Source organism: Salvia hispanica, chromosome 4, assembly GCF_023119035.1.
Source record: "Salvia hispanica cultivar TCC Black 2014 chromosome 4, UniMelb_Shisp_WGS_1.0, whole genome shotgun sequence".
Taxonomy (NCBI): domain Eukaryota; kingdom Viridiplantae; phylum Streptophyta; class Magnoliopsida; order Lamiales; family Lamiaceae; genus Salvia; species Salvia hispanica.
Genome location: NC_062968.1, coordinates 35,653,565 through 35,721,447, shown reverse-complemented (window position 1 = coordinate 35,721,447; position 67,883 = coordinate 35,653,565). Strand labels below are relative to the sequence as shown.

The window sequence follows — 67,883 nt, the reverse complement described above, 5'->3', positions numbered from 1 at the left end:
TCCGTTTCATAAAAATAAGGATAATGCTATGTGGCCATAATGTGGCTGGCCACAAAGGACGTAATAGTAACTACACCTATTAAAATAATAATAGTAATCAGTGTAGTTATTAGTGTTGTAGTGTTTTTACATAATAAACATTGCCTATTAAAATCTGTTGGAGTACTTCTTTTTAGTATGCTATTTAGTTTCAATCCGATTTATAGCTTTAAAAATGAATCTAACAAGAAAATCAATAACCCTCTCCTCTACTCTTTCCCTTCACCAGAAAAATCAACAAAGAGAAATGCTTTTTTTTTCTTTCTATTTACTATACATATCAGGAATGCTTTTTATTTATTTATTTTCTATTTTTTTCAATTTATCAGTTGCAATCAAAGAGAATTTGTTCACTACACCATAATACTCCATATCTTATAAAATGACAAGAACAGTAATGTTGATAATAATAACTTGATAACATTTATATTGTACCACACATTATCGTTAAAAATTAGTAATAGCTTCTAAAATATCATATAATAATATTTAAATTTTATCAATTATTTTATAATTGTGTATTTCAATAATATCTCATGGATTGGTATCATAATTATTTATTTGTGTATTATGATATACTCGTGTGTGTACTAATTAGAGAACTATATACATTGTTGTATTATGGCATCACTATGTTTGCTACTCCTTCCGTCTCCGAAAATTATGAAATCTTTTCTTTTAAGTTTGTCCTTAAAAAGTATTAACATTCTAATTTCGGAAAATATTCTCTTTAATGAGGTGAGACTCATTCTAAACTAATAATATTTTAAAAACTTTTTCTTTCTCTCTACTTTTACTAATTATGCATTAAAACTCGGGTCGAACCAAATGTTAATACTTCATCCGTACCACCATTAAGTGACTTGTATTAGTATATGATTAAAATTTCAACTATCAAATGAATTTTAAGAATTATTTTGCAATTCAAATTAATTCATGTCTTAATTATTCAATGGAACCTAATGTCAAATAAAATTACTGAAGATTATTATCAAATAAAATTACTAAAGATTATTCAATGGAACCTAATTATTTAAATTTTCAATTATTTTGAATTTAAATTAATTTAGATCTCAATTATTCAATTGAACTTAAGATTAAATAAATTACCAATTGAACCATGATCAGCCGAATTTTTTAATAACAATTGAAATTTCCAATTCAACATTCAATTGTTCAAATACATATGGATTTAGTATTAATTGAAACTACTAAGGTATTTAATTAAATCTAAAATTTATTTAAAATTTTCGACTACCAAAAATGGTAAAAATAAAAATAAAATGTGACAAATTTTATGGGACAGACATAAATGAGAAAATGTAAATGTGACAAAATTTGAGAGACGGAAGTATGATAATTTGTTATGATATAAAAAGATATAATTGATATGCTATATATCTTACGTGAACATCATCTTTAAAAGTATTCTATACTATACTATACTATACTAATTTTTAGACAAAACACACCTAGAGGTTCTTATACTAATATATTTGTGTTATTAGGTTCTTCTACAAATTTTTGGTTCATTATATCTTTGTACAAATGTATTTTGTTTAGTTGGGTCTTAGAATTAAAATAGTTGCACATTTCAATCCATCTTAAATTCAATTAAAAATTTAATTGATATTAGAGTCACTTTCCAAATTAAGGTTTTCAATTGAATATTTTAGTTGATATTCGTCGGAGTTGAAATTTAATTAATTTTTTATTCACCAAAATTATACTTCATCAAATACTAGACTATAACACTATTGTTGCCGTAAATTATTATTGATTTGCAATTTCAAATCATTATGTTTTATAATTTTTTCTTCGCAAATTATCTAAGTATTATTAAATTCAGTTTAAGTTAAATAAATGAAACTACATTTAATAATGAAGTCTTCTTATCATGGAAAATTCATAAAATAGTTTTAAAATAAATTGTACTGCATATTAATATTATAGTTTCAATTTGAATAGATTTTTTTATTATAGACTACATAAAAGTGTCGCAACTAATTTAGGATATCAAATGATTTAATTCACGTTCATTGTTAATCATATACTATTTCACTTAAACGTAATATACTACTATTAGTTTTGTTTTTTTTTTTTTTTGTAATTTTTAATATTGAAAAGCAATTCTTTGTAAAAATATGTATTACTCGTAAATCTAAATATTTTATATTATTATGGTTAAATGTATGTTGTAATAAAATATTAAGAATTAGTATAATAACAAAATTAGTGAATAGGTAAATTAAATTCGTATAGAAAATTATGTGAAGATTAAATATTTTTTGTTGCATTATTTTGAATTACTAAGAAAAAATAAAGACTCTTTCCACATTGAAAACAATGTATTTTATTTTCAGAAGTATGGATATGGATACATATAATTATATTTTACATAAAATAATTAGTTAAGGGTACAATAGTCTTAAAAAAAGAACTTACACTTCCAAGGCGAGCTGGTCTCATTAAATGAGTATTAATTATACAATTCTTATTAATATTTTAATATTATAGCTGGCTATAATATGGTCCTTTAGCACTACTCTAAAAATAAATGCACTTTCCTTTTTTTTCTTCTCATAAAAGTATCTCATTTCTATTTATATAAAGTTATCACAAACTTATTACCCATATACTATATCAATTTATTTACAACTTCTATCATTATAGGGTCCATCATAAAACACTAATGATACTGTAGGCAGTGGCGGATCCAGGTGGGGTCGGGCGGGGTCGGCCGCCCCCACCACCGGCCACGGAGTGCCACCGGGAAGCTACTTTCTTCCGCCTCCGACCCTACGGCATCCGTGACTCCGCCTCCACCTCACACAGTGTGAGATGACGAGGAGACTGGGTATAGAGAAAGGAAGGATGTGTGAGGCAGTCGGTCGCGAGAATGGGAGGCTGTTGCGAGAACGAAGGAGTTGGAGGGGAAGAGTCCTTGCGTGTTTTGTTTTTGAAGAGAGAGAAATAATAATGGAGATCTCATTATTGTTTTCTTTTCCCTATAATTACTCGTGAAGTAAACTAAATACAATTTGACTAAATTTAAAAGATTAAATATCTCAAATTGTTATCTAATTGTAAAATGGGCTTTGAATTTTTTTATATGATATCAACTTATCTAAATTAAACATATACTTATAAAGTAAATATTTCTTAATTTCTTTTAATTTAAATTTTATAATTTAAATTTTAAATCTTAATATACATATTCAGTTTTTTTAATATTTAAAAATTTGGGATATTATAGAAAAATTACCATCCCATTATAAGTGAAGCGCAAAAATAACTCGCAACCTCTCTTTTTTACTTTATTCTCTCTTCTATTGTTTCTCTTTACTTTTTTTCAATCCTACCATAAGCAACTCATATTCTTTTTTAGTACGTCCCAACTAAGGTATGTTATTTTTTTTGTCAAGACACGATTGTTCTCTCTTACTTTATTATCTATTTCCACTTTTATATTTATCTCACCTCACTTTATTCTTTCTCCACATAAACATCTTTTTCTTAAATTTTGTATTCAAAAGAAACGTCTCCCTTGTAACGGGATGACGAAAGTGGGGAGAGTTGTTTTAAGATACCTCGCATGATTTATTTAAATTAAAATATATGTTTATAAAAAAGTAATTATTTTAAATCATGTTCGACCCTACGATATTTAGTTTCTGGATCCGCCATTGACTGTAGATCACACTATCTACTAAAACTATCATTTTCCTTATCTCTTACTTCACCAATTATATATTGACTTTTGTGCCGTTCCAAATGTCCTTATTTTTTTGGGACGGATGAGGGAGCGGTTACGATATTTATAGCAGAGTGGGATGTTGTTTTCACTTTTAAAGGGCGACAAGATTGCAGTTGGAAAACGAATATCCTTTCACTATGCACTTGTTTACCACTTTTTTGTTTGAGAAAAATATATGCTCTACGATGTTTGAGTGAAAAATTATATTTTTCCTTAATGGAAGAATTAAATACCCTCTTAGGAATAAGATGAACAAACAAGAACGTAAAAATCGCTTTGAAGAAAAACCATAATGTATAATCTCATAATGATATAACACTTTCAAATAATTTTGATTTTTTTTATAATATATAAACAAATTATTTTGATTTTTTTTTATAAATAAATAAATAGAGGCCGCGTGTCATGACAAAATAATAAGGCATTAGAAACCGGAAAGGAAGGGGCACTGAATGTTTTTTTAGTTGACAAGATAAACAAAAATAGATTGACACTGACACTACATCAAATTGAACGATGTTAGGCAGAAATCCGACTCTTGCAATTGTATCATAATCAATTACTACTTATTTATTAATAATATCTTGGTCTTTATCTCCAAGTTAATGTGTCAATTTGCACAAGTTGTTGCATACTTTCTAATAACACCTCTGTCTTGATAAAACTGTAGTTAATTATATAAATACAAGGAATTAGTCGTGGTCAATTTAAAACTAAACTACCTTGTAACTTGCAATTTGTAATCTTAAATGACTTTTTGCATTGAACACATTGAGAGCAATAGAAGTATAATTTAAGCTCACATGGCTCTCCTAGAGTGTTAATATAATTATGGGCATGATGTGGGTATACAAATTAAATAGTAGTGGCAAAGCTTCAAACGGTCAAAATGGATTGTAAAAAAAAAAATTAGTTTTTTTGGGTGCTCAATTGGTCGAGTTTAGATAATCAGGTACACAAATGTATAACCAAGTTGGATATTAGGAGAAGTGGACAATTAATTTTCAAGTGTGGGTACTTGATTTTTTCGGGTCAGGTTTACACGGAAATCCCATTTCCCCACCCCTATGTGTGAGTAGGCATAAGATGATCAGTTAATTATTTTCTATATCAAATATAAAAGTTTAATTTATAAATAAATAGAACTATAGGGGAGTGTTAGGGTGTCACCACCTCTTAAAATAACATCATACCACCATTCCTAGCCAATCATTTGTACGTGTGGACGAATAATAAGCTGTCACGAGGCAAAAAAAATTCTGAAAAAGACGGCCAACAATATTTTGTACACTATACATCAATTTTTCTTGGCCAGCAATATCCAACACGCTATACAGCAATTTATAGATTATTGTGTAGCGTTTATAATATTGGTGTATAAGTGGTGTCATTGTGTCACTTTAAAGGGATTGTCATTTTAACACAAACCTAGAACTATATATTTAAAGAACTATTTCTACATTTTTTCAAAATTATTGGAAGACCCACTCAGTCAACGCAACGCCTACACTCCATCAGATTGTGGAAGGAGAAATAATTCATATAATATAATTTGTGAAAGGAAAATTGTGCATGAAAATAATAAAACAGCTGGAAAAAAAATATGTGTGGGGCTTGCAAACGTAGATATTACTTGACAAAATATGGACGTAATTCGAAGATTATTATTCTTATTATTGGATGGAAGCCATCAAAAAAGAAAAATAGAAAAAATTGAGGATTAGCGACAGGACAGCATGCGGTAGCGGTCGCCAAGCTAAGGAAATGTGATAATTAAACTCAATAATAAATATTATGGGCGGCTCGTGATGTCGAATTCGCATGTGGTCATACATACGTCCTCGATCGTCTACAACCGCCATACCAATTCTTTAATAATTACGCCCCTTTTATTCTAAATACTACTAATATTTTTTAGTTGGAACAAACACATTAATTAAAATTAAAATGTTGTTTATAATTGTACTCCACATTGCTGTGCTGGTTTGATCTACATCTCATTAAAAATGCAAAAGTAAATATATTTTCAAAAAAAAATGCTAACTAAATATATGTTAAATCAAGTGAATATTTGGATTTAAAATTTGGTGTTGAACTTGATGATAACATAAATAAAATTTTGAGCGAATTGAAAGTTCAACAATCTAATTGTGAAAAATGATGGAAATTTAAAGATGCGTTTATCTGAAGATTAGGTATGCAATTAACATCATTTGTGTTATTGTATATGAGAGATTATGGAGTTGTTTACCAAGTTTGTTAAGTTCGATTGAGATGCTCAGAGTTAGGTCACAGTCTTTTTTCTATATTTTGGGAACGTAACAAAACATATATTCCAATATTCGTGTATATGGCTTTATCTTTTTGGTTTCTGATTAATTAATTTGACTCTGTGTTGGAGTGTTGGGTCTTAATCAGCCTCCAAAATCAAATAGAGGTGCCGTTTTCTCATTTGTTAACTGCTGTGGAGTAGTGGAAAGCGAAAAATGCCAAATATTAATGATAGATAGGTTAGCATGAAAATAGCCACTATTTTGGTCCACATGACAGCCTGGAATTGATTATCTCAATTTACATTTGATAAATTCAGCCGTCAACACTCATCAACTTAATTAAAATGAATCCCAACTTCTAATTTTATCTCATCTTATATTCTCGATTTACAGTATTATTTATTTTAATTTTACGAATTTTATAATTTTAAAAATTAAAAAAAATTCAAATAAGCTGTTCTATATAGATAGATGTAACTCATGTATGAGTAATGATATGAAATTGTAGAAGATTATTTGGTGTATAAGTTGAAAGGAATGATGATATTGATATGGCATAATTAGGGTATGGATTCCAGATGAGTGTAATCTAGGAAAATAGATACTACATGTATATTTTACAAAAATTGGGTATAATATAGTGAAATATTCTAGATAGACGCACTCAGAAAATATAAAAATTAAAACAACTAAACAAGTAATTCTACGGATCACGAAACTAATATAAACAAAACATTCTCCAAATGTACTACCCCAATATTGCATCGCCGAAAGAATATTAGTTAATGGAGTTAATATATCCATGAACTTTGCGTTTTGCATGTAGATATGATGATATCTTATAGTAGATCAAAGGATAGGGATGGTAAATTGCATGGACTTCATCGTTATCAGGTCAACTTAATAACGACCTAACTCATGAAATAGGTTAATCCGAACTTGATATGTTAAGGAAATTCTCACCCCGAACATGAATACAATACGAACTCGTCATCAATTCAATATGTGTTGACACGACACATAACAATATGATTACTGATTTACACGATTAAAACTTGATTTTATACAATTAAACCGGATTTACATGATAAAAACCTTATTTACACAATTAGAATTTGAATTACATGATTAAATCAGATTTTTAAACTTGATTTACTCAATCAAAACCTGATTTACACAATTAAACTTGATATTACACGATAAAAACATGATTCACACGGATATATAGAATAAAAGTAAAATATAATTTCTAAAAAATAGTTTGAACTTGATATTACACGATAAAAACCTGATTCACATGAATATAGAGAATAAAAGTAAAATATAGTAATTTCTAAAAGTAGTTAAAAGTGATATTATTATTTTTTAAACGGGTTATCCAAAAACTCAACCCGAAACCGATAAGGACATGAAAGCAATTAGAACTGACTCAAACTTATTAATTTCGTGTGTCAAAATTTCCAACCCAAGGCAAGAATGTCCACCAGCAGAGCTATCGACTATACTTTGTGTTAATTTGTAGATGCATCGACGAGTGAGACTAGTTCATATACAAAGGTATGAATTGAATCCCTGAACATTTGATTAATAAATGAAACTCACTCCAATGATCACATCACATGGATTATGTCATTGCCCATGTCTATATTAGAATGCAGAAATTATCGTATCGTGTTGTCATTTGTTTGCACATAATTAATGGAGTAGTAGTGATTTAGTATTAATTTTGAAATGAGATATAGCTGTATCCAAAAGTTCAATATACAACGAACACTATTAGCGGCAAATTCATGGAAACTGAACTTGAAGAACAGAACTTTGTTTTATAAATTAGGACAATTATCTTAGATAAAACGAAAATTCTTTGTCTAGGCTATTTATATATATATGTAATCAGTTAAATTTTTTGATAGAAACGAATGATTGCAGCTATTTGGATTGTGCACAAAAAGAAAAGTTGAGAACATGGGATGGATGTTGGTGAGTGACCCGCAACATGCACATAAAACAATCCAACCTCCATACTCTCATATACTTTACTTCACACAAAAAAACAAATTTATTGTTTACTATCGGAGTATTTTGATAAACTATAAAAAGGATCTAGATATGTGATTTGGTTCTTTTTAATTAGTGGGAATGTAGTTATCTAAATTATAATCATCTTTTATTTAGAGGGGAAGATACACTAAAATCTTCAATGCATTATTCATTTAAAAGAGTAACCAAGCTTGTTTATGAAGATCGGATCTAACTATATTAATCTATAATTGATTATCAGACACCAGAACATGAATATAATAACGGGATTAAGAGATATATTACGAAAAAACGCACAAATAAGTAGGATAGTACCACTATAGAGCCATCACTTGTAACTAGAAATCAAATCTCAAGTGATTCAAAAAATAGATAAAAATTTGATGGATGAAATTGTGTTTAAGATCATTTTACTTTAGGGGTGAAAGGTATTTAATAATTCATTGCAAGTGTCAATCGCGAAATTAATGGAGTAACTTGGTCTTTTCTAGAGTAACTCTGATCTTTCATGATATACTAGTATATACATAATATTCTCTTTCTTCCATCCAAGATGACTCACTTTACTTTTCGATTTGTTCCAAGATGACTTATTACTAAAAATGGAAACATTTTTTATCCCTACTTTATTTTTTCTTTCTTATTTTATTCTCTCCACTTGACATATAAAATAAAGCTATATAAAAATTACTTGTCACTCAAGGAATGAGTCATTTTAATTGGGACTGAGGGAGTAATTATTTCAAAAATATGAAATGGCTTGTTTAATCTAACCGAATAATTGTGTCTCATATATGAAACAATAGTTTCATGTTTCAGATAAACAAACATGATACGTTTCACATGATATGAAAAAAAAATTAACTTTTAGATATATATTAAATGAAATGTTGGACCTATATGAAATGAATTGTTTAACATATATGCTTCACATCTGCAACGGAATACTATATGGAACGCAATACAGACGAATATTTATATAATTCGACTCGCAACCCCATATAATGCTAAGTGCATCGTTTTCATTTTGAAATGACCTAAACTGGTATAGATTATGCATCGTTTCTTCTTAACAATAATTTCATATAGTATATTTTAATAGCTATCGAATTTTGTAAAAATGACCTCAATGAACAATGATCATATTGTGCATTGTTTTCATTCTGAAATGACAGAATATCGGTCCAGATTATACATCATCTTTCTTGAAAAGAATTTCATGTATTTTACTAAGCTATCATATTTTGTAAGAATGACCTTAATGCAATCAATTCATCGTTTTCATTTTGAAATAACCTAAATTTTTAGTGCATATTATGGTACTATCATTTTTTCTTGACAAGAATTTTGTGTATTTTACAAGCTATTGGATTTGACAAAAAAAACAAAATATAAGGACTAGCTAGATAATGAAGTTCAGGGATTATGGAGTAGAAATTTAGAGAGATAATGCCAAGAGTCCAAGACTAAAGGCCTTGGGTTCGAGTCCTCCATGACGCGATCTTTAAATTGAAATTCAATTACCAATAAATTTTTTGTAGCATAGTTATAGTAAATCTCATTACCAAATATAACATGTGCCATAAATATAAGTTTTTTTTAAATCCCTTAAATTAATTTCTAATTTAAGACTTTCGTAAAAAAAATTGGTCAACTTTAGTACCACTACTATTCTTCCTAATCCTGCCTCTGAATTGTACTTATGATTTAATGTCTTTGATCTATTCCGATGGAGGTTTTTTTAGACTCTAATTATTAGGATTTAATTTATTGTATCAAATTCTATACGGGAATATAATTCAGGGACGAATGAGAAAAAGCAAACGAAAATTTGAGGACGGGTGGAAAATATATACTCCCTTGTTCCCCATTCAATTTCATTTTTGCTCCCAACTTATAATTTTTACTACTCTTACTATTTTTGATAATTAATATTCACATTTCACTATTAACATTTTATCAGCACAAAATAAAATAAAGAGTAGTACTAGTGTATTTCCATGAAAGGGAAAATAAAAAACATCCCTTGAAAGTGGAATTATAATAATTGTATAAAACTGGTTGAAAAGGCATTTTCAGCTTATTCTTTTTCCATCCGAAATTCCACTGCTGCGGATTTTCGATGCACCTTCAACTCTCTCTCTACATTTTTGCTGATTTTTCTCTGCTAGTACTCTTTTTCTATTCTCTGTAATTCTTAAACTGCAATATTTCTCGAGAATCGAGATCTATTCAAGGTCTATTACTTGATGATATAGACGAATTTAGTGGGTGTTCCACAATTCTACCAATTTTACCATTTCTAAGACGATTTCTGTCTTAAAAATTGCGATTCGTGTGCTGGATTCTGGATAGTTTGAGCTGGATTGACTGAAAAGTGAAAACAGAGAAAGACAACCGGTGGAAGAAGACTCACACATGTCACAGGTTTCCATAGATACAGAGATAGTTGAAACGGAGTCGTGTTCTGGAGGTTCGCGCCCCTTTAGAAATTTCAGAGGCGTAAGGTGGCGTATTGATTTGGGGATTTTACCATCTTATCCTTCGGCCTCCGTCGACGATCTTCGCCGGATTACCGCTAATTCTCGGAGAAGGTAAACGCATAGCTTTTTGATATTATAAGTCTTAGTTATTATTCGTAGTTTTTTAGACCAATGATTGAAGAGATGTCACTCTTTTCAGTAGGTCATACGAATTTGTCAGTCGTTATTAACTTTTCGCGGTTGTATTTATTATCACCAATTTAATGTCTCGGCGCTTCAATTTTGATCGAGTTTAGCAGGTATTGGGGGGTTTAAAAGGACTAAATCAATCAATCCTTCACAATTTGTACTTATGCTACTCTGTAATTTGATTTAAATCTGAAAGAATATCAATCAAATTGTGGAATCATCTGAAAACTGGAAGTTGGCCACGTTTTTCTCTCCGTTTCTGGTTGATGTAATCTTGAATTGGATTCGTGATGATGCAGGTATGCTGCGTTAAGAAGACAGCTTCTAGTTGATCCACACATACCGAAAGATGGAAGTAGCTCTCCTGATCGTGTCATGGACAATCCACTATCCCAAAACCCAGGTAGGATTTTGATGAGTCTACGTGACTTCTGTTTTCCTGCAATATTATTGACGTCCTGATTCTAGTTTGGGGGATTTTGGTTAGGCATGCCGATTTTCTTTATTTTTACTTGCTGAAATACTAAAATTTGTATTCTTTTCATCAGTGACATAAAAACTCTCACGTTGTCATCTGCCTTGGCTTAGGCTTTCATGTGTTTTGGTCTTGCTGAAATACTTTCTGCGTTACTGAGCTATTTGTAACTGGTGTGCCCTCTCTTAGATAGCATGTGGGGTCGATTCTTCAAAAATGCTGAACTGGAGAGAATGTTGGATCAAGATTTGACGCGCTTGTATCCTGAAAGAGACAGCTATTTCCAGACAAGTGTATGCCAAGGCATATTAAGGCGGATTTTGCTGCTCTGGTGCCTTAGAAACCCAGAATATGGCTACAGACAAGGTAGGTTAATATTGTTTGTATCTGTTCTTTCTGGTCCTCCAGTTTGCGGAAGATGTTTACATTTAGAAGGTTATTGTTAAATGAGACCAATGAGCGTATATTTTTTAAATGTAGTACATTCTGAATTTTGGAAAATTTGTTTAATCTTTTAGCCTTTGGTACTGATGCGTCTCTCTAAACTGTACTTTCAGGCATGCATGAGATCTTGGCTCCCCTGTTATATGTTCTTCATGTTGATGTGGAAAATCTGTCAGAAGTGAAAAGAACATATGCTGACCACTTTGTTGATAAATTTGATGGCTTCTCATTTCATGAAAATGACTTGACATACAAATTTGACTTCAAGAAATTCTCAGACTCCGAGGGAGATAATAATGGATTTGAAAACACTTCTGCAAAAGCTAGTAGTCTCTGTGAACTTGATCCTGAGATTCAAACTACAGTTTTACTAAATGATGCCTATGGAGCAGAAGGTGAACTTGGCATTGTCTTGTCTGAGAAGTTTATGGAACATGATGCCTATTCCATGTTTGATTCTTTAATGAGTGGATCTGGTGGTCCCATAGCAATGGCCAAGTTTTACTCTCATCCTTCTGGAAAGCCACATACCGGACCCCCTCCTGTAATTGAGGCTTCTTCTGCCTTTTATCACTTGCTTTACAATGTTGATTCATCTCTTCATGCTCACCTTGTAGAGTTGGGAGTTGAACCCCAATATTTTGCACTTCGCTGGCTACGGGTATTATTTGGACGTGAATTTTCTTTGGAAGAGCTTCTGGTTATCTGGGATGAAATCTTTGCACATGAAAATACGGTGTCTAGTCCTGCTGTTGCTTGTGATGCTGAATCCAACGTTGCACTTCTCGAGTCACCTAGGGGAGCATTCATATGCGCTTTTGCAGTTTCTATGATACTTAACTTGAGGTCTTCATTGCTTGCCACTGAGAATGCTACTATCTGTCTTCAGAGATTGTTGAATTTTCCTGATGATACTAAACTTGCAAAGCTGTTGGCGAAGGCAAAATCCTTGCATGCCACCGCCAGAGATGCAAACAAGTTAAACCCTGTGCCAATTCAATCTGAGTTATATGACAGAAGGAAGTCAAACGTAACTAGGGGTCATAGCCTTTCTCTGGATTCTTCTTCTCCAAATACTCCTCTAACTGTGGTACCTGATAGCTACTGGGAAGAGAAATGGAGAGTTTTGCATAAAAAAGAAGAAAATAAGCTGAGTGCTGGGGGAGATCAAGTTCCAAATCGCAGAAAAGGTTGGTCCGAAAGAGTAAGACTCCGCTTGTCTAGGACTGAATCCGATCCTTCCCCATCAAAGAAAAATGAAAGAACCAAAATTCCAAAGCCATTTGTGAGGAGAAGTTTGTTGGATGATCTTGCACGACAGCTCGGAGCAGATGAAGATACTAAAGAGGATACAGTGTCTGATGCTGATGTTGGCATCGGGGGTTCGGTGGATGTCAACAGAGAAGATGCAATTGATAAAAACTATGAGAGTTCATCAAGTTCTGCTGGGAGTGAAGACAATTCTTCCAATTTCTCAGAGCCTTCTGGTCCTATTCATAGAAGTAGTGATAATGAGAATGAAGTGGAAAGAAGTAGTGTTGCATCAGACTCATCAATGGATGAAAATGATGCTCGGATATGTGTTAATGGTCCTGAATGCTCCCCTCTGCCTGTCTCGAGTCACCAAGATGGTGCTCCATTTGATGAAAATGAAACTCAGACGTGTGTAGATAATCCTGAATGCTCCCATGTATCTGTCTCAAGCCACCATGACGACGGCTCATCAAACTCAGCAGGAAATGATGAGGCTGTAGGGAAATTAGCTACAGGGATAAAGGAGATTAAACATCTATCTGGGAAGTTTCAGTGGTTATGGAAGTTTGGAAGGAATGTAAACGAGGGCACATCTGTGAGAACTGTGCCTGAGGATGCAAAAGCTTGCGATAATGGAAGTGATCAGAACAATTTTGTTGATATTTCCACTGCCGATGGGTGTAACCGCGCATCTGAAACCAGCAAGGGGGAGACAGTGGACCAAAATTTGAGGGTTAGCTGGAAGAATATTGGTCAATCCATGATTGAGAACATTCAGGTACTTATCTAAACCGTGCTTAAGTTTTTGTGTTAGGGACAAAGGGTCTCAGTACTCTAGTCTAGTTTCTATTGTCATAATTGTCACATTTATTTCTTCCTTGATCTGTTCACATATACTAATTGGGTATGGAAATGAAACTGGGTTTATTTGAGAAATTCAAGGAATTTCATTAAGAGCAGCAAGCTTGACCATGTTGTCTGTAAAAGGTCTTTCCCATGTTTGGTTATATAATCTGTGTAGTGTAGCGACGGCATCTTCTAACATTTGAACCTTGCAGGTGCTCGAGTCTGTGTTCCAGCAGGATCGTGGTGGTCAAGTTGGAGGGTCCTCGGAGAACTTGTCGAAGAATGGTCTTGTCGGTAAAGGACAAGTTACAGCCACGGCTGCACTCAAAGAGCTCAGAAAGATCAGCAATCTTCTCTCGGAGATGTGATTTTGATGCTATTACTAATATGTAAATTTGATTATTAAGTATATCCCTGTCGAGTAAACACAATAAATGGTCCTATTAAGGCTTCTATTGTATCCCATCAAATTTTGTATTACTATTGTGTGGTTGTATATACAAACATTATTGAAATAAAAGTTAATGTTTACCAAATACATATCCAGCAAAAGTTGTGAATTATTTGTAGTCAAACCATCTGTTTCATCCAACAATTTACCCTGACTGGGCTGTATAAGAGTCTGTAGTGCACATTCAGGTGAAAAATAAGTAGAATATATTTCACGAAGTAAAGTTGGTGCGTACAACAACAGCATTCAGTTCTGTAAGACGACATAAATAGAATATTTTTGTGAAAAAGGAGCAATTTATTTAATGAGCTCAGCTTTCATCATACTATATAACTATTTTACTAGAATAACATTAAGTATATACATTCTCTATTCAGGTACTGCTCGAATACACTTTCCCGGGGACATGCTAATGCAAATTCAATCTCTGTTCTTCCTTCAAGTTGACTCTGCCTTCACCTTTTCCATGCTTTTCATATGTACAACTACGGCAACCCTGTCAAAAGAAAAAGGGACAAACTTATTTGAATGATGACCCAAGATCATTAAAGAACACCAAAAGCAACATTCCCAACCTGATGTGAATTGAATGGCAGTCAAGGTTCATCCTTGGAGCTAGAAGTGTCTGAAAGTATAAGCATTGGGATTGGATGTTGTGGTGAAGTACCTAGAGTTGCAAACACCACATTCGCATATTTCAACTAATTTACTTTGTATCGAATTCAAATTAAATATGGTAAAGAAAGAAGTGAGATGTCAGATCTGTGCAAGTCTGCAAGACATGAAGTGCGATGCTTCTAATAAAGCGTAAGAACATGTGGAACAGAGTCTCTAACTAAAGCATGAATATGCCAATAATATCTCCAGAGCATACCTAAAACTATATGACCAGTATCTTAAATAAACATGTTAGAACCTCCCCTACATGTTATCTGTGTATTTGTTTGTAAGGATTAAGCAAGAGATCAAATCCGATACGTTTGGTTTTCGCCACATAACAAGCCCAAATTGTCAATATGAATATCGAACACACCGAAAATCAATAAATAAAAATCACCATCTTATTCCAATTATCCAATTCAAGTTTACCATTCTTAGCATTCTAGAGGGAATCAACTTCAATCGAAATAGGCCAAGATTATGGATTTGATGAAATAGAATTTGATTACCTTGAATAAAATAGGTGGAGGAAGGCCAGCCGTTGGGCGATAAAAGGGACATGTGCTCATCCTCGGACAAGAATGGATGGTGGTTTTTGGAGGCGGCGCGTGGGGGGACCCAATAGGAGTGGCCAGGGAGGAAGGGGAGCCAATCGGGGGCGGCGCGGCGGACGATGATGCTGTGGATGGCGTCCTGGAGCCTCTTAACGCCGAGGGAAACAGCGTCGGGGTCGGGTGAATCGGAGTCGAGGTCGAGGTCGAGGTCGATGAGCTGAGCGCGGGCGGGTTTGGTGGAGCGGTGGCGGTGGTGGGTGATTAGGGCGTTTGAGGGAGCGAGAGAAGCGCGGGCGAGGGATTTGGAGAGAATTCCAGACATAGCCATCTCGATTCTGATGATGAAATTCAAAGAGAGAGAGAGCGACGAATATAAACAAATGGTGGGTGCCAACGGAAGTGGATAAGAGCACGCACGCGGTATATTGCATATCTTTGGTGTATAATTAATGTTCATTTTTAAAATTTGATTATGTAATATTTGGTATTTGGTATTTTAAAATTCTATAACTAATAATTAAAATAGGCTAAGTGTACACCAAAAAACATGTAAATAATGTTTTGTCAAAGGAAAAATGAGTTGGGTTGGGTTAGATCGTGTTCTTAATTTCTCTTCGGTTTCCGATCATGGTTCAAGTTTAACCCATCTTGGGAATCATGAATTTTGTAACACTTGTAACGTAATACTAATACAATTTGAAATATATATCTTGGATATCTATCGTCCAATCAATAAAAGTAAACAAGGCCTTGACGAATAAAGCAGAAGAAGAATGAATTAGATGAATGTATTATTATTATTATTACTCCTATTATTTTCCCCATGTGGCGGCTGTGGAAAGTGGAAGGGATCACTAAAAGGATTGAAGTAGCCTCCCGCCTGTTGAGGAGGAGTTGCATAAGGATTATAGGGTTCCATGCCCGGCACCTCCGGCGTTGGCATAAGTTGATGTCGTTGTTGAAGCATCGTCATTTGCTGACCCTGCTGCGCCATGAGAGCCATTTGCACATTTGTCGGAGGCGGGATGTTGTTTGACATGGCAAAAGGGTCAAAGTGTTGTTGTTGATGATCAAATGGAGTCATTTGCATGCTCTGGTTATATGCGTAGCTCGTGTTGTATCCTGCACTGTGCAGCTCCATGGTTCTCCGAGCCGCAGAGTCTTCGTACAGGCTATCCAGCAGTAGGTTGTCGAAGCCCCCAGCCTGATGACAAAACCATCATAACATTTGCCTCATTATCATCAATTTAATGTGCACCACTAACGTGACATACCATTTGTGGTTGTGCGAGTTGTTGGGGTTTGGTCATATTGCTTGGGGCCTCAACAATAGCCAATTCCCAACCACTTGTGCTTCCAATTTCAGCTAGGGCATTGCTAGATGAAGGTGGATTGGCATCTGCTCAAGACAACCAACTACTATCACTTATTTTAAATTAGATGGAACGACAAATCCCCGAGGCATGCATGACTCACCAGGTTCAAAGATTGCAAGGGCAAATGCATTGTTTTCCTCTATTTTTAAGGCCTCTTCATTTACTTCACTCAAACCCTGCATAACAATTTAGGCTAAAGGATCCTGCAAAATAAATACACTGTACTAGAAATTACAAAGAAACTCACAAGCAGATCAATGGGCTCTTCAGTTTCCTGTGGCGTTGGTTCGGTCTGAAATGGCTCCTCTTCCTCTTCTATGACAACATCTTCTTCTTCTTTATCTTGAACTTGATTTTCAGTTTCTACTTGAGATTCTTCCTCATCACCTTCTTCTGATTCGTTTTCCGTCTCCCCATACTCCTACACATTATGTGCAAGAATAGCATAATTATGTTATGGCACCATTCATCCTACCTCAGATCTACACTTGTATGATGGTCTTCTCACCAGTCTATTATCCGTTATAGAACTCGTCTGCGGTGCTTCTTTTATATAGTCCTCCATAGTTGCGAGAAACGTTGGGGGAGGCTGAGGCATGCACATAAAAATTATGTTCATGTTACCGAAATATTGACAAGGAGATCACTGATGAATACTCCACAATGAAAAAATAAGGTGGAAACCTGTTTCAGCGTAGGGAAATGAAAGGTTCGAGCAAGATCTAGCGTTCTGCAGAAGCCATAAAAATCAGCAAGATGTGCTGCCTAAACGAACCATGGATCAACAACAAAAAAGAGCACGAACATCAGTTATCAAGTGTTCTATGGCAGTTCATTAGTCTATATTTCTTGGTGGATCCCCATGTGAATATACAAGTGAAGATACGAACCTGTTTTCCCGCCCTTCTGTATATATCAAGAGCCCGAACAGCGTCATGCTTGGGCATGTCAAAAAACTGCAAGAATAGAAAGAGAAATCTTGCTGACTATAAATATGTTTAAGGAACAAATATTTCACAGTATCATAAAATATCACATACCAAATCTACAAGATTGATGATCCCATCATTGATGGAACAATAAATTCTGAAGCTCTCTTTCAAGACCTACATTACAGAAAATCCCACTCGTTCGTGTTAAATATGCACGATTCGTAGGTAAAATTGGAATTGCTCTTTTGCATACCAGGGCCAAAGCATACTGTACTAGATAGTTATGACAGGCTAATCCTTCAGGCTGCAAAGTATTCGCGAAAGTCAGATAGTCTATCGAGGGAACATAAACAGAACAACCATTAGTTAGTTACATGACAAACAATGTTGGCTAACCTGGCAACAGATCAGACGGTAGAGAAGCTGTTGCAACGAAGGTAAATGTTCTAACAATTGTTCACCATTCAAAAATCGTGTCTTACTGTTCATCTGGTGCAACAAAAACCACTGTAATTCATAGCTTTTTTTTATTATATAATTGAGCACAATTTCAGGAGAAACACTAGGCATGCCTTGGATGTTTGAGGACCGGGTTTTGATCCTCTATCGCCCTCCAAATCATACTGCAGGGTCTTAAAGCACTCGACTCTTTCCTCTAGATAGAGTGAAAATGTACGGACCCAAGCAGAGCAGTCCCAAGCTACATCAGAACTAGATAAGTATTGACAATGTATCATTGAGTACAAGATTTTCTTTATGATGAAATATGAAAACTAGTGTGATCATGAAGATATGTATACTTCTTACCTAAAGTACTTGTATCATCCTTGAAATTATATAATTGAAATAATTTTCCTCTTTGCGAGTAACGTACTAATTCTTCTTTGAATGCAGGATCCCCTTCTCTAAGAGTCCTATGAACAACTATCAAAGTCTTTATTGCAACCTGAAATGAGCTCAATCATCAATATTGTATAGACTTCATAATTAGCCTTTGCATAATAAACCTACAACTTGATTATAATGAAATCAAATGAAATTTGCAGTTGAAAGAATAAAAGTCGAAAGAGCATACGATCCAGTTGCGCGTCTTGGACAATCTTCGGCATAGCGCATGGATGCAATAGCCTACATCGGCCCGTGGGCGGTTTGCTGATATTGCTGCAAGTATCTCTGCATAGCACAAGAAAACTAACGTGAGAAAATCAAGTAGCAAATAAACATGGAAAAAGGCATTAAAAAAGAGATTGAATGAATGCACTTACTTACGACATGTCTTTCCTTTGGGGGGCATTCAACGTGGTTGGTAGCCTTGACAATTGCAACATCCAACACCTTGAAACATATACAAATTTTGAGAGGAAAATTGGTTGAATAAATCCAATGAAATATGTTGAGTACCTTAAAGTCACTATTGAGACTGGCTAGACCAACTTTGGTGGAGTCCTTTAGTGCTCCATAGGCTTTTCTAAAGCTTTCCATCTCATATCATTCTTCATCACAACAAACATGTCACAGATCCCAGAAACACACAAACAAAATCAACTTTGACAAATTCTTCCTCTCTATTTTTGCGTAAACTCATTTCAATAATGACCAAAATAGATTCAAATCTAGATTCTCTCTCTTACCAAAGTTGGCCTAACCAATTTCTCTCTTCCGAATATGCCACCACTTGTTCCCTCCTAAATAAATTTGTTTTGATGTAGGAGTACTAATTAAACCTTGCTTAAAAATTTATAACCAAAACATATCAAATCACACATCAATTTAAAATAACATTATTGGCGTACATTATTTTAGCAAAATCAATAAATAAACATAATTTTGATTAGAATCATGCATTCCTTAGTAAAACCTCAAAACTAATCATTTGTGGATCTGGTGGGAAATAAAGTCAATAATTAGTCTTTTGATGCGTGTACACTCACATCCAATATAAAGTTGCCAATTGATATTTATTGGTGGAAATATTTAATAAACTGTTTTAATCAAGATCAATTCCATGATACCTAATGTGAAGAGGTTAAGCTTAAAGTTTGGAAACCCCAAATTCCTATCAAAATGCATGTAGGAAATTGTCATAAATCAAGTTCTTCATTAATCCAAAAAGTATCTATCCATTAAAATATTTGTGATTCGGTTCTTAATTAACAAACATTTCTTTATTTTATTTAACAAGGTACAAATAAAGTAATGCCATTAATTAACATGATTCAGTTGGCTGGCCGTGAACGACAATAGCGCCGGCGAGTTGCTCCGCCGCACCAGATTCAACTATGTTCAAATATTTGAATTCAACTTCCCTACTGTCTATCGATTCAATTACTTCATCAATTCTACTCATGATTTAAGATTCTTCCTCTCTCCTAGTTATCCACTATCCGTCTGATTCATGAGGTTCCGATCGCTTCTCCATTCTCTGTTTTTTTCTGAGGTGATCAATTCTTTCCTGTTCTGCTCGTTTGACTCAACATGAATATTTATTATCTTTAGCATTTTGGTTGGAAATCTGGATTAATTTTTTGTCGGGGGATTTATGGTTCTGTGAGTTAAATTTGAATTCCATGTAGCTGATCAAATGTTTGGAATTTGATTGTTGATTCAGAGTAGGTCATTATTCAAGTGATCGTAGCTACTGAATTGGGATTTGTTTGGTTGAAGTTTGGGGAGCTAATGGTATTTATGCCTAGATATTTATTGTAAAAATGTTTCCTGATACTGAAGTTTATTAGTTTCTATTGATCTTATCCATGTCTGTTTTTCCTTGTATGAATTCTCAGTTTTGATGCTGACACTTCATATTGTATATTCAATATGCCTGGGGCGGCCAAAAGGGCAACTCGTAAGAAGCTGCATTTGGAAGATGATGAAAGAACTTTAGAAAACTTGAAACGAGAACTAAAACCTCTATACAGGCCTCACGCTTCGAAATCTAAAAATAAAGCATGGGAAATAAAATCCGGCACCAAAGCTGCATCCTTATCTAGGTGTAAAGGCAAGAGCTCAGGAAAAGATGATGAAAATGTGAGCTTGAAGAGGAGAAAGGTTGTCAAGAAAACCGTTGTGAATAGGACCATAACCTCCAAGAAGCAACCATCTTTGGGTGTTCTCAAAGATAATTCTACTAATGTTAGCTCAAAGGAGGGTGATAAAGCAGATGATAAATATGGAATATCGCGAAAACCAAAGAGAAGGAGAAAGAAGACAAAAAACAACATGGAGCTCGATGACGCTTCTCGCTTGCAAAGGAGGACAAAATACCTATTAATAAAAGTGAAGCTGGAGCAGAATCTAATTGATGCATACTCTACAGAAGGTTGGAAAGGTCAGAGGTATAATATCATGCCCCATTTTTAAAATCTAAACTGCCTACTTGTAGATGCAATTTTGTTTATGTATTGCTGTACATCCCTGCTGTCAAAGTACTATGTTAGTCTGAGGGAGTAATTTTAAAGTAGAGAAGGTCTGGGTGAAATATGAAGAATGGATAACTGATAGCATACAGCTTAAACATTTTCTTTGTATTGATTTGAAAGTAAAATTGGTTTCCTTCATGAGAAGAATCAGCTGTGTATTACATTTGTTCAGGATCAATTACATTCAACTACATTTCTTATCTCATTCTTTCATAGGCATGTACTGCATGCTACTAATTACTTACATGAAGTGACTTTTTTTCCCACCAGTCGAGAAAAGATTAAACCAGAGAAAGAACTACAAAGAGCCAAACAACAGATATTCAAGTGCAAACTAGGGATACGAGAAGCCATCCGTCAATTGGATTTGCTAAGCTCGGAAGGGCGTATTAATGATTCCGCGGTTGCTCCTGATGGATCTATGCACCATGAACATGTCAGCCCCCTTTTCTTTCTTCATGTAATTTGGGGGGATATATGAAATGAAATGACATATGTTTGGCAACTGATATCTTGACTGCCAAACCATAATCTATTAGTGACTTTGTCATATTTGGAAGTAAATAATCTATTGGGGAATTCCTCTACATATCTACAAACATAACATCTTTCCTTCACTAGATTCATGGCATTCTTATTTTTTAATACTCAGATAATCTGTGTCAAATGTAAGTTGTGTGAAGCACTCCCAGATAATCGCATCATCCATTGTCATGGGACATGCAATTGTGCTTTTCACCAGAAGTGCATGGATCCTCCATTGTCACCAGAAAATAGTGAGCTTAATCTTTGTTGTTTCTTGTTGATCAATATTCATACCTTTACAGTAGCATATGCCAAATTCTGTTTTACTTTGTAAACTACATGTGATGAAGTTAGCAATGTTGCTAGTTCCTCCAGGGGACGAAGGGTGGTTTTGCAAATTCTGTAAGAAAAAGACAGAGATACTGGAAGCAACGAATGCGCACCTTGGGACTCATTTTCCCTTGGATAGTAATTGGCAGGTAGGCTGTTTTGTAACCAGTCGCATTGATATGTCATCATCCATAATTTGATACATTGGCATCTAGAATTGTAACAGGATGTTTTCAAGGAAGAAGCTGAATTACCTGATGGTGTAAACTCTGTGTTGTTCCAAGAAGAGGAATGGCCATCGGATGATTCTGCAGATGATGACTATGATCCAGATAGAAATGAGTGCAGCTGCAGTGGCAATATGTCTACGTCCAAATCTGATGCTTCTCAGTATAGTTCCAGTTTCCTGGGTTCGCTTGAGGATGAAGATGAGAGATTTGAAGTGAGAAGCAATAGATCTTTTGATGAAAATCTAGAGTCAATTGGAGCAGACACTGATGAGATACACAATGGTGGAGTTGTATCCCATCCTAGACAGAGACCAGCTGTCGACTATATCGAGTTATACAATGTAAGGGATCAAGATTTGCTCTACACAGCTATACTTCTTGGTGAATAATGATTGATCTGTGCTTGCTTAATGTACTTAATCTTGAAAGCCCCAGAATCTTCTGAAAATCTGCAATCTCGATGATCGGGGAAGTCTTTATATTCACTAAATTCTTTGAAGGGGATGGGTTTTTTATCTGAATAATTGAATGATTTCCTTTGCTTGTTTATGGAGATAAGAAGAATCTTTCGCCATTTGAAATCTATATGTTTGTATTCAGCCATTAAGCACCTTTTTATTTGGAGAACAAACCATTAAACACTTAGATGAGTTTAATATCTTGATATTTTTTCTTTACCTCCCATAAATATATAGGAATTCCGGAAACCATATTGTCAGGCATGAGATTTTGCTCCATTGCCTTTAGGAAATGTTCGGAAAGAATCCTACCGAAAGTGAACAAATCAGTGAAGATGAAGACTGGGGTCCCACAAAAAGAAAGCGGAAAGCAAAGGAGACTAATGCTGCCAGCACTTTGATGGCTCTAGGTGAAACTGATAACAAATTCTCTGTAGAAACTCTTTCATATTTGAAAGAGAAACAGTTAACCAAGATGATGAGAAGACCAATTTGCAGACTCCCGCATGTTGCAGTTGAGGTAACATTGATTCTGTTTTCTTAGTACTTACAATCAATTCACCAGGTATGCTCATTATTTGTTGTTATCTTTTCAGAAGCTTCGACTTGTTTTTTCTGAGAATGAACTTCCAGAAAGAGCAGTAAGAGTGAGTCTTTCAGAGCAGCTAGGCCTAGAACTTGAGAAGGTTATGGCTTGTTAAATTTGGAAAGAATTAAATGTGAACAAATTAAAAAGGAGATTATACAAATTTCAGACGAAGTTCTTAAAAACAACATTTATTTGCTAAAATTGTTAAAAATTTGCAGACTTCATTATTATTTCCAGTGAAGTTCATCCACAGCTTGCTAAGTTGTCTGCAATACGAGATAAGATATTTAATTGGGCTGTTGAATATATACAATCTCATCTTGGGTGTGCTAATCATGAACTACACCTACAAGGAAATCAAAGTAGCCACAGAGAAGGGGCAAAGGAGATGACCAGTTATGCCAATCAATATACTGACTTGCCAAACATTGATCCATCAAAAGAGAGACATATGTAGAAGCATGGAATATTTAATGTCAACTGTGTGTGATCCATAATTACTTATTTTTTTGCATTTGTAGGTGAACAAATGGTTCAAGAATGCACGCTACCTAGCATTGAAAGAGAGAAAGCAAGTAAGTACCTGTTTAAGATCTTGGTATATATATTTTCTTTGTATTTTGTCATGCCTCAAGTGAAATCGTTATACCGTGGATTAAGCATGCATGTTTGGATCTGAAGTTGGAATAATTGATAAGCAATGACTCTGAATAGACAGGAAGAGCAGAAGTTGCAGTCAGCCCTGGTATTCAAAAGGAATCCTCATCAGATACTGAAGAGGGTGTTTGGGATCAAATCTCATCAAGGAACGGTACTGCACCAGTAAAGTCTAAGATCTCAAAAGGGTTTCCTCAACAAAGGAATACACACTTGCTGAACCATTCTTACAAGATAAAGCAGCAACGGAAACCTTTGTTACAATCAGCAATCAGAAACCAGGTATTATGGGGCTAAACCCTTAACAGGAATATTCTAGAAAAGTCACAACTGCATATTTGATTCGTCATATTCTGTATCATCTATGGAATATCATTTTTATGGGGACGGGGGGAGGTTTACTTGCACCACAATATGCAAGGACATTTTATTCATTGAAACTGGCTGCTGTAGATGAGTGTGGATCTTGGTGATGATGTGAGCCTGAAACATGTAAGAAACAAAGCGAAGGAAGCCAAGAAGAAATTGGATTGCAAAAGCCAGGGTGGTATGCTGGAAGCAGAAAAGAAGATGAAAAGGCTCTGTGAAATTAAGAGCAGAGTAGAGAAACTGCACCAACTTCTTCTTGAACTTCCATGTTCGAGGATAGGCAAAGCTAGGGGAAATAACTCAGGTGACCGATCTCTTCTTTTTGTACCAATAGCAGAATTAAAGGAGAAAAGGTGACCATATTTTCCCTTCATTATTACTTTTATTTTTACTGAACTATGCTTTTGTTTCTCTGCAATTAGAGAGAAAAGAGTCATTTTTTTGTGAATAGATAGGCATCTCAAGACATTTCTGTAGTTGTACATAATTGTGTGCGGCCATGTGTTATTAGATGAAGTGATGAACATCAGCAATGAGTTTATATAGATGAAAGCTTTTCTAGGTGTAATTTTTCTAATGCTTTTGTTAGTGTCACCAACTTGTGCTGTAATAATTTTCGTTATTCTAACATGAGCTTTAATAATTTTCAAATGTATCCCGAGTTTTATAAAAATATCTGTTGAATTGTGTGAAAATGAATGGTGTGGTGGTGAGGACACATTGAAATGCAGAAATTCGCAATATAAATAAACAATAGATCACAACACCTAGGCAGAGAAACAAAACCAATGGCTAATTTGGAAATTGGAGGCGTCGCAATATTTGTTTTGGATCGATTTTCTATCTTCGAGAAGGTTCAAAATGGCCACAAAACATGCTCTTTCACACTATACGGCGATAGTGTATCTATAAATAAACAAACATTGAGTGATAAATGAAGAAAGAGGGCGTGTTAATTGAATGCATGTACTATTGTTTTTGCTAAATGGAAATACGAAAAGGGCCAAATTTTGTATAAGAAGCCGGAAAAGTAATGCTTTTAGAAGTGTTAATACTCATCTTTCAGATTATTTAACAATATTGAACAACGTAACATTCATTATTGGCTGAATAATAAAAAATATCACTGCAAACAATTACTCCGTGTATTCCACTACAAATGATTGATATTCTTTTTTTTTTTCGTTACACTATAAAGCGATCGGTTTTCAATTTTAGCAAAAAGAATACATTCATTCTATCTTATTCTCTATTGAATTCTCTATCTTACGTTATTCTCTCTCCACTTAACTTAATAAATTTCTTAAATCTCATGCACAAAAAATAATAATCACTTAATAGTGAGGCGGGGGAAGTAAAACAAGGCTAGTTCGTTGGATAAAATATTAGAAAAACATTCAAGTCAATTACTCTCAACTTCTAGAATTTTGTGAGTTTAGCTACTTAGACCATTTCTAACCATACACCAAAATCCATTTTTAATGTAAAAATGATATCCAAAAATACATCAAACTTAAACCCATTTTTGAGTTTTTCTACGGAACAACACCAAAATTTTACTATATGAGATATTGCAATTCGTCCATTATTATTTTTATTTATTTAGTGCGAATTAAAACATGAACAACAAATTACAATAACAAATGAAGATGCTCTCTAGAATATTTGACTTGATATGTCGCTATAAAGAATGAAAATGCTCATCTAGAACTTCGAAATGCGCTAGTTGCTAGTTGATAATTCGTGGGAACAATACCCAAATCTTGATGAAATTACAGAAACTGGGACTGCAATCTTGATGAAATTCACTCGCTTCACTCTAATTGTATTGACTTATCACAGTTGCTCAGCTCATTGTTCCAGTCGATAAACCGAATCCAAACAAATACCATTACAACAACTATCTCCTGTGAGCTCAACTGCTCAAGTATTTGCACTTCAACCCTCGGTCTCTTTCAATATTCATTAAGCTTCCACATGCTCAACATAATTTAAAATTACAAAAGTTCAATTTTTATAATTATTTCATTAGTATAACATTTTTCAACACTTGCATGTATTGATTTTAATGAAGTGATTTTGAAATATACTCCATTAGTTTAGAAGATTAGATTATATGATAATGTGACCCTAAATATATACTTTTGACAAAAAATTGTCAAAAGTATATATTTAGGGTCAATTTATGGAGTACATTTTTATTAATGTACATATAAGATTGAATTTCGTGCAATTTTATTGATTGATTAGCCTACAACTTAATTATAGAAATATTCAAATTCATTTCAGCTAAATAAAAATCATCAACACAAACTAATTAAATTGCCACAATATTCAAATTGATTTCACAAAAATTTTATGTCAAATTAACTTCAAACATTTAATGAAACACGTATTACTATGTCAAGAAATTAATAGCCTTTATTTATTTGAAGCTATTACAATGATAATCAACTAAACTTTTATTTAAAAATACTATGCTTTTGACTTTAAAGGGCATTATCATGACCATGGTGTTTTGGAGAATGATCATGACCACAATGACTTGGAGGATAAGCATTTTGAGCAGGGGCAGGAGCATGATCATGATTTGGAGAATGAGCATGTTGAAGAGCAGGGGCAGGAGCATGATCATAGTATTTTGGAGAATGGGCATGTTGAGGAGCAGAGGCAGGAGCATGACCATGGTGTTTTGGAGAATCAGCATGACCATTGTGTCTTGGAGAATCAGCATGTTGAGGAGCAGGAGCAGGAGCATGATCATGATGTTTTGGAGAATGAGCATGTTGAGGAGCCGGGGAAGGAGCATGATCATGGTGTTTTGGAGAATGAGCATGTTGAGGAGCCGGGGAAGGAGCATGATCATGGTGTTTTGGAGAATGAGCATTTTGAGGAGCAAGGACAGGAGCATGACCATGGTGTTTTGGAGCATGAACATGTTGAGGAGCAGGGGCAGGAACATGTTGAGGAGCAGGGGCAGGAGCATGATCATGATGTTTTGGAGAATGAGCATGTTGAGGAGCAGGAGTAGGAGCATGATCATGGTGTTTTGGAGAATGAGCATGTTGAGTGGCAGGGGCAGGAGCATGACCATGGTGTTTTGGAGAATCAGCATGACCATTGTGTCTTGGAGAATGATCATGTTGAGGAGCAGGGGCAGGAGAATGATCGTGATGTTTTGGAGAATGATCGTGATGTTTTGGAGAATGATCATGTTGAGGAGCCGGGGAAGGAGCATGATCGTGATGTTTTAGAGAATGAGCATGTTGAGGAGCCGGGGAAGGAGCATGATCATGGTGTTTTGGAGAATGAGAATGTTGAGGAGCCGGGGCAGGAGCATGATCATGGTGTTTTGGAGAATGAGCATGTTGAGGAGCCGGGGCAGGAGCATGATCATGGTGTTTTGGAGAATGAGCATGTTGAGGAGCCGGGGCAGGAACATGATCATGGTGTTTTGGAGAATGAGCATGTTGAGGAACCGGGGTAGGAGCATGATCATGGTATTTTGGAGAATGAGCATGTTGAGGAGTAGGGACAGGAGCATGACCATGGTGTTTTGAAGAATGAGCATGTTGAGGAGTCGGGGCAGGAGCATGATCATGGTGTTTTGGAGAATGAGCATGTTGAGGAGCTGGGGTAGGAGCATGATCATGGTGTTTTGGAGAATGAGCATGTTGAGGAGCAGGGACGAGAGCATGACCATGGTGTTTTGGAGCATGAGCATGTTGAGGAGACGGGGTAGGAGCATGATCATGGTGTTTTGGAGAATGAACATGTTGAGGAGCATGGTGTTTCGGAGAATGAGCACGTTGAGGAGCAGGAGCATGACCATGATATCTTGGAGGATGAGCATGTTGGTCGTGTTCATGGTGGTGAGGAGGATGAGCGTGGTGGGCATGTGGAGATGGAGCATGGTGATGAGGAGAATAGGCGTGGTGGGCATGAGGAGATGGGGCATGGTGACTAGGAGGATGACTATGATGAGCATGAGGAGATGGAGCATGGTGATGGTGGTGGCCGTGGTGGGAAGGAGGGCAAACATACTCATGTTTGTGGTGAGGAGAGGGAGCATGATGGTGGTGGTGATGCTTGATTTGTGAACCAATATTCAACATCACGCCACCTTCTAGTTCACGAGCAAGAGAAGGGGTATTAGTAATAGCCAAGAGCCCAAAAAACAACACAAGACCATGGACATTTGACATTTTTGTTTGTTAATTTGCTATGTTGCTTGAGAAATTAGTAATGCATGCATTGCTTTATATATGAGTTAATGTCTTAATTTTCCACTATTGTTGCCCTTAATTTTAGATACCTTTCGTTTTTGGAAAATTTGACTCATAGAGTAAGATTTATAATTTTATTATTTTAATTTCTAAATATAAAATGAGATTAACATATTTGGATTGCAGATCTTAACTTATTTAGAGCAAAATACATAATTTCTATTAATTAGTTTGTTGTATTCCAGTCAATAAGCTTGATGGCCAATGATATCCTATTATCATTTAATGGCTAACATTAATTAAATTTCCCAAAACAAATGTATTTTCCTATAATATTGTTGAAAAACATTCAATTCGCGATAGACCATATATAGTTATTTAGATCTTTTATATATATAAAAAAAAAGATAAAATTAATTGACTCCTTTTTTTATATTGATGGCTTTAAATCCATCGAATTTGGTGTAATAGTTTATGTTATAATCCTCCCATTCTTTCATTTTTTTTGTCGTAAATTAATCAGATAACATTCCATTTAATAATATATATATATATATATATTTAATTTGATGTAGGTAATAAGAGATATCATGGTTCATTATTGCTAAAACTTTTTTTATTAAACAAAAGTCATTTATTTTCAAATTATAATTATTAGTTTTGTAAAAATTAGTACTATATTTTTTGAATAAAAGTTATTATATTTAGATAAAGATATTACTATTATTTTATTGAGTAAAGGTATATTTATTCTTTATAAGTAAATATTATTTTTCCAATGAATAAAAGTTGGAGTATTATTTTAATAAATAAAATCCAGTAGTATTATTTTGATGTACAAAAGCTATTGTTCTAATTATTAAGGTTACTATTGTTACTGACAAGAGTTCACTGTTTTTTGCTGATAAAATTTATCATTCTAATGTATAAAAGTTATTATTCAAATAAAACTTATTGTTCTTGGAAAATTTGACTCATAGAATAAGATTTATGATTTCATGAATTTAATTTCTAAATAAAAAATAAGATAAACATATTTGGATTGCGGATCTTAACTTATTTACAGCAAAATACATAATGCCTATTAATTAGTTTGTTGTATTCAGTTCAAATAAGTTTAATAGTCAATGATATCCTATTACTACTATCATTTAATGGCTAACATCAATTTAATTTCCCGAAACAAATGTATTTTCCTATAATACTGTTGAATATTCAAATTATTGTTCATATAAGTAGAAGTTAGAGAATTATTTATGAGAATAAAAGTTTATTATTTTTATAGATAAAAGTGATATTTGTCCTTTAACAATACACGGTATATTATAAAATAAATATGCCTGAATGGAAGGCTTATACATACAAATTCTTGATCTACTTACTTTCAGGTTAATTATGCTATTTACTAATTCAATATAAGACTTTCCAACACAAAAATCAGGGTAGTAAACCAAAATACAGCATGATCAATCATTTATAGAACAGAATCATGTAGGTGCAAAAAAATAAATTAAACGGTTTTAACTTTGGCAATTTTCAACAATCAAGCACCGTAGACAATAAATACTCTTTCCAAATTCGGACACGGGTGGCCGCATGCAAAGGCCACACAATCTTCGTTCAAAGACGGAAGCAATTAACTGCAAAAAAACTTTCAATATTGTGCATTTATTTTGCCAACTCAAACTCATGGATGCGCATCAACATCCACAGTTGCATTATACATCCAACAGCAATCTGCGTGGGTCTTCCACCACATCTTTGATTCTTCTCAAGAAGAACACTGCCTCTCTCCCATCAATCAGCCTATGGTCATATGTGAGTGCAATGTACATCATGGGTCTCGGAACTATGTTGCCTCCAACCACCATAGGGCGGCTCACTATCGAGTGCATCCCCAGGATAGCAGACTACAATTTCAAGCCAAGGAGGAACCGCTCAATCACTAAATGAATATAAAGAAGAACCAACATATCAAAAAACAGAAGAGGCACATACCTGGGGAGGATTGATGATGGGAGTACTCAGAAGACTTCCATATACACCACCATTCGATATGGTAAACGTTCCCCCAGCCATCTCATCAATTGATATACTGCCATCATTGGCTTTCTTAGCCAGGTTATTAATCGCCTTCTCAACCTCTGCAAAATTCATGTTTTCCGCATTCCGTAGAACCGGAACAACAAGACCCTGACGAAATATAGAAATTGCTCCAAATAAGTGATTGAGAAACCTTACAAATTTGCATAGCTACCAAAAGGTATATGAGGGAAGTCAAGTCAAGTCCGTTAATTTTTGCAGAAGCCAATCAAAGCTAGCTTTTCTCATTACATGATAAAACACAAAAACTCCCTAACAAGATTATGTGTGGAAATATAAAAGGTGTTATATCCATATATGAAAAAGATTCTGTCTATTCACACTCCTATGTCCATGGAAGTAAATTACCATTGATCCTACTTCATATGTCCATGTAAGCTGTGTACTTCATTAAATATTTCAAAGTTTTGTCTCCAAGTAAATATCTTAAAATAAGAAGTAAATGCGGGCATCTTGCCTTGGGGGTGCCAACAGCTATGCTAATATCTACATAATCTCTGTAAATGATATCATCCCCATCAATAACGGCATTCACTATTGGCTGCTTCTGCAGAGCACTTATTGCTGCCTGAAATAAAAATTTAACAGGTTGGGTAACATTAAACATGCATACGAATATAAACCTGTATTAATTCAAGCATACTTTTACAAATCCGGACATTAGACCCAGCTTCACACCATGTTTTTCAGCAAAAGCATCCTTGTAGTCAGAACGAAGCTTCATCAAATTCGTCCTGATAAAAAACAAAATAGATGTCTAACTGTCAGAGATGTACCATGATAATCATATGGTATAAAAATTCTAGATTTCATAAAGGGTAATAAGCAACAAATTGATAAATATTCCGAATATTGTTGGATGCCATAATATCGGGATTTATAAGACTTGAAAAAAATACCAAATGCCAACTGAGAAATATCAGTCACAATTTTGTCTACTGACAAGGGTGAAACAGCTCAAATAAATGCATCCATACAAAATTGGTTAAACTCCAGATATAAACAGGAAAAAAAAAGCATGATGATGAACCAGCAAAATAACTAACTGGTGAGTAACCAGCAGAATGGAATGTCAAAAGCTACCTTCATTTTTGTTTTAGCCAAAACAAAACGACATGATTGACTAAACCACAAAGGTAACAGAAATCACAAATATCTGAGCAGACCTATATCCTCTTTAATCGAGCAAATCAAAACCACATGGAGATGAATAAACTCACATGTCAACTTCATTGAATGTTGTCAGCAATGCGAATGTGTTTTGGGAATCCTTCAATCGTGTAGCAACTCTTTTCCTAAGTCTTGTCATAGGCACCTGCACCAGAGCATATAATGTTACAATCTCCACTTGTGAAAAAATATATAATAGCATCAGCCAAATACATGGAAACTTTGGTCATACACGTCTCTCCCTTTCTTTAGGGGGCAGCTGGGGCTCAGTAGCAGAATGTTTGGGAGGAGGAGGTCCTTTAGGCTTTTCTACAGCGGGTTTCGTCTCAACTTTAGGTGCTGGCTTCTCCTTTTTCTCTTCAGCAGCAGGTGCCGGTGTAGAAGGAGATTTTTCAGAGGGTTTCTCATCAGAAGGTGCAACATGAGTCGCACCCTCACCAGATTTTGATATTATAGCAACCTTGGTACCAGGTTCTACAGTATCTCCTTCCTTAGCTACAAACTATTAGCAGACAAAAGAAAAATAACATCAAGGCCAAAGTAACAAAACAGAGAATTAGACTAATTACTATTCCAATTATGAAATTTCACCTCCTTGATCACCCCTGCTTCAGGACTATTCACATCAATGGTGACCTGGAATCATGAGCAACCAAATAGAAAACGTAAGATAAGAGCCTTGGAGAAGAATCTTAAGTATATAAAAAGTTTCTTCTCTTAGCTCTGGATAAGCAACATAATATTAAGCTGCAAACACAAGTCACATTAACATCCAGAATCATCAATAGCAGATGATGATTCTGCAGCAGGAAATGGTCGAGAAATATTCTAAGTTCACTGTTATTAAAGGAGTACCTTGTCTGTTTCAATCTGAGCTATTGGCTCATCCACTTCAACTCTATCCCCAGGTTCTGCTCAAAACAGCAATCAGTTGAAAAGTAAACATCCGATTAACATTAAGAGGCTAATAACTTTTGTGAAAACATTCGGCATAGATAAAGAAACATACTTTTCAAGAATGTTGCCAAAGTGCCATCAGTTATTGATTCACCCATAAAAGGGACAACAGCTTCAAAAACATCACCATCTGCTTATACATCAATAAGATGAGCAAGTTACAAGCATGAATCTAAAATGAATAAAGTAATAAATAAATACATTGAATGTGTCTCCGAGCAATCTGCATAGCTATAGCCAATCTTAATTCTGATATCATATGCGATTCGATCAATAATTTCAATAGCGAACACTTAAACGATCAAAGGCCATAGTGCAAATGAGATAATGAAACCAGCATTGCAGATCAAACCCGCATGTACTAATTCTAGAAGAGGAAAACACCTATGATTCACCAATAAGCATTATTTAGTGCCACCAAAGTAGATACCATACCACTGTCAGAACTGAATGACCTACTCCAAGTCTGTAAAGTCACATTTTTCAGGGAACTGTCCAGTGCTTCCCTGCAAACAAAACAAAAAAAAAAACAGATCCATCTGAGGTGAATTTTCAGTAGAATGTATACAATTTGTGCCTTTTCAGTTAATCAAATGATATGAAGGTCAAGCAACAACATTCCACTAGATCTTGAGGCTACTTCACGATGCTGGCAGTCTCCATGATATAATCACCATGTCCAATAGTATAAATTTCTTATTCCACAATTGGAACAGTTTGCTAGAATTAATCTCTTTATTTGGTACATGCTAATCCCATTTTATCCTACTATTCATCATAAAGTAAAATCTACGCAATGTATGAAAACCTGTTAAATGTATATGATATTGAACCACTGACCTTTTTGGCATCAGAGACATTGTTCGTCCTGTAAAAATATGATAGATAAATCGTTGGTGCAAATCCATCTAATGAGTAATTTGGTCTATGTAAGGGCAAAGAATAAGAAACTGCTCATACCAGCCAAAGGAAGGTGAGAAAATGCTCGAACATTGCCAAATCCCCTTACGCAATTAATCTGTTCAACATCTCAAACATAAGTGACAGTGACAGATATAGTCGAGACACCTCAATTCCGAAATCAAACACAATTAAATAGCAAACATCATAGCAAGTTAGCAACCAGATACAGTTTCTTCATCCGCAATTACTTAAGTTATGAAAAGTATGAAGCAACTCATGGACAACCATTTCTACCAAAACAGGAGTAACAGGTGAAAGCAGAATATACATGCATGTATTCACATTTCTATGATGCTAGCATTTACCATTGAAAATTAAACCATCAAATTACCTCCTCTCCCACTGCAGAGCTCAGCAGGTGAGCAGATCCTGTAGGCTTAAGCTTGTAAAATGATTTTCCGTAAACCTACTCAAAGAAATGCACAAGTGATTACCGACACGCATATTTTCCCACCAGCAAAACAGAATATCATTGAGAAATTACATGCGCGTAGATATAGTCAAAAGGTAGGAGGGATTTACCGAAGCAGATGAGGCGCCGGAAGCGGCTTTCCGCCTTAAAACACCTAACATGACGCCTTCGATCTGTTCGACCTGCTAAACGAACATAAAGATCCTTCAGGGAAAAAAAGCAGATATGATACGAGATTAAAATTAATAAAATCATCACCGCCAACCGAGGTAATAGATCTCAAATTAAGTGATTACGTGAATGCAAGGCGAAATCGAGAGAAGAGAGAATGTAATGTGATTAGGGTTTGATTATGTGAAGGTACAAGTACAGCGTGAAGGGAACAATTCTAAAAAAATACAGTAAGATCTTCTACCTTCGTTGTTGATTGACTTTCCAGAAGCGTAGAATGCGCCTCTTGAATAATTGCACTAAACAGAGCTTGGTCTTTGATTTAGGCTTGGGCTTGGGCTTATAATTGGGCTTGGGCTTGGGCTTTTGTATATGCACAGTCAGAATGATATATTCGAATGCGTTACCTTTAAATTTCACTTAAAACGAATAAACCACATTTCCCTTTACATTGCAAAACGCTAAATTATTTGAAGGATTTGCTAAAATATTTCAACACAAGTTTGATATTAAGTATTTTACACTTTTATTTTTTACCTAAAATGAATAAAACCCATTTTCCTTAGTTTGCAAAACTATAATTTATTTGAAGGATTTGCTAAAATATTTCAGACTAAGTTTGATATAGAATATTTTCTATTTTTTTTTTTCTAACTTGAAACCAACCAAGCTCCATTTAATTTGCAAAACCATAAATTATTTGATGGGTTTGCTAAAATAGTTTGAAAGAAGTTTGTAGTACTTCCTCCGTTCTATAATAATAGAGTCATTTTGTCATTTTGGTACGTTCCATAGTAATAGAGTTATTTCTCTTTTTAGTAAAAAATTCAACACATTTTTTCACATCTATTTTATTTTCTATTACTTTATTCTTTCTTCATCTCTATACTGTTTTCATTTTTCACTTTACTTAACTTATCTAACACAATTTTTTAATCTTTGTGCCAAAAATAAACGCATTTATTACTATGAAGCGGAGTGAGTATAAAGTATTTCACTTTCTTTTTTGACCTGAAACGAATAGTCCACTTTTCTTGTAACATGTCTCTCTCTCCCGTGCTCTCTAGCTAGGCCAAGGCATGTTCCATCGTTACCAGTCACCGTCATTTTATGGCACATCAGCGTTGATTTCCGCTAAATGAAGAAAGATGAGATAATTACGAATTTTTTGTTTGGTGATTCATAGTTCCTTTTTTTAAAACTGCGCAATTGACTAAAATTTAATTAAGTAAAAATACATATGTATACTATATTTTTATTTGGTACTTATAATGCTGCAATCAGCAAAACAATTTTGGAAAATAATATGATGAGGCCAACAAAGACACATCAAGCTCTAATAATACTCCTGGTAGTTTTGTGTTTCCTTTTATCTGAGGACCCTATTTGAGCTTAACACAAAATTCTCTTCTCCAGCAACAGTTGAGTTCAGCCTCCCAGCAGCCCACCCGTTATTTATCACACGGCTTCCTTCTACTTGTTTCTCATGTTCCGGCAGCCCCTTCGCCTTCCTCTCTTTCCTCCTCAGCCGCTCCTCGTCTCTCTCTTTCCTCAGCCAACGCTCCACAGTCCTCTGCAACGTCAATACCACAACATGAGCTTCAAGCTATTTCTTCAATCTTGAAGAATGCAAGGATTCTGATATCAATTAAATTTTGTATTTGTAGTTTAAGAGGAACTGACCATCAAGGATAGATTGCTAAGCTCCTTGATTTCATTTATTGGCGATGCGAGTTGCAACTTCCCTTGAGACACGTAAACCTGACAAGTATGATGGTTGAGAATTAGCTAGACTGAGAAGAGCTGAAGCAGACATGCTGGAATCAGACTTACAATGTGAGACGGCCAATCCTCAAGGCCATCGAAAATATGTGTAGCGTAGATGATTGTAGCTCCCCTCTCGTCACATTCCTTTTTCAGAAACTTTAGGAGATCGGCCCGAGCTAGAACATCTAAGTCGACTGTGATTTCATCGAGCAGAAGGACCTGACAGCATAGGGTTTAATGAAGCCTCTTCTCTATTAATTCATTAAAACAATTAGTTGTCAAAAAAGATCACAAACATACCTTGAATGTCTTTAGAAGACCCATACATATTTGAACTCTCCTTCTTTGACCATCAGATACTTTATGCATTCTCCATGACAGATCGATATCTAAAACCTACATCATGAGATACTAATTCATATTTCTCCTAGATCTCAGTATCTGGTTACTGGTCATCTAAGTATATGTGATCATTGAACAAAGACGGATCAATTCAAATAAAGTTAGTTCAGCACGACTAGCCTTGTGTTCGCATACACAATCTGCTCTTTATTTTCATTGCAGTGGCAAGCAAGAAACTATTGTGTGTAACTCCATAGATGCATTTGATTAAAGTCAGATACGTTATTATATTGATCAACTCACCGAGTCCACTTAGGTAACACGCCCTTGAAAAATGTTCGATCAAAATACTAAAACTGGGACTCTGTGGTCACTAAAAGGATAATCAGAACCTCACAAAAGCTTGGAAAATTGACCATAATAATCACAAGCTTCCTCATAGGCATTATCTAAGCCCTGGTGAATGACGAGTTATATGAATGTTCAAAAAAGAACTACGGCGTGCATTTCCATAGTCTCTCACTTTATACATCAAATAAAGGGTGTGCTGGTGCTTTTCAAGCTTCGTCTATGTTTTATTTAAATAGATAGAGAGCAGGATTCAATAGTTTTAACTTTTTTTCTTTGCTTTCAATGAATTAGATTTTTGATATGATTGACCAGATATGGTGTAATAGCAGTAAACAACAGTTGATTTGCTCAGTTCATTTATTTTGAAAACTAGCTAGGAAGAAATTTTCACATCAGCCACATTCTCTATCAAGGCAGTCATTTTGCAACTTTTAAGTGACAGACCAAATGCAAACATTTCAACTTTCAAGGCAGAAAAAATCAAGCAAAGACAGAAAATGTATTTAAGAATAAAGAGAAACAAAAAATCAAGGAAACACATTATACCTTTATCAGTTCATCTCGTCTTTTGGGATCGACACCTGCTACCCCGAAAATCATTTTATCAGCAGGCACATCCATTTGAATTGGAACCTCATAACCAGCAAAAGCAACTTCTCTCCTCCACTGGATAATTAAGCTTCCACAAATCAAAAACCAAGTACTTGCAAACGATTATCATTTGAGAAGTTGTTTTCTCTTCATTCTAGTCATAAATGTCTTGGAAATGGACAGTAATTGTACTAGTAGTACTTTTTAAGATCCTTCACTTGTTCTCATATTCCAAATTCCAAGAATTTCTCTCATAACATCTTTATCTAAAATGCAAATGCAGTTAAAAATTTCCTATCATACATCAAAACCAAATCCAACCTATGCAGATCAAGACTGAAGAAACGTAAAAATAATCCAGAAAATAAAATCGAAGAATGACAGACCTCGCCGCCAAGATAAGAAAGATCGCCTGAGGCGGTCAATGCGGTGTCGTGAAACGCCGATCTTCCCAAAACCCTAACAGTTTCCTGATCCACCATGTGCTTCCCTCCAATAATTTTCAAGATAGTCGTTTTCCCTAAATGCCCACCATGAAATTCAATTAAAAAAAATTGCAGGCAATCACGATTAACAGAAAGAGAGGGAGATAGAACCTGCGCCGTTGGAGCCGACGAGAAGGCAGCGGCTGCCGGCGAAGAGAGAGAGATTGAAATCCTGAATGAGAGGCTTTGCGCCGGGCGGAGGATGGCCGTCGATTCCCGGATAGGTGAATTTGAGGTTGGTGACCTGCACTGTAGGCTGAGACTTTTCCACCTCCACCGCCATAATTCCTTCGTTTTTCTGGTGTAGCTGTTTTTGTAGAGGTTGGAGTTTGGACAATGAAGGTTGGTAGACGCAATTTTGATGTCGTGGAGCGCTTCTTCTCTTCTCACTACGTTTAAACTTTATAGTTGGGCAGTTGGAATTAAACGCCGCAATATGTTTGATTCACAAATCTACACGTTGTGTCAAATAAATTTAAGAGGCTAAGAGTACTCCCAATGGCACTCCCTTATTTTTCCCTTATTTCTCCCTAACTCCTGCCACATCAGCGCCACATCAGCATCACATTTTATCCCCAGTTTTTAGCCAACTGCTACATTGGTTTCTCCCTTATTTCTCCCTTATTTCTCCCTAACTCAACATTTCATTTTTACATCATTATTTTTTATATTATTTAATTTTCCCTACAAATGTATTTAATAAATAGACTAATAATGAACAATTCATCGTTGTATTAATCATTGGAAAATATAATACAACGAGAAAAAAAAACTACAAATAAAAAACGCAAATAAACAAAGATTTAAAAAAAAAAAAAAAAAAAAACTAAGACGGAGGGGCCCAACGAGTGCATCCACTGCTCGTTTGCTTCATCCGTGTTGGGAATTTGTGAACTCGACTCTTTCCCCTTACCCTTACCCTTACCCGAGCGGGAATTTTTCTTCCAAAAGCTCATAATTTTTGGAAGATTGATGAAGATTGAAGATTGGGAGAAGAGATTGAAAATGGAGAGAATGAAGATTGTGGGTGATGAATGGAGGAAGTGGAGGAAATATTTATAGGGGTGGAATGTAAAATAGCCGTTGGGCCGAAAAAAAAAATAAATTAAATATCGCCGATTTATCGCCGAGCGTCGCCCACAGTGGCCGGCGATCGCTCGGCGATAATCCGGCGAAAAACGCCGCTTGGCGAAATAACGGTAAGATTATCGCCGATTTCACCACAACGGCCGGTGATAATCCGGCGATGTTCGGCGATTTTTTGCCGGATTTTCGCCACCCCCATTGGGAGTGCTCTGAGCTCAAAGGAATTAAAGTCGAAATTATCTCGTGAATTTTTGGGGTATTTGTTAGTAAGTATAGTAGTGCTGTTGTTATCTTATTTTAATTAATTCATAATTTGTAGATCCTATTTTGTAAGTAAGATAAGATGTAGTAGTAAGTAGCAGATTTAAGTTGCTCCAAACTTATTCAATTTTAATTTCTTTAAATTGATCTCGACCTTACTTCAAGAATGAAAATTAAAGAAATTGAGTAGGAGTATTAATTTAGCTTAGTACCAGAAAACACCAGTAATAGGCCCAAGCTTAAAAATCAAAAGCCCAATAAGAATGGAGCCCAATTACTGTAAAAAAACAAAAGCCGGATAAGAAATCTTATCCCTCTACGTTATATTTTGTCATTACAACATATTATCAGGATTAAAGTGTCTCCACCTTCTTTTTTTTTCAAAAACTCACAGAAAACAATATCAAGCCCTCCAATATAAAAAGTAATCAAGCCCATTTGAATTCTTCGTCCGCCTCATGAAGCAATTTTATCCACTGACCGGCCTGAATAAGAAATAGCAAAAAATTCAAAGCTCGACTATTTCAAGCTTGAAGTTTTGACATCTTGTATATTAATTATTATGTTTTAAATCAGAGATATAATTTTGATAGTATATTATTAATTTTAACTTTTTTTACCTAAAAAAGAAATCCGCTGCACAAAAAGTTAAAGGTTAAATATAGGTATCATATAAAGTTGTCAACAACAAACAATGTACTATAGGAGGAAAAAATTCAATGCGAGTCACTGTCACCACTCTATCTCTCCAATTCCAGAGATAAGTCGGCAACGAGGGTTGTTACTTAAACCAGACGTTGCAGGATTGAAGGAGGTCCCCACGTGGTGGAATCTGGTGCACCCACGTGAATCGCTAGATTAGAAATGGGCCCACCCCTGACACGCGGTATACATGCAGGGGAGCGGGATGTGGTCGGTGACGGTTGGTGGAGCTACGTCTATTTGCGCCTGCTTTTATGGAGCAGTTACCTTTCGTTTTCTTATCCCATTTCTTGTCCAAATTAGAGTAGTTGGTATTCAACTCTACAGTTTTACTTGTAAACTTGTGGACAAGCAAAAGAAATATACTTCTTAAACTTCCCTTCCGAAAATTGGCTTATGGAAAAACACGTATGTATACTTATGCTGGTCGAAAAGTTTGACACGAGCTAGCTGTTCTTTTGTAAAGTATGAAAGTGCTAAGTTTATGATTTTCAGATTAAAAATTGCTGTAATTTAAAGTTCTCATTATATCTTGAGAATAATCCTAATAGTACTACTCATGGAGAGTTATTTTTTTTTTGTAAGTATAGTACTTTTTGCTAATTTATAAATACTAGTAATATGAGTACTATGTATAGACCAAGGATGGCTACACTTATCTGTAGACTACACACTACTTTAATTTTAATTTTAATTTCAATAACTATCAAGGCAACACATGTTATTTTTAAACTGTCGAATTAATGGGGAAATAAGCCATATTTGTAATCAAAGGTTTAGGAATAAGCACTTTTGTATATTACTTATGAATCAAATGTATAGTGCTTTAATTGCAAATACTATGTTTAAATGGAGGTTTCAGAACTTTTTCTTTCTAATTCTGAAATTCATGCAAATAAATAATTGATGTTATAATAAGTAAATGTGTACCTTGGAGAATAACAAACATACTTCGGTTAGGGTACACATTTAACAAAATTAAGTACTTCGGTTAGGGTACACATTTTGTCATCCTCGAAAGTTTGCATTTACTTTTTTTTTTTTTTAATAAATAGATCTTATATTTCACTAGCTACTTTAATTTATAAATGCAGTGTGGATTGTTTCAGACTTTCAGCTATTCACCATTGTTCACCGCAACAGTAGATATATATATATAGAGTAAAAATAATAAGAACAATAATAAAAGTGAATAATTGAAAAGAAATGGAAATGGACAAGAAACAAGCTCATCTACAAATCCTAAAGACAAAAGATACCCTTGGAGTTATATAAAACAACTAGTACTAATAAACTCAAATTACCGATTTATACCTTAAATGGATATAGATCTATAAGATTATAAATTTTGGCCAAAATTTAGAGTATTTGTTTTACGAACTTTTAATTTAGTATTAAAAATCGTGAATTTAGTCTTTGTAAGAGCATCCACTATAGGTGGACACTTTTTGGTGGACAACTTTTTTTTTTTTTTGTCCATAGCCACTTTTTATTTGTCCATAGCCACAAAAAAAAGTGTCCGCAGCAATAGTGAACACTTTTTTTAGTCACATTTCACTTTATTTTATTTGTTTATATTTTAATTCAATTACAATTAAAATTATCGGACTAAAAATAATTAGAGAAAAACGGCTAATGCAATAAAATTAAAATTGAAAACTAAATTTTCATCGGATTAAAGTGAGGGGAAAATTACAACGAAAATTTGATCTACGGAAAATCACACATGTTCTTCACGCTACGCCGCCTCCCCTACGTGCCCAGACCTCTTCAATCAAATCGACCTGGAGTTGGTCATGTGTTGTGCTCCTGCGTATATCAGCGAAACGTTGGATCAGATATTCATTACTACGTGGTACACCCATCTGTATCGGCGCGGAGGCAACGCCGTGACTTGTACTTGCACCATCTTCCGGCGCCCAACGTTCTGCAGCAAATCCTTCATCTTCTATTATCATATTGTGCAATATGATACATGCTACCATAATATTCGCGACATCATCTTCGTGCCAAACTCGTGCCGGGCAGCGTAGAATGGCCCATCGCGCTTGGAGCACACTAAAAGCTCGCTCAACATCTTTCCTAGCGGCCTCTTGTTTTCGCGCAAAATATTGTCTCTTCGCTCCAGCCGGTTGGCGAAGTGTCTTGACGAATACGGGCCAACGAGGGTATATTCCATCTGCCAAATAGTATCCCTTGCGATACTGCGTGCCATTTGCTACAAAACTGATCTCTGGACCCTCTCCCCGGCACTCATTGAAGATAGGCGACGACTGCAGAACGTTGATGTCGTTGTTCGAACCTACAACACCGAAATACGCATGCCAGATTCGCAAACGGTAGTCAGCAACGGCTTCGAGGATCATCGACGGATGTTTCTGCTTGAAACCGGTAGTGAACCGGCCTTTCCACGCCACCGGGCAGTTTTTCCACTCCCAATGCATGCAATCAATGCTGCCCATCATCCCGGGGAAATTGTGCACCGCACCGTGCATATCTAGCAGTCTCTGGCACTCATCAGGGGTTGGCTTTCGTAGGAACTCCGGACCAAAGACTTCCCGAATGCCCTTACAAAACTGCCGGAGCACATTTAGACTAGTCGTCTCACCCATCTGTAGGTATTCGTCGAACATATCAGCCGGTCCGGCATAGGCAAGCTGTCTTATTGCAGAGGTGCATTTCTGCAAAGTAGACAGTCCGATCCGGCCAGTGCAATCACTCCGGAGCGTGAAACACTCGAACCGGTTCGCCAATGTCGTCGCTACATGGGTAAAGAGCGATCGCGACATTCTGAAACGCCGACGAAAAATCTCAGCCGGGTAACGAGGGTCAGCGCTAAAGTAGTCGGCCATAAGCCGCTCAGCCGCTCCGACATGGTCTCGTGGGATTGTCCGACGATGACGAATCTCACGAGGGATCGCCGCCGCCGCCTCATCCTCCTCGTCGGCCTCCCTCTGCACCTCTTGAATCAAAGAATTCCATGCTTGATTCCACAAATCATCCATAATTGAAAAAATTTTAGAGATAGAAAATTTGGATAGAAAGTAAAATGGGTGTGAACATGTGTGTGGAGAGAAGATGAAAATGGGAGAAATATTTATAAAAAAACCATTACAAATTCGAATTAAAAAAAAATAAAAAAAATATTCAAAACCGGCGACAGCTGCGGCGGTTTCGCCGCGCAATAGATAGGCGCGGCGGCCGCCGTGCTTTTCTCTCCTCCGGCCCGTCCTCGCCGCAATCGCGGCGAATGCCCGTCCGCCCCAACAAATTCGTCCGCCCCCGGGGCCCGGGGCGGACGCCTCCTCCGCTATAGCCCGCCGCGGCTAAGCCGCGAACGGGGCGGCCCGCGGCCGCCCCTATAGTGGATGCTCTAATGGATTTCTCACAAAATCGATTCATTGGAAATTCAGTACAAGAGATAAGTGCACCATTTCTGCAATCAAAGTTAAAGTTTGAGAGATACTACTAAATTAGACCAAAGTTATGATTTTAGGTATAATTAATTTTATTGAATCTCCTATTTAAAATATTTGCTACACAATTTGTCAAATAATACTAATTAGATTAATAAATATAATCACTTGGGATTTGAAATCCTAAACACTTAAAATATTGGATTACACACATTTCACATAATAAAAAAATTAAGTATGAAATGAATTGAGGAAATAATTAATTTTGTGAAAAAAAAATGATTTTATGGGAAATCCACTATAAAGTATAAATTCATGATTTTTATGATCAAATTTGAAGTTAATCTAAATATAAAATTTTGGTTAAAGTTTGTGAGTTTAGGAACTAATTTACTTTTAAATAAATTATTAATAAGCTCTAACACCGGTTTCTCAGTCAAATAAATAACTAAAAATGAAGTAATAGTACTCCTACTTAATTTGCAAAAGAAATTATAGAACAGCGAAATTGATAAGATGGGACCTAGTTGAATTGAAAAAATGAAACATTTAGCGTGGGAAGTTGGCACCAAAGTCCAAAATTCATGAATATACAATCAAGGCAGCTAAAGTGCTTTAGCCCTAATGACCGAGAGAATTACTCAATCACCACTAATTAATACTAAAGGATTATGAAAATGTTAGTATTAGGAAGCTGCTAGCATATCATGGTGGGCCCAATACAATATTTTTCACTTCCACCGCCCCTCCTATGATATAATCTATATTCTATACATCCTCACTCGAACTTTCACCGAAGCTAGAAGCATTCCACGCGTACGGCCCAGATTCATTTCTTATACAAACACTCTGTTTACCAAACACCTCTATCAACAATTCAAAACTAAATAATTTCACACTTTTTTCCCACCTCGATTCATCTAACATTTTGTACGCAAAAAACGTTACTCTCCATGAAATTCTATATAAAGCGACCACTCCCCTCATTCTAACTCAAACACACCAAACAAACAAACAAGCACAACACAAACACATCTCACTCTTGTTTTCCAAATCAAGAACAAAATATGGCACCAGAACTCATGAACCGTCCCTTGAATAGGGGTGCCTCCGGTCTGGCGAAGGCCGGCAGCCTCCCCAGCCGCGCTTACGTCACTTTCCTTGCCGGCAACGGCGACTACGTGAAGGGCGTGGTTGGGCTGGCCAAGGGCCTCAGGAAGGTCCGCACCATCTACCCTCTCGTGGTGGCTGTTCTCCCCGACGTCCCCGCCGAGCACCGCCGCATACTGGTGGACCAAGGCTGCATCGTCCGCGAGATCGAGCCCGTCTACCCGCCCGAGAATCAGACGCAGTTCGCCATGGCCTACTACGTCATCAACTACTCCAAACTCCGCATTTGGGAGGTAGAATCATTAATTTAATATTATTGTCACTTTCAAAATTTCAAATAATGTTAATTAATTCCTAATTAATACGAATCAATCAAATATGCAGTTTGTGGAGTACAGCAAGATGATCTACTTGGATGGAGACATCCAGGTGTTGGAGAACATCGACCATCTGTTCGACATGGAGAACGGCTATTTCTACGCGGTGATGGACTGCTTCTGCGAGAAGACGTGGAGCCACACGCCGCAGTTCCAGATCGGCTACTGCCAGCAGTGCCCGGACCGGGTGCAGTGGCCAGACTCCCTGGGCCCGAAGCCGGCAAAGTACTTCAACGCGGGAATGTTCGTGTTCGAGCCGAGCCTCCCGACGTACCACGACCTGCTGCAGACGCTGAAGGTGACGGAGGCGACGCCCTTCGCAGAGCAGGACTTCCTCAACATGTTCTTCCGCGACGTGTACCGCCCCATCCCCAACAACTACAACCTGGTGCTGGCGATGCTGTGGCGCCACCCGGAGAACGTGCGGCTAGAGGAGGTCAAGGTGGTGCACTACTGCGCTGCCGGGTCCAAGCCGTGGCGCTACACCGGCGAGGAGGAGAACATGGACCGCCAAGACATCAAGATGGTGGTGGATAAGTGGTGGGACATTTACAACGACCAGAGCCTCGACTACAAGGGCGAGGTCGCTGCTGCTGCACCTGAGCAGTTGATGCCGGTTCGCGCCGTGGTTCGCTATGTTCCAGCCCCTTCCGCCGCCTAACCATAAAGGCTAAAGCATTCCTATTTCTATTTTGGTTTTTGGAGTGTGAATTATATAGTTGGGCTTCAGATATTAGAGACGCCTAACAGAGGGAGATTACACTGTGTTTTCTTCCTTTTTAAGTAGTCTTATTCTTATTTTTTTCTTTTAATTCTGCTGCTCCCCATCTCACCTTTGTTGTAATTACTTCAAAATATATATAATACATACACTTTTAGAAAACCTCAAGTGTTCATTTTATTTTCACAATTTAGCAGGATGTGCACTAATATGACTTGACACTTGATTCTAACACTATTCGATGTTCTAGAAATATATATATGCGTTTTTATTAGAGACCTATTTCATCTACTGAAAACAGAAAATTTATCATAACAACCCCATGCCTTGAGTTGCAACTAATTAATTCCTAAATTGATTTTTTTATTCTTGACATTTCATTATCATTGAGATAAGTGCTTCTCGTGGGCCTAAAGAATGAGACGAGACAGAAATGTTTCTCTCTGGAGAAGGAAAAGTAAGAAATTCTTTTAAAAAATTACATCTGACCGCAACTTATTTTAAGAGAGAGGAAAAATGTGACAAAAACAATAGTATTAGTCAATTGCAAGGTTCATATTTAAAATGACGTACTATGGTTAATATATGTCTTAAATTTTCCATATATAGAGCTAGTCTAATATTTTGGACGCTCCAAATAGTAAATTAATCTATTTTTTGGACGGAGGAGCGTAGTATTCCTTTCGTCTCCAAAAAGTTTGAACTATTTCCTTTTTTATCCGTCCCTCAAAAATAAGAACTTTCTAATTTTGAAAAATTCAAACAACATATTACTCATACACATTATTTTATTTACAACTTATATCATTATCATTAACAACTTATATTATTATCAATAACAACTTTTTTCTTTATTTATTAAAATCCGTGACAAATTCATTGTTCATACTCTTTGAGGACGGAGGGAGTAGTATTTTATTAATCTACAATAAATTTGTCGCAATGTGGACAATATATTTTTAAAAATGACTGTAGTATAGGCGTAGTAAGAGTGCTATTTTATTTATTAGTAGATGAGTATTTAAAATAAAAATTGACAAATTTATCGCAGACCAATGGAAAAGAAAGTTGTGGCAAAATTTTGTGGATGTGTACTATTTTTATTTAATGTACACTATTAAAATAATCAAACTATAGCTTTACATTACAACTCCAACCGACATGACGCCATATACCTATGTAGTCAATAAATAGTACTTTCAATACAAAAGCATGATTCATCAACTACTAAATCGTAGTAGCAGTTTTTTTATTAAGAAGAAGATAATCGTGGCGTTTTAATAATTTAAAACCATGCTCTGTAATAGTCAGCTACTTCTGGACACTGCCCATTTTTTCTAATTAAACATTAATCCCAATTAATTACTTAACCCAGTTGTAACGCCGTTAATAGGTGTATTGCAATAGTCAAAGATGTAGCAAAACGCCAAAACAAAAAGAAGACCAACTAATTAACGACCAACAAAATCTAATGACGTGAAAGAGAGATCTAAATTCAACTGGGACACGTGTGCAGATTTGAGGACCAAATCTTAACTGCTAAAACCAGAGATTTCTTCTACGCGTAATGAGTGGGGACCAACCAATCGCCACGTGCCTTCTGTTTAATTAATTCAAACCCCACACCTAATTAAAATCGAAGAAATTGTTAATTGATGGTGGTCCACCTACGAATAGTCCCTACAATTTAAGATTAGGGTGTGAATCTTTGTAGTGCTAGTATTTAATTTCCATATATACTGTAATGTTTGATTGATTGGCTAATTAATGGTTCAGCGCCGACATGTATTACTATTTGGCACTTGGTACCAAAATTAAGGTCAAGTTCAAAAATACATTAGAATTGCATTTTACTCCTAAATTAATGGATTGCATCTCGTATGTATTATAGCACAAAAAACTTGTCTCAAAAAGTTTCATTATGTAATGAGTACAAATTCAGATTTAAGACCAGGCTTTCTCGTACAATTGTCCTCTCATTTTAGAAAGGGCTAATTGTAAATCAAAGGATATCCAAACTTAAATGAACTAATTCTAATGTTTTTAAAAACAATAAGAATGAATTGATCTCAGCTCCCGCATAGAAAAAGGCCCTAAGATACGAAAATTCGGCCCAAAGTAAGAAGACGTTCGATATATGGGCCGAGGATTTATTTGGATTTAAAGATTTCTTGCCTAAATAAGAAAACTAAATTTCATGGTCTAGACTTTTAACGATATATCAAAGAAGGTTGTAATGTCATTCTCAAAGATATTAGAAGACTAACGACACTAGTATGATATAACACAACATAAATTTATATTGTGAGATGAGTCTTTCTTGCTAATTACTGAAAAATGAGATCTCGAAAATTATTTATTTCTAAAAAAGATAAAGAGCATAGTAGGAAGCAATTCAATTACCTTGGGATAGCTCGAAAAGGTATACGAATCAACTACATTGAAACGGATGTTGTATAATATTGAACATACGATATCATTTACGCACTGCTCCTTTAACTTATCAACATGTGCGAGTTAATCGTAACCCATTAAACATGATATCTTAGGGAAGTGGTAATCAATGCATAGCAATTCTAGGATTGTTATTGCACCGAATCATGTCCGGGGTGAGTCCGAGTTGATAATATCAGAAGGAGTATAATAAATAATAGTATTATTTTACTATACTATATTACTTTCGATAAAAAGATATTACTAATCAATTAAAGTCAGTAGCAAATTAAAATTAACCAATGAGTGTTGAAATCTTAAACACGGTAAATAAATTAAATTAAAAGGAAGTCTAAATTACTTGTGATTTAGATATTAAGGGGCAATTAATATTATTTTTTATAGTGGTCCAACACAATATTCTTTTGAGTTTGGCTTAAATTAGACTCAATTCAATTAATTAAAATCCAACATGTAAAACTTAGTCCAATATCCTTGAAATCCTTAATCTAACTTAAAATAACTTTAAATATGATACTATTATACAAAGAGATAAAATTGACTTTAGCCATCATATATTCAAAAACCCTAACACATGGATTTAAAAAGTCCATTCTCCACACACATTTTCTAAACCAAATTTTTTAGTGTGATTAGTTTTATCCATACAAAAATATCATACTTTGTGTTTGGGAATAGATCAGAGCATTTATGATTGAGTTTTAAGACCGCAGCGTGAAAAGAGCAAACCATTGTCAATTCTTTAATGAATCAGAGTCATAAATATTCTAATAGCACAATTCATGTTTAGGATTTTAATTCTTTACATTATATGGTATGCATTCTTTGCATACATGTTATTTGAATTAACTTTATAGCAATTAATCTCAAAAAAATTATTTAAATGACTCAGCCGTGAATTCAGTTGGTTTGCTAAGTAAACACTTAGTTACAAATCTCTACAATAGGACTTAACCTGAACCCAATATGCTAAGAAATTTTTTTGTCTAAATACAAATTCAACTTGTTACCATTAAACTTGAAAACGATCGCACCATACACGAACTCGTGAATAACACAAACGTCATTCACAGAATTACACCTAACTTGCTTAAACTTAAGAGTGTCCATAATAGTGCCGCCGCGACGGCCTATTGTAAGTCGCGTTAGAGCCGCGGCAGTAGTGCCACGGCCGAGTATCCGGCTGCGCCGAGCAGGGGAGTGGCGGTCGCGTGGCTGCGGCGCATCGGCCTATTGCAGGCTGCGGGACCGCCATGGCGGCGTATTTCCAATATATATTTTTTTATTTCTTTAAATTTTTTCTAGAAAAAACCATATTCACAATTCATTTTTTTCATTCCATTTCAATCTCAAATCTCAAAATTTTCTCAAATTCATTCACAGAAAATGGATTCCGACGATGAGTATCAACGTGCATGGGATACGGCCTATGACGCGTTGGTTGAAGAGGTTGCGCACAAAGTAAAGGAGGAGGAGCGGGCGGCAGCGGTGGTCCCTCGTCCGATCCAGCATCGGCGGACAATCCCCTGCGACCATATCAGGCTAACCAGCGGCTATGGATGACTACTTTGCCGAAAACCCGCGTTTTCCGCTAGAGCTTTTTTTATCGGCGTTTCAAAAGTCTCGACGGCTCTTCCTACATGTAGAATCGTCATTGGCTTCGTAGTACAGGTGCTTCACCCTCCGATCTGATGCCAACGACAGGATTGGACTGTCGACGTTACACAAGTACACCCGCTGCAATTATGCAACTGGCTATGGCGGACCAGCTGACATGTTCGACGAATAGCTACATATGGGTGAGACGACTAGCCTACAGGTTTTGAGACAGTTTTGCAGCGGCATCAGAGCCATCTTCGGTAGAGAGTACCTCCGAAAGACGATCGCCACCGACTGCGAGATACTGCTTGCTATGCACGGGATGGAGCACGGTTTTTCAGGGATGATGGGCAGCATAGATTGCCTGCACTGGAAATCGGGGAACTGCTCGATGGCTTGGAAATGGTAGTTCTCTACCAAGTTCAAATGCAAACACTCGATGATGATCCTGGAAGCCGTTGCTGACTACCGGCTGTGGATCTGACATGCGTATTTTGGTGTTGAAGGGTCTAAAAACGACATCAATGTTCTGCAATCGTCGCCTCTCTTCAATGAGCAGTGCCGGGGCGAGGGTGCGCAAATCAGTTTCATAGCCAATGACAGGGAGTACAATATGGGATACTATTTGGCGGATGGTATATACCCTCGGTGGCCCGTATTTTTGAAGACGATCAGACATCTTGTCGGTCGAAAGAAATCTTGGTTCACGCAACGTCATGAGGGTGCGAGGAAGGATGTTGAGCCAACATTTGGTGTGCTCCAAGCACGATGGGGCATTATACGGTGCCCGACGTGAGTTTGGCACGCAAACAGCGTCGCTGATATCATGTTTGCACGCATCATATTGCATAACATGATAGTAGATGATGAAGGTCCATCTATGGAGCGTTGGACATCGAACGATGGTGCTGGACCAAGTCACGGTGTTGCCACCGTCCCCTTGCAAATGGGTGTATTGCGTATTGATAAATACTTGCTCTGAACTTTCCTTGATATACGCAAGGAAAGAGAACATCTCCAACTCCATGCCGATATGGTTGAAGAGATATGGGCACGTAGAGGAACGGGCACATTGTGATTACTTTTGTTTGTAATTCTTGTTCACTAATTATTTATGAATGAATTATGTTTTTTTTTCTAATTATTGTTTTTCAATTAATTTTATTCTACTCCAATTAAAATAAACAAAAATTTGATAAAATAATGAGATTTGTGGTCCTAGCATGGCTGGACAAGTTTTTGTGGCTGGGCCATGGCTGTGTTGACTAGTCAGACAAGTTACTTTTTGTAACTGTGGCGTGGCGCACATGGCTGTGATGACTAGTCAGACAAGTTACTTTTTGTAACTGTGGCGTGGCGCACGTGGCTGTGATGACTAGTCGGACAAGTTATTTTTGTGGACAGTCTAACGGTATAATATAATATTTTAAAAATTATAAAAATAATATTTTTTGAATGAGTTCCTAAACGGGTCGGTCGATAGATTCAATTCTACTATTAGGTTTTTTGGGCTAAAAAATTCAAAATTCTTGACGCAGTGCCGCCATGAATCTTTGATCTCCGATTAGCCTCGCTAAACCCTAGAAAAAGTGAGCGTATACCGATGGCAGGCGGCGGCGAGAGCAGCATCTTACGCTACTTCAAGAAAGGAGCCGAAGTCGAGGTAAACAGCGACGACGATGGATTTCGCGGGTCTTGGTTCTTGGCCACTGTGATCCGGGCGCCGAAAGATGAATCCTCCAAGGTCCTGGTGGAGTACAAGACCTTGACAGAGGACGAGGCGGGCAAGCGGCCGCTGAGGGAGCCGCTGAGTCTGGTGGTGCTGCGCCCTCCGCCGCCAAAGGAGAATCGCACCTCCTTCGAGTTCAGCGACGAAGTGGATGCATACTACAACGACGGGTGGTGGGAGGGTGTGATCACCCGGAAATTTGAGGGGAAGGATAAATATACTGTCTTTTTTCGCGGGTCGAGGGAGGAGCTGTCATTTACGGCCTCGCAGTTGAGGCTCCACCGCGAGTGGGTCACGGGGGGGAACTGGGTCCCGCCTTTGCTCCCCTACCCCCACGCCAATGTAAGCATACCTCCCTCATCTTTCTTCATTTTTTTCTTTTCTTAATTACAAATTCCAGTTTTTTGCCCTTTTTTATATAAGAGCTGTATACGTAGTAAAGACCCTACTGTTTGCTTGGTGATTGAATCAACTGATTAGCTAAAAATATTTCTCAAATGGATTTTCTTGCTGAATTTGGAACCAATTTAATGTAACGTACCATTTCTGTTGCATAATACTATAACCATTGGGATTATGCATCTTATGGAGTACTACTTACTAATTTTGTGGTTCATACCCTAATTAGGTGTTTATGGAGTACTAGAGTTGAGAAAGTTATGGTATTCATATGGGACTGAAGAATTAGAGTTGTTGGGGCCTCATCTTATTTCATCCCAAAAAGGAAATAGAACCGAAACAACAGTTGAGAATATCAAACTTAGCCTTATGTACTGAGTTCTAATACATTAGATTCGTTTACCACTCATAGTTCTGATGCGTGATGTGCAAAATCCGAGGTTTGAATTTCAACATACTATAATAGATTTGCTGGATTGAAAATGAATCCATACAGTGTCATAAGGTGATATATGCTGTTATGTGAAATCAATTTTCTCAATAACTTTCTTAGTAGTTTCCTTTTTTAATAGTGTAAATTGTTTCTTATTTTCCTTTTCTAATTATGGGATTAAGTTATTTCGCTTCGTCTCTCTCTCTCTCTCAACAATATAGGCTAGCCTCCTTGGTTGTCAATGACTAAGAGCTTGTTCACATGTCTTGCCTTTTAATACAGAAAACTCCGTTGTCAGCTGAAGCGGAAGACAGCACGGTGGCAACTGAACATAACTTTAACCCAGGAAACCATGCGGAAGCCAGTAACGATGAAGATGGTTTTGAAAATGGATCCATACAGTATCATAAGGTGATATGCTGTTATGTGATATCAATTTTCTCAATAACTTCCTATAGTTTCCTTTTTTAATAATTAAAAAATGTACATGTTTCCTCATTTTCCTTTTCTAACTTTGGGATTGAGTTAGTTCACTCTGTCTGTCTTTCTCAACAATATAGGCTAGCTTCCTTGGTTGTCAATTACTAAGAGCTTGTGCTCATAAATGTCTTGCCTTTTAATACAGAAAACTCCGTCATCAGCTGAAGCAAAAGGCAGCATGGTGGCGACTAAGCATAACTTTAACTCAGGAGACCATGCGGAAGCCAGTAGCGATGAAGATGGTTTTGAAGGTGCTTGGTTCCCTGTAATTGTTCTCGAGAAAAGAGCAGCTGGAAAATATCTGATTGAGTACAAAAAACTGATGAACGATGATGGCACGGACTTCTTGAGAGAAGAGATCAATGAACTCCATTTAAGGCCAAGCCCTCCTGATGTTGGAGTCATTGACAGATTTAAAGTTAATGACCAAGTTGATGCTTTTTACAATGATTGTTGGTGGGTTGGTAGGGTTACAAAAATTCTTGTGAAAGAAAGGTACTCTGTGTACTTTGAGAACCCGCCTGAGGAATTGAAGTTTGAGCATTCTGACTTGAGGGTGCATCAAGAGTGGAGAAATGGCAAATGGCATTGCTTCTAGGTACTACTTTCTAGTTTCTAGCAATCGTGATTTACATTCTTCTAGTAGAACCTATCTTTTGTAGTTCCTCCCTGGGAGTACTTAAGCTTCATTTAAATTGTGATTTACAATCGTTGCTTATCAGGCAAATCATAAATTTGGTCATGGTTGTGATGAATATCTTTTAGTACTACTCCACTAGTTAATGATTGAATTTGTGAGGTAAGTATGAAATAGCATAGCATGCATCATGTCTCCTCTTGTCGTTTAAGCCCCAATGGTTGCAGCCCTTGCCTCCAAAATAATGTATTGCCTGTGTAAGAAATGAGTAACTAAACGGTGTTTTGGTTGTGTTGCAGGTTCTCAAGTTGTAGCGGCCTTTGTGCAAGTGTAAATGCTTTAACCCTCTGCTTCTTCTCCACTTGTATTTAACACCCTACTTTTAATTCTGGGCATGGTAGCACCTTAAGGAATTTGATTTTGCCATATTCACCACCAGCTTGTTTTGTTTTTGCTGTGACCTGTATATTTGGTAAACTATCATTCACATTTTGAACCAACTTCTATAGTAATCCAACTAATTACTACTGTAAGGGTTGTTATATGCATTCTACTATTTGGTGTGTATTACATAATATCATATCCTTCGAGTTTGAAATGTGTAAAGGAAATTCTAATGCATCAACACATTCTCAGGAACATCAATTGATTAAAACTACATCGGATTTTTTATTTAAAACGTTGTAGGTGCCGTCGTGCATATTAGAAAGCGCCAAAAACCATGCCATAAGGTTGAAATATTTTGGTAGTGTTACAAAATGCGCCAAAATTCATGACATAGATGATATTGATGTTGGTGTATTGAGGGAGAACAGCACAACCGTTTACCCTAAAAACTCAAGCAATGAAATTCAACAGATCAGAAGACAGGTGAGTTACACAATTGACAAAAGTATACGAGAAACATTAAGATTCAGCATTACTGAAACCGTCTGAGAAAATCTTTAATCTCATCAATGTATGGAGATCTCGTCGGGATGATATGACCAAAGTCGTGTTCAATAATCACCGCACATCCATTCTCAAACAAGGAAGCTAGCTGCATACTGGCTTTGCAATCTATCTGTCTGTCCTTGCCCTCTTTGTGCCCAAAAATATGAAGTGATGGACAGTTGATCGACCCTTCGGCATTTCTTGCCATATTGACAGAAAAACCTGAGCATAAAATAAGAAACCTAAAATCCATGTCACCCTTAAGCTCTTCTCTGCGAGCACCGACTAAGGCAGCCATTGCAGCTCCTTGAGAGAATCCCAATATCCCATCAAAAGGTCCCTTTTGAGAGAATACATTTTTCAAGTATTCAATAGACCTGTCGAACCCCTCTGTTTGTTGCTGGTACTGCAGACAGTCGAAAGGAGCTTTAGCCATCTTCCACTCACAATCATCCTTTCCATTATAATCTGCATCGACCAACCATGCAAACTTTCTATTGCAATGGTTCAAGGGTGGGCTTTTCTGCTCAAATGCAGAATCACAACTATGATTCTGGTCAGCTAGCGGAGCTTGGTAAATGAAAGGTAATTCATGTGGTGCGTCAACAAACACAAGCTCAGCAAAGTTCTTGAGTTTCTTGGCTAATGATGCTGTTCTTCCTTTGAAACCGGATGCATTCTGCCGGAAGCCATGCAAACATAATATTCTGAGCTTTCTAATTGGCTTAGTCAAAGCAGCATTTTGTCCTGCACAATTCCAATTTTCTTCTTAATAATCACAGAAGGATAACAAAGAACATCGGACAAAAACTAGAGAATATGAAGCAAATGTTACAGAAAGCTGAAGGTAAAGAGATGAATATATGTTATACTCCATATCCATAGTTTAGCTAACAAGATTCCATTCAAGAGTTAGCAATGACATGAGAAGCAGTTTATGTGTGAAAGGTCCAAGAGATTGTTTAATAGTAGGATATATTAGAGTGCCAAATATGAAGAATGTTATGAATAATGCCTTACCTTCACTTATAGATAGAAGAGATGAAGCTTGATCAACCTCGAGATTTTGATCATCATATGGTGTCTCCGATACTTCCTCCGCCATTGAGGAAATGGATGGAAAAGGCTTGCCATCTTTCTGGCACAACTCACAAACATAAGATGAATTTCTTTCCTGCAAAGATTAGTTGCAAATTTTTAATCAGCCAAGCAAACTATTTTATCTAGAATTTTCAAATTACATTCTGGGCAAGGTTTCAAAGCAACATACTTCACAAGTTGCAATGTGAATGAAACATACCTGACAACGATCACAGACTAATACAAGCATCCTACAGTGAGTACACCGACAACGTGAAGTGTAGTCATCAAATGGCATGTCACAGAAAAGGCAAGTTCCCAACTTATTAGGATCTAAGCTCCCAACAGAAACCCTGAAAGCAGAAATCCATAAGATTACAAAACTACCAAAATTGATGTCTTAATAGACAGACATGCTTTACCTAAACCATACAAAATATGTAAATCCTGCAAAAGGACAGTATTTTGAATTTATTCTATCAAAGACAACTCACAAGATCTGCCCCAAGCTTATGAGGAAGTTTGTGCAGGTCCAATAGTACAATGCAGAAATACAAAAGTAATAAAAGAACATTCATGAGGCAAATCAGATGTAGGAAATAGATAAATATGCAAAGCATACCGATGGTCAAAAACAAAATTCTTCCCTTTGAAGAAGCCTCCATCTGGGAATTGTTCCATATATCTTTGGATTCCACCATATAACTAAAAAATAGCAATACCGTGAATACCATCAGCATCCTTGATCTCAATATAGTTTCATCGCTCAGAGTAAAATTTGATTTAGCAATCTCAATATGCCTAACACAGGAGCTATATAAGCACTAGAAGTTCATAGTACCAAGGAAAATTAACCAAAAATTTAAGGCAATATATACTAAAATGTCTTGAAATGAGCCATACTTGAATTTTTATCAAACAAAATTACCTTGAACCAAATCAACTCAATAGCTCAAATCACAAAAAGTATAACATCTCATTATATGCGTATAGAGGAAAATTTTGTTTGTGGAATTGATCATTTACAGGAAAATGCTTGGAGGAGCTCACCTGAAAAACATTTTCAAAACCAGCACCTTTAGATCTGATGTAGGCTGATGCCATCTCGCATCTAATTCCTCCAGTACAGTACCTTTGAATGACAACAAACAAACAACTGAGATCCTTGAAATAAGTTTACCCATGCATATGGAGGACCATTCAGTATCAAAAATAGAAATAGACCATAATCACAGTAATTCAGTGCAATTACAGCAAGAAGAATATGCACACGGGCTTATAGAAAAGGCCAATTAGAAGCCAATAATAAATTATACTCCACACATTCCATAGGTTATTGAAGTTAGCTTTCTAACAGGTACAATGAGAAGTTAAAGCATGCTACTCACTGACAGCTGCGAAACATTAATCTAACAACTCACTGCATTATAACATTGCGATGGTCATCTAAATGCAACTTAAGAAAACAAGGATACAGTGTCTGTAGAATATATACTGGAAAGTAAAGCAGACAACAAATGTGAAAGAAGCTTTACAATTGAAACCACAACTGACTTTTGCTCTTAGCATGGTAAATTACTGCTATAGCACACGTACTCACATAAGGATATTATTCCCCCTTAATTGCTCCGAATTTTCATCAATCCATGAGGGCAGGTCACTATACTGCCTGATAGCTGGATCTAATGTTTTGACATCTGGAGCATGAAACTTGCCTATTCTTGTCTCGTACAAATTTCTTGCATCTAACAGTATCAATTCCTTGTCAGAACCACTACTTAACTCTTGACAATTACCTGAGAAAATACCAGAAAATTCAGCAGTAGAAGACTTGGCAACTAGAATAGGTTAGTGTCAGCACTAAATAAATAGTCAAAGTACACAAACCAATGACCATGGTGCACAACTCAAAAGAAAAAAACTTGCAGAAATACACACAGAAAATACCAGCATTCTGAAGAACAGAGTGAAATTCAGCTGCCGAGAGATGTCTCCCAGCATTTGAAATCTCCGGAGACTTCAACAATGGGTGAGAGCTTAAGGTCACCAGTTCCTATTGACAGTATGATAGCCTGTTTCAGTTTGAATGTGAGGAAACTAAAGCAGATGACTTCTGCAATCCCCATAGGTTTATATATAGTGAAGGTGTGACTAGGAAGTTTTCTACTGGCCAGAAACAATCCCTATAGAGTATAGAGGGACCCGCTGCAACAAGCATAACACATGCTCATGACTCGTCCGCTAATTCAAATAAATTAAACAGAAAAATTAAGTTGAGCACAACCTTAACAATCCGGATCGATAAAGAAGTAAATCCACATTCCTTGGCCACTTGATCATTCAACGGCTCGGAACAAGAGGCCAGCTTGAAGTCAGTTCCTTCAAAGAGAGGGTTAGATTTCAATGCCTCAATGTGTTCCCCCAATGCCGTCAATCTCCCCCCAACCTGCGCACCAGAGCAGAGCATGCTGAGTTACTTGGATTAAAAGGTAATGAGGAAAAAACACACAAAAAATGGCATAAGCTGAATTCTGGGACAGATGGAGTGGAGAAGGGAAATTACAGTGACGTTGACGCCCTGAGAAGAGAGGCGGACGCGGCCGAGGAGGGAGAGAGAGGTGCAATTGGAATGGTAGAAATCGAAGAGGTCTTGAAGGCTGGGGATTTCTGCGTACTTGTAGTAGAGTAACACGCCGTGATCCATCCCATTTCCATGGTTTGTTTGCTGATTAGTGTGGTGGTCCGCCATTGACGATAGGGAGAGTTTGGGAAGTACACCAAAACCTTTAGGTTTTGATCGAAAACCGGTAAATTTTATCTTTACAATTGGTTGAGATATGTGAGATGCATATGCTCATTCTCATATATTAAAATTTTGATTGAACCAAAACAAAGTCCATGCATTATGTGTTTATCTTGCCAATAAAATTTTGAAATTTTCTAGTTAATTTTGACTGTTATCAAATTAATAAACGAAAATTATATTAGTCTTACATTAGATGCATATTTATTTCAGAATAAATCGTGTTATATGATCTATTTATGATTAAAACTATTAAATATTGATTAAAATAAGGTGATGTCATACCTTATTGATTAAATATTAGACACTATCAAATATTGATTAAAACTATTAATTTGTCATTTGATAGTAATTTTAATAATTTAAAATTTTTATTGATATTTAGAAATCCAAATTTAAAAGTTAATTTTATAAGAGTGAACTACAAAAATAGTCCCTGGACTATGCGTTTATCCCGCCAATGAACACTGGACTTTAAAAATATCCCCAGACAACCCATGACTAAGCGTTTATCTCGAAAATGGTCATTTTTCACTGTTTCATGACGAAAATACCCTTTTGGAAGGATTTGAGGGGTTTGAGCGATTTGGTCTTTTTACATTTTAAATCTGATATTATTTCAGTGATGTACTAAATTTGATATCATTTCAAAATTATCATTCTTCCTCCCTTTTTCCATCCTTCACTTTGTTTCTTTATTTCAATATTAGATTTAATTTTATAAAATTAAATTTTAAATTTCGATTTTTAAATATCAATAAATTCTTTTAATTATTAAAATTACTATTAAATAACAAATTAATAGTTTTAATCAATATTTGATAGTGTCTAATATTTAATCAATAAGGTACGATGACGCCTTAGTTTTAATCAGTATTTAATAGTTTTAATCATAAATAGATCATGTAACACGATTTATTCCGAAATAAATGTGCATCTAATTTATGTTTTAATCATAAATAGACTAATAAGGTACGATGACGCCTTAAATCTGATATTAAAACTAAGGTGTCATCGTACCTTATTGATTAAATATTAGACACTATCAAATATTGATTAAAACTATTAATTTGTTATTTAATAGTAATTTTAATAATTAAAAGAATTTATTGATATTTAAAAATCAAAATTTAAAATTTAATTTTATAAAATTAAATCTAATATTGAAATAAAGAAACAAAGTGAAGGATGGAAAAAGGGAGGAAGAATGATAATTTTGAAATGATATCAAATTTAGTACATCACTGAAATAATATCAGATTTAAAATGTAAAAAGACCAAATCGCTCAAACCCCTCAAATCCTTCCAAAAGGGTATTTTCGTCATGAAACAGTGAAAAATGACCATTTTCGAGATAAACGCTTAGTCATGGGTTGTCTGGGGATATTTTTAAAGTCCAGTGTTCATTGGCGGGATAAACGCATAGTCCAGGGACTATTTTTGTAGTTCACTCTTATAAAATTAACTTTTAAATTTGGATTTCTAAATATCAATAAAAATTTTAAATTATTAAAATTACTATCAAATGACAAATTAATAGTTTTAATCAATATTTGATAATGTCTAATATTTAATCAATAAGGTATGACATCACCTTATTTTAATCAATATTTAATAGTTTTAATCATAAATAGATCATATAACACGATTTATTCTGAAATAAATATGCATCTAATGTAAGACTAATATAATTTTCGTTTATTAATTTGATAACAGTCAAAATTAACTAGAAAATTTCAAAATTTTATTGGCGAGATAAACACATAATGCATGGACTTTTTTTTGGTTCAATCAAAATTTTAATATATTAGAATGAGCATATGCATCTCAACCAATTGTAAAGATAAAATTTACCGGTTTTCGATCAAAACCTAAAGGTTTTGGTGTACTTCCCAAACTCTCCCTATCGTCAATGGCGGACCACCACAAAACCTAAAGGTTTTCGAAAATAATGGGTTTGAGTCAAGCCTTATTGGGTTCGTGTCCTTATTGGGTTGGCTCGTTAAGAACCGAAAATTTCCGATTGGGTTCGGGTTGGATACGGGTATCCCATTAAGAAATAATAATATTATTATTTTTATTAATTTTTAAAAAAATAAGGCTTGACTTTAGTTATTTAATTATCGTAAATCAGGTTTAAGTCGTGAATAATGAATATTTATCATGTAAATCAAGTTTAAAAATTAAGTTTAATCACGTAATATCGTGTATAATTATATAATAATAGGTTTTAAGCATGTAATATCGGATTCGTGCTGTTATCGTATCGTGTCGTTAACAGGTTCGTGTCGGGTTCGGGTTTGAGGGTAGCAGGTCGGGTTCGTGTTCGAATTTACAGTTTCCTTAACAGGTCGGGTTCGGATTAGACCTTATTGGGTTGAGTCGTTATCATGTTGACCCGATAACGACCCAATGCGCACGATTTGTCACCCCTAAAAAATACTCATAAAAATTACTCTCTCCATTCCATATTAATTGAGTCATTTTTTTTTATTTTAAAAAATTCTAAGATAATTGAATTATTTCTATTTTTGCCAAAAATAACTCCATCTTTCTCCCTCTGTCCCTTGCTAAGTGATGCATATTCCTTTTTAAGATGCCCAAGTTCAATGAGTCATTTCTTTTTGTTGGCATTCTCTCACTTTTTTCTCTCTACGTTATTCTTTCTCTTACTTTATTATTGTCCACTTAACTAACAAAAACTCATTTTCTTATATTCCATGCCGAAAAGAAATACCCCATCTCACTTAGTGAGGGACGAATGGAGTATTTTATTCTCTTTTCATCTCTCTTATTTATTATGTCTTAATTTATTCGCCATTCATTTAACACACCATTCTTAATCTCCGGTTCACTCACCAGCCCGATTTTTAAAACATGGCTAAATACCGATATCATGGGCGCGAACAATTCATAATGTTTCACAAAGAATTCATCATGTCTCATATTTCTATTTAAAATGAGTTTTTAGCCCTAGCCCCTCCACACGTATTCGAGATCTTAAGGCGGCATTGTTGGCTTCTGCCTACTGGGAATATTTGTGACAAGCAATGGATGCAAATCTGCTAGATATGCCTTCCTTGATTGGATGTTGGAACGAATCGCCACAGATCCACTGCCACGTCGACCTCCTTTTTCTTGTGAAATTTGTAAAGTTGTGGCACATCGAAGCGAAGCTGCGCAAAAGTATAACCCATATTTACTAGTACTACCAAAGGAAAATAACTCAGCCCACAAAAGAATGCATGCAATCCATATGTACCTCACACAGAACCTCAGCACTGCTAGCATTATATTCTCGCAATGCTGTTCTTTTGATGTGCTGCATTCAAAAAATAAATCCAAGAACAAGCCCAATTAAGCAATGTATATTAGCACCAGTTCACAATGGCAAATAGAAAAAAAAAAAAAAAGAAGGGCATATAAAGATTCTGGCAAAATGAATGAAGTAGATAGTTAAAAGATAGTGCTTCTTTAAAGAAAATTCAGGCGTTACACCATTGTCTTGTCTAACACTTTGCAACTCCTAGCATTCCTATCAGACAGCGTGCGTCACCAAGAGGACAGGTGAATGATGTAACATTATAAGTATTACTTCTCTTTTACCCTACCAGGCTACCATCCTAAAAGTATCAATGATCAGACTCAGTAAGCTACATCAGTATAGTTCTACTTCCAGCTGATGTTTTGTGAATAGTTTATGGACCACATCAAAATCAGTGAGTAAGCTAAAAGGTCAAAATAAGCTACACTCTCAACTATACAGAAGTAAATAAAATGATGGTTTTTCCCAATAAATTCTCCAAGAAAAAAAGAGAATCAGATAAAAATTTACTTGCCTAAAGGAAAGTGCCGTATCAAATCAGGATGGAAGACCATCAAGTTCAAGATACCAGCGAATGAATAGAGTATTTTGCAAACTTCATAATATCAAATATGCAACCACAAAAAATAGTATTTCTTGGGAAAGTAGTAAACAATGAGAAATAACAAAAATACAAGTACTAAAAAAAAGCACCAATCTTCCAACACAAAACTGAAATATGATGTAACCAAGAGACAACTAAACCTCTGTTTCAAAAGGTAAATGAACTTACATCTCTTGTTGAGGTTTTGTGCAAGGAATAAACTGCTCGGGAAGCAACCTGTCAAATCCGCATTCCAGTGATAAGTAACATGTAGACACTAGACGCAAGTAACATATCTTGCAATTAATTAGTATAGACAAATTACAATATAGGAAAGGAGTTACTTTCAAAGCCACAGAGAGAAATTCCATGTCTGCTCCTTTTTTCCGAGTTCCAAACGGAGGATTCATTACAACTGTGTCGATATGTCGATCTGTGCAAATTTCAAGAGCAATGGTCAACATTTTACTCATCTCTCAAGCAGATGCTTCCCTGTGATAGAGTTCAGCATTCAATTGTCTAAAAGGTAAAAGAGATTTTATTGAACTTTAGTAATCCCCATCAATCCCTTCAGGAACTTTAGTTGATTCGGTAGTAGTAATTTATTTGAGGTGGGGAGTTTCAGATAACTACCTGACAATGTTAAATTCCTGATATCACATTGAACAAAATCGATGTCTAACTACAAGGAAAAAACTCAAGGAGATTAGTAAACTAACAAAACTCAATATCTGTACACAACGCTGAGGGAAAAAGGGGGAGAGACAGAAAGTGTACGTCTAGTTCATCTGCATTAGAGGTAGCAATTTCAATAGACTCCTGATCAATATCAAATCCAGTGACATGCCTGATACAGTAAATTATGTGAACTACATATCAATTTCAAAATAAACCAAACAGAGTTTTTTAAAAAAAAGTGAAAAGGTGTTTACTCTGCCCCCAAAAGACCAGCAGCCAGTCCTAGGGTACCGCAGCCACAACCGAAATCCGCCACTACCTTATCACACAAATCCCCGAACGAATTCTCTGCCTAAAATAGGCTAACAAAACGAATATTGAGTACTGATACAACCAATGTCAACCTATACAGAATATCCAACCCGCCACAAATAAAATGTGCAGTAATTTAGGCATCTGATAAAGGTAAAAGGGAAATTAAAGGAATAATATTTACAGTGTAGAGCAAGCGAGATGCGATGTGGGGTCCTGTGGGATATTGCTCCAATTCAATCTGTTGCGCCATGAAATTATATCATTATACTTATCATTGATAAAGCAAACCGATAGAAGGTATAAGACAGACCTTGGGGCGCTCGAACTGTTGAATTGAGCCGAGAAGGCTCTCCAACTGCTTCAACTTCATCTTCAAATTGCCTCACGCGCCGTCGCCCGCCGGTTGGAAAATAGAATATTGGTGGTGGTGGTAGACAGTGAGGTGTGGCCGGTTGTGTAGTGTGGTGGGCTGTAGTCAATGGGCCTTACCTTCACCGCCCAAGTTTATTTTTGGGAAAATTCATTTTTATTTTTCTTTATGCATTTCCCGTGTTTCTATTTTTCTTTTTCATTTCGACTCCATTTTTAAGAGTTGATACTAACCAGCGGGTCGTCAACATGTGGGCGAAGATTAGAGCTGCGCTACGGGAGGCATTGCCCGCACTGGGAAGGACTTCAGCGGGGAGGAGGTCCGGAAGGGGTGGGACCGCATCAGGGCCGCGGTCGGCTGTTTTTCGGCGTTGTACGCCAACGCCCTCCGTCGGCTCACTAGTGGGCAGAATGAGGAGGACGCCCGGAGGATAGCCGAGAGTCGGTTCCCCTTGGCGGGGACGTACAAGGAGTTCCACTTTTGGGAGTGCTTTTTGTTGCTGAAGGACTCCGAGAAGTTCCGTGCGGGGTGCGACGCTGGGTGGCCGAAGAAGCAGAGGCTGAACTATACCGGCGACTACAGCGGCAGCAGCGGCGATCCCACGACCTCCCCCTGGATGCCGAGGAGTTTCCATCCCCTCCTTCATTTGCTGGTCGCCCCCGCCCGGTTGGACAGAAGCGGGCGCAACAGGCTGCGAGGGGCGGATCCCCCCTATCGCCCCGCGAGGTCCAGTCCTCCGCCCTCCCACCCGCCCCACTCGAGTACACTCTCCATTCGCGTAACCAAACGCAGGCTCGATGTACAAGGTCTTCCAAGATTGGAGGACCGCCACTGACCCCACGGAGAAGATGTTACTTCACTCGATGCTCGAGAGCATGCGGGTTGATTTGGATGTCGCGATGGCACGGCTAGGGGGTTCCAACGTGGGCTCAGATACCACGGGCGGCGGCAGCGGCAGCGGCGGCGGCGACGGCGAGGACGGCGGCGACGGCGATGAGGAGTAGAGCGTGGCGGGGCTCGTGTGTGGAAGCCCTTTTTTTTAAAAAAAAATCATGTACTTTTTTTTTAAAAATCTTTGTACTTTTTTGAATGGAGGATTAATTTTCCCGTATATGTGTCGTAAATTTAATTCCGTAATTTAATCGTAATTTTAATTCCGTAAATGTAGTATATTTTGAATTATTTTTATTGCGGCTGGCCTAAATCTGATGTGGCAGGTAAATTTTTAGTACTGCTGACGTGGCAGGGAGAGAGAATGGCTAGCCTATTGCTGGCCTATTGCTGGCCTATTTAGGATGCTCTTATATAGTTGTATCGTTGGAAATTGATTGAATAACTTACATTTTGCGATTAAAAATGAAATTATGACCCTTATGCCAAGCCTATCGTTTGAGTGATCCAGCTTTTCCCTCGGTTAATTACCTAAAACGATCGTAATCATCAAAGATAGTGCAAAGTTCTCTATATAGGAAGAAAATACAAAGTTGTTTGGTGTATAACCAGTGTAGCGCAAGTTTTTATTACGTACTAACATGACAAAAAGATAAATACTATTAGTAATAGTATGTTGGAAACGTGGAGATGAGGGAGTATTGGCCTTTAGCCAGGCTTGTGGCCTTTTACTTATATAGGTATCTTCCAGCTTTGTTAAGAGGTACAGTATTTTGATTGCAAGCTTTTCAAGTGGTTTTTTAGTCTATAAACAAGTGGGATTTGAAATAGGAGAATACACACAACATAACAACAAGCTAGTCTTTTCTCAACTCTTTTCTAGTACATGCACACATCTTGGCATAAGTTTATGACTAGTGTCTACTGGTGTCTACTTGATTTGAGGTGTTTCTATAATATAAGAGGAAATTGTTTTATTTTTGGGAATAATACGTCAATCTGCAAGCATTGGTCATTGTGTAATATTGCTATTTGTCTTGTGAAAAGAGGATTTTCCTTTCTTCCACTTATTGTTGTTCTTTTCCTTCAATTGTACTTACAATTAGACTATCATCTATACACGGTTTCCATAATTTATCCAATAAATCTAACAAAATATTGTCGATATTCTAATTTACCATTTTGAAGGTGAAATCATAACATATACTCCATCTATCCCACTTAGTAGATGTGTTTCTTTTTTAGCATTCATTTTGAATATGATACTTCCACCGTCCCATTAAGCGGACTCATCTACTCCTTCCGTCTCATTCAAGATGGTCACCTATCCTTTTCTGTTTGTTCCAATTAAGATGACCACTTTCCAATTTTGGAAATAACTTCCTTTCTCCTCTATCCTCATTAAAATATTCAACTACATTTTTAATCTATACTTTATTCCACCTAACAACACTTCCTAAAATCACGTGCCACTCAAGAATGTGACCATTTTGAGTGGGACGGAGGGAGTACATTATTCTTTATCGTATTTTACTTTCTTTTCACTTTAACTATTTATTAATAGTATCATTTTTCATACACTTGCAAAAATGAAACGTATCGCTCAGGTAGAGACAGAGGGAGTAAGAAATAGTTAAAGTGATGAGAGAGTAAGATAAGAAAGATAATAAAGCAGATAAGGTACAAAAATATACAATAAGTTCCTACAAATCAATCGGTTGATTATCAATCAACAAGTTGGAGTAGAAACCGAATAAGATTCGGTTTTGATTTCGGTAATAGGGTCATCGAAAATCTATAACCAATTAACTAGAATTGACATAATAATCATACCTCGTTATAATATACTAATACAATAATGTAAATAATAAAAAAAAATATACAAATATCTTATTCACAATATATTGAAAATGTATATACAAATATCTATATTTACAGTATATTGATTTATAATTCTACTATATATAAAAATATAATGATCATTATAATAATTTAAAATTCTAAGTAATGACATTTATGTGGTCATAATAATAGTATTAGATTATTTAACTCATGTAGGGTCTCAATTAATACCTATTCAAATTTGGATTTTCAGTGTTTATTTCAATTGTTCTTGAATTTAAAATCAAACTTTGATTAATATCTAATTCATTTAAATAAACAAAAATTTAAATATATTAAATATTAAATAACACTTAATACTCCCTTCGTCACGTAAAAATATGTAAATTTTTCATTTTCGCTTGTCCTATAAAAATATAAACATTTCCATTTATGGAAAGGTGTCTCCAAACGCATTACTCATATACGTCAATTTATTTACAACTTATACCAGTATGACTCACCATTACAACTAATTAAAAACTAATAATAATAATAATAATAATAATAATAATAATAATAATAATAATAATAATAATAATAATGAGGTTCACTATCCACTAATACTATAACTATCATTCTCATCCTCTCTGTTACTTTATCAATTGTACATTAATTCTCATATTATTTTAAATATTTATATCTTTATGATACAAAAGGAGTATAATACTCCATTGTACTACTAACCAGGTATAAGTGCGTAAACACTTATATAAATGAATACTTTATAGTATTAATCCATAAGATATACTTATATGAGAACTGTTCAGCTGAGCGACTCTATATGAGCGCCACCTGAGCGACTGATGACGTGTAATATATTTCTCCACTCCGGATCACCTAAAATTTTTCCTGCAACATCCCCTACTCCACCCCTCACAAACATAAAATACGATGGTGGGCCCATTACTTATGTTTGTGAGGGGTGGAGTAGGTGATATTGTAGGAAAAGTTGTAGGTGATCCGAACCGATATTTCCCCTAATTATTCTCCATCTTCTTCCTCGTCATCAATTTCTTTATCTTTAATTTTTTATTTATTTATTTATGTTGTTATACGATTCAGTCTTCTTTGGTACACCTCTTTCTTCAATTGCCATCACTAAATCTTCTCGTCGTTGCACATCAACCCCGCCGCCCACATCATCACGAGAGGAACATCAATTAATTAACTTTTTCCTCAATTTAAATGCTCATTTCTCAATTTGAGAGCCTTCTGTTGTCATGTCTTCCATATCAAATCGTCGGCGATTCGCCGCATAAGGGTGTGTTTGAGCAAGTGTCTCCATTACCATCGAATTCATCATCGAAAACCCTAAAACTTGTGTACGATTTCCACCCATTGCAGCGTCGCGATTCTCATCGAATTTTATAAATCCGGCTTGGTTATAGCTTAATTTCAAGCCACCAACGCAATTACATACATTTCCAGCACTGTAGATATGTTAATTACTTTAGCAGAAGAAGGTGTGGTTCGATTCTGTTGCAATTGCTTGTTTCCGGTAGCCAATCGACGAAGGGGAAATTGCAAATTGAATTTAGAGCATCCCCATCCGTGCTCTTAGCTAAGAGCACGGAAGTGGGTCCGGACCCACTTTTACTGCTTGTCCTTAGCTAAGAGCACAACACCCACATCCGTGCTCTTAGCTAAGGACAAGCTCAAGGGTCCCACCATTCTATTATTCAATTTAAATAAAAACATTTCCACAATATTAAAATGCATTAAAATATCC

The 67,883-nt window shown here is 36.0% G+C and overlaps 12 protein-coding genes across 29 annotated transcripts; 5 read left to right on the top strand and 7 right to left on the bottom strand.

Annotated features, from left to right (window-relative positions):
- Window positions 1-10,200: 10,200 nt before the first annotated feature.
- LOC125219383 (TBC1 domain family member 5 homolog A-like) lies at window positions 10,201-14,340 on the top strand. Its single transcript, XM_048121356.1, has 5 exons — window positions 10,201-10,703; window positions 11,081-11,184; window positions 11,446-11,622; window positions 11,814-13,732; window positions 14,013-14,340. Exons 1-5 carry the CDS (start codon window positions 10,528-10,530, stop codon window positions 14,166-14,168), a joined length of 2,532 nt encoding a protein of 843 aa, XP_047977313.1. The 5' UTR covers window positions 10,201-10,527; the 3' UTR covers window positions 14,169-14,340.
- A 100-nt stretch (window positions 14,341-14,440) lies between these two features.
- On the bottom strand, window positions 14,441-15,849 carry LOC125219385. The gene is made up of 3 exons (XM_048121357.1): window positions 15,421-15,849; window positions 14,827-14,918; window positions 14,441-14,747 (listed from the first exon to the last, which is right to left on the bottom strand). The coding sequence occupies exons 1-2, from the start codon at window positions 15,791-15,793 to the stop codon at window positions 14,848-14,850; spliced, it is 444 nt and encodes a 147-aa protein (XP_047977314.1). The 5' UTR covers window positions 15,794-15,849; the 3' UTR covers window positions 14,441-14,747; window positions 14,827-14,847.
- A 358-nt stretch (window positions 15,850-16,207) lies between these two features.
- On the bottom strand, window positions 16,208-19,260 carry LOC125185385 (putative clathrin assembly protein At5g57200). The gene is made up of 15 exons (XM_048081909.1): window positions 19,175-19,260; window positions 19,039-19,108; window positions 18,849-18,946; window positions 18,581-18,719; window positions 18,346-18,473; window positions 18,170-18,262; window positions 18,027-18,077; window positions 17,882-17,947; window positions 17,732-17,797; window positions 17,526-17,606; window positions 17,350-17,430; window positions 17,089-17,262; window positions 16,942-17,017; window positions 16,740-16,864; window positions 16,208-16,669 (listed from the first exon to the last, which is right to left on the bottom strand). The coding sequence occupies exons 1-15, from the start codon at window positions 19,253-19,255 to the stop codon at window positions 16,244-16,246; spliced, it is 1,755 nt and encodes a 584-aa protein (XP_047937866.1). The 5' UTR covers window positions 19,256-19,260; the 3' UTR covers window positions 16,208-16,243.
- A 609-nt stretch (window positions 19,261-19,869) lies between these two features.
- On the top strand, window positions 19,870-24,927 carry LOC125217798 (pathogenesis-related homeodomain protein-like). Of its 12 annotated transcripts, none has more exons than XR_007175810.1 (12): window positions 19,871-20,210; window positions 20,382-20,452; window positions 20,557-21,108; window positions 21,463-21,628; window positions 21,845-21,968; window positions 22,072-22,196; window positions 22,274-22,618; window positions 23,025-23,255; window positions 23,332-23,421; window positions 23,543-23,719; window positions 23,846-23,899; window positions 24,039-24,113. XR_007175810.1 is itself a non-coding variant. In XM_048119336.1 (12 exons), the coding sequence occupies exons 3-12, from the start codon at window positions 20,591-20,593 to the stop codon at window positions 24,705-24,707; spliced, it is 2,151 nt and encodes a 716-aa protein (XP_047975293.1). In that variant the 5' UTR covers window positions 19,886-20,210; window positions 20,387-20,452; window positions 20,557-20,590; the 3' UTR covers window positions 24,708-24,927. The 12 variants fall into 12 exon arrangements, 8 of the variants coding, with proteins under 8 accessions (XP_047975300.1, XP_047975294.1, XP_047975293.1 ...); XR_007175811.1 differs by lacking the exon at window positions 23,543-23,719 and adding an exon at window positions 24,435-24,567 and having other exon boundaries at window positions 19,873-20,210; window positions 24,043-24,263; XR_007175812.1 differs by lacking the exon at window positions 23,543-23,719 and adding an exon at window positions 24,435-24,567 and having other exon boundaries at window positions 19,874-20,210; window positions 23,332-23,382; window positions 24,043-24,263.
- A 117-nt stretch (window positions 24,928-25,044) lies between these two features.
- LOC125220981 (sex-determining region Y protein-like) lies at window positions 25,045-27,837 on the top strand. The gene is made up of 3 exons (XM_048123105.1): window positions 25,045-25,051; window positions 26,846-27,363; window positions 27,427-27,837. The coding sequence occupies exons 1-3, from the start codon at window positions 25,045-25,047 to the stop codon at window positions 27,835-27,837; spliced, it is 936 nt and encodes a 311-aa protein (XP_047979062.1).
- A 2,231-nt stretch (window positions 27,838-30,068) lies between these two features.
- Window positions 30,069-34,618, bottom strand: LOC125222745 (dihydrolipoyllysine-residue succinyltransferase component of 2-oxoglutarate dehydrogenase complex 2, mitochondrial-like). Of its 7 annotated transcripts, none has more exons than XM_048125529.1 (15): window positions 34,597-34,618; window positions 34,292-34,363; window positions 34,101-34,175; window positions 33,767-33,824; window positions 33,647-33,674; window positions 33,242-33,312; window positions 32,859-32,936; window positions 32,705-32,760; window positions 32,441-32,485; window positions 32,082-32,351; window positions 31,900-31,994; window positions 31,323-31,413; window positions 31,137-31,247; window positions 30,575-30,769; window positions 30,069-30,486 (listed from the first exon to the last, which is right to left on the bottom strand). In XM_048125529.1, the coding sequence occupies exons 2-15, from the start codon at window positions 34,340-34,342 to the stop codon at window positions 30,295-30,297; spliced, it is 1,416 nt and encodes a 471-aa protein (XP_047981486.1). In that variant the 5' UTR covers window positions 34,343-34,363; window positions 34,597-34,618; the 3' UTR covers window positions 30,069-30,294. The 7 variants fall into 7 exon arrangements, with proteins under 7 accessions (XP_047981486.1, XP_047981488.1, XP_047981482.1 ...); XM_048125531.1 differs by having other exon boundaries at window positions 34,292-34,366; window positions 34,597-34,611; XM_048125525.1 differs by lacking the exon at window positions 34,597-34,618 and adding an exon at window positions 34,478-34,561 and having other exon boundaries at window positions 34,292-34,366.
- Window positions 34,619-35,561: 943 nt separating this feature from the next.
- LOC125218970 (ABC transporter I family member 20) lies at window positions 35,562-38,285 on the bottom strand. Its single transcript, XM_048120798.1, has 7 exons — window positions 38,000-38,285; window positions 37,790-37,923; window positions 37,359-37,478; window positions 36,420-36,515; window positions 36,186-36,338; window positions 36,036-36,113; window positions 35,562-35,925 (listed from the first exon to the last, which is right to left on the bottom strand). The coding sequence occupies exons 1-7, from the start codon at window positions 38,169-38,171 to the stop codon at window positions 35,722-35,724; spliced, it is 957 nt and encodes a 318-aa protein (XP_047976755.1). The 5' UTR covers window positions 38,172-38,285; the 3' UTR covers window positions 35,562-35,721.
- A 3,385-nt stretch (window positions 38,286-41,670) lies between these two features.
- Window positions 41,671-42,942, bottom strand: LOC125220980. Its single transcript, XM_048123104.1, has one exon. It carries the CDS (start codon window positions 42,940-42,942, stop codon window positions 41,671-41,673), a length of 1,272 nt encoding a protein of 423 aa, XP_047979061.1.
- A 1,335-nt stretch (window positions 42,943-44,277) lies between these two features.
- On the top strand, window positions 44,278-45,723 carry LOC125224233 (galactinol synthase 2-like). Its single transcript, XM_048127596.1, has 2 exons — window positions 44,278-44,756; window positions 44,848-45,723. Exons 1-2 carry the CDS (start codon window positions 44,421-44,423, stop codon window positions 45,499-45,501), a joined length of 990 nt encoding a protein of 329 aa, XP_047983553.1. The 5' UTR covers window positions 44,278-44,420; the 3' UTR covers window positions 45,502-45,723.
- Window positions 45,724-51,102: 5,379 nt separating this feature from the next.
- LOC125218905 (protein AGENET DOMAIN (AGD)-CONTAINING P1-like) lies at window positions 51,103-53,825 on the top strand. The gene is made up of 4 exons (XM_048120705.1): window positions 51,103-51,685; window positions 52,458-52,586; window positions 52,801-53,253; window positions 53,592-53,825. The coding sequence occupies exons 1-3, from the start codon at window positions 51,218-51,220 to the stop codon at window positions 53,251-53,253; spliced, it is 1,050 nt and encodes a 349-aa protein (XP_047976662.1). The 5' UTR covers window positions 51,103-51,217; the 3' UTR covers window positions 53,592-53,825.
- Window positions 53,826-54,041: 216 nt separating this feature from the next.
- Window positions 54,042-58,117, bottom strand: LOC125218602 (rhodanese-like domain-containing protein 6). The gene is made up of 9 exons (XM_048120297.1): window positions 57,869-58,117; window positions 57,590-57,751; window positions 57,253-57,358; window positions 56,906-57,101; window positions 56,356-56,437; window positions 55,928-56,010; window positions 55,526-55,658; window positions 55,246-55,399; window positions 54,042-54,972 (listed from the first exon to the last, which is right to left on the bottom strand). The coding sequence occupies exons 1-9, from the start codon at window positions 58,052-58,054 to the stop codon at window positions 54,212-54,214; spliced, it is 1,863 nt and encodes a 620-aa protein (XP_047976254.1). The 5' UTR covers window positions 58,055-58,117; the 3' UTR covers window positions 54,042-54,211.
- A 2,858-nt stretch (window positions 58,118-60,975) lies between these two features.
- LOC125219432 (rRNA N6-adenosine-methyltransferase METTL5) lies at window positions 60,976-63,497 on the bottom strand. Its single transcript, XM_048121406.1, has 9 exons — window positions 63,320-63,497; window positions 63,191-63,247; window positions 62,949-63,046; window positions 62,794-62,863; window positions 62,650-62,698; window positions 62,361-62,449; window positions 62,206-62,253; window positions 61,371-61,430; window positions 60,976-61,284 (listed from the first exon to the last, which is right to left on the bottom strand). Exons 1-9 carry the CDS (start codon window positions 63,377-63,379, stop codon window positions 61,174-61,176), a joined length of 642 nt encoding a protein of 213 aa, XP_047977363.1. The 5' UTR covers window positions 63,380-63,497; the 3' UTR covers window positions 60,976-61,173.
- Window positions 63,498-67,883: the final 4,386 nt, after the last annotated feature.

Coding starts and splice junctions, on each gene's coding strand:
- LOC125219383 (XM_048121356.1), top strand. CDS start 10,528: ATGTCACAGGTTTCCATAGATACAGAGATAGTTGAAACGGAGTCGTGT. Junction 11,185..11,445: donor TCCACTATCCCAAAACCCAG/GTAGGATTTTGA, acceptor GCCCTCTCTTAG/ATAGCATGTGGGGTCGATTC. Junction 11,623..11,813: donor AGAATATGGCTACAGACAAG/GTAGGTTAATAT, acceptor CTGTACTTTCAG/GCATGCATGAGATCTTGGCT.
- LOC125219385 (XM_048121357.1), bottom strand. CDS start 15,793: ATGGCTATGTCTGGAATTCTCTCCAAATCCCTCGCCCGCGCTTCTCTC. Junction 14,919..15,420: donor CTCCACCTATTTTATTCAAG/GTAATCAAATTC, acceptor TTGCAACTCTAG/GTACTTCACCACAACATCCA.
- LOC125185385 (XM_048081909.1), bottom strand. CDS start 19,255: ATGGAAAGCTTTAGAAAAGCCTATGGAGCACTAAAGGACTCCACCAAA. Junction 17,263..17,349: donor CTATAACGGATAATAGACTG/GTGAGAAGACCA, acceptor CATAATGTGTAG/GAGTATGGGGAGACGGAAAA. Junction 17,018..17,088: donor AAGAGCCCATTGATCTGCTT/GTGAGTTTCTTT, acceptor ATTGTTATGCAG/GGTTTGAGTGAAGTAAATGA.
- LOC125217798 (XM_048119337.1), top strand. CDS start 20,591: ATGCCTGGGGCGGCCAAAAGGGCAACTCGTAAGAAGCTGCATTTGGAA. Junction 21,109..21,462: donor GAAGGTTGGAAAGGTCAGAG/GTATAATATCAT, acceptor TTTTCCCACCAG/TCGAGAAAAGATTAAACCAG. Junction 23,422..23,845: donor TAGGCCTAGAACTTGAGAAG/GTTATGGCTTGT, acceptor TTGCATTTGTAG/GTGAACAAATGGTTCAAGAA.
- LOC125220981 (XM_048123105.1), top strand. Junction 27,364..27,426: donor ATGTTTTGGAGAATGAGCAT/GTTGAGGAGCAG, acceptor GTTGAGTGGCAG/GGGCAGGAGCATGACCATGG.
- LOC125222745 (XM_048125529.1), bottom strand. CDS start 34,342: ATGTTAGGTGTTTTAAGGCGGAAAGCCGCTTCCGGCGCCTCATCTGCT. Junction 32,486..32,704: donor CTCAGATTGAAACAGACAAG/GTACTCCTTTAA, acceptor TCATGATTCCAG/GTCACCATTGATGTGAATAG. Junction 31,414..31,899: donor ACATTCAATGAAGTTGACAT/GTGAGTTTATTC, acceptor GTTTTTTATCAG/GACGAATTTGATGAAGCTTC.
- LOC125218970 (XM_048120798.1), bottom strand. CDS start 38,171: ATGGCGGTGGAGGTGGAAAAGTCTCAGCCTACAGTGCAGGTCACCAAC. Junction 37,924..37,999: donor CGTCGGCTCCAACGGCGCAG/GTTCTATCTCCC, acceptor GTGGGCATTTAG/GGAAAACGACTATCTTGAAA. Junction 36,339..36,419: donor GTCTTCTAAAGACATTCAAG/GTATGTTTGTGA, acceptor CTATGCTGTCAG/GTCCTTCTGCTCGATGAAAT.
- LOC125220980 (XM_048123104.1), bottom strand. CDS start 42,942: ATGGATGATTTGTGGAATCAAGCATGGAATTCTTTGATTCAAGAGGTG.
- LOC125224233 (XM_048127596.1), top strand. CDS start 44,421: ATGGCACCAGAACTCATGAACCGTCCCTTGAATAGGGGTGCCTCCGGT. Junction 44,757..44,847: donor CCAAACTCCGCATTTGGGAG/GTAGAATCATTA, acceptor TCAAATATGCAG/TTTGTGGAGTACAGCAAGAT.
- LOC125218905 (XM_048120705.1), top strand. CDS start 51,218: ATGGCAGGCGGCGGCGAGAGCAGCATCTTACGCTACTTCAAGAAAGGA. Junction 51,686..52,457: donor TCCCCTACCCCCACGCCAAT/GTAAGCATACCT, acceptor CTTTTAATACAG/AAAACTCCGTTGTCAGCTGA. Junction 52,587..52,800: donor GATCCATACAGTATCATAAG/GTGATATGCTGT, acceptor CTTTTAATACAG/AAAACTCCGTCATCAGCTGA.
- LOC125218602 (XM_048120297.1), bottom strand. CDS start 58,054: ATGGCGGACCACCACACTAATCAGCAAACAAACCATGGAAATGGGATG. Junction 57,102..57,252: donor CTCTGTTCTTCAGAATGCTG/GTATTTTCTGTG, acceptor GTATTTTCTCAG/GTAATTGTCAAGAGTTAAGT. Junction 55,659..55,927: donor AATTTTGTTTTTGACCATCG/GTATGCTTTGCA, acceptor TTCTGCTTTCAG/GGTTTCTGTTGGGAGCTTAG.
- LOC125219432 (XM_048121406.1), bottom strand. CDS start 63,379: ATGAAGTTGAAGCAGTTGGAGAGCCTTCTCGGCTCAATTCAACAGTTC. Junction 63,248..63,319: donor AACAGTTCGAGCGCCCCAAG/GTCTGTCTTATA, acceptor ATGGCGCAACAG/ATTGAATTGGAGCAATATCC. Junction 62,450..62,649: donor CAGGAATTTAACATTGTCAG/GTAGTTATCTGA, acceptor AAATTTGCACAG/ATCGACATATCGACACAGTT.